The sequence below is a fragment of the Mobula birostris genome, chromosome 2, assembly GCF_030028105.1.
Source record: "Mobula birostris isolate sMobBir1 chromosome 2, sMobBir1.hap1, whole genome shotgun sequence".
NCBI lineage: Eukaryota > Metazoa > Chordata > Chondrichthyes > Myliobatiformes > Myliobatidae > Mobula > Mobula birostris.
Window position 1 is genome coordinate 9615806 of NC_092371.1, and position 62202 is coordinate 9678007.

General features: G+C 46.7%; 1 protein-coding gene across 1 annotated transcript; it reads left to right on the forward strand.

The window, feature by feature from the left end:
* Window positions 1-25943: 25943 nt before the first annotated feature.
* Window positions 25944-54850, forward strand: clk2a (CDC-like kinase 2a). Its single transcript, XM_072282470.1, has 13 exons — window positions 25944-26060; window positions 29746-29903; window positions 36323-36563; window positions 38437-38530; window positions 38913-38979; window positions 48148-48264; window positions 49843-50009; window positions 50513-50607; window positions 50733-50862; window positions 51910-51992; window positions 52085-52164; window positions 53109-53199; window positions 53962-54850. Exons 2-13 carry the CDS (start codon window positions 29746-29748, stop codon window positions 54145-54147), a joined length of 1509 nt encoding a protein of 502 aa, XP_072138571.1. The 5' UTR covers window positions 25944-26060; the 3' UTR covers window positions 54148-54850.
* The last annotated feature ends 7352 nt before the right edge of the window (window positions 54851-62202 follow it).

A 62202-nucleotide genomic window follows, 5' to 3' on the forward strand; every position in this document is an offset into this window, starting at 1 on the left:
CAGAATATTGTTAAACAAGAGCTTAAAAAGCAACAGGAGGTGAAAGGTAACTTGGGGTTGGTGGGAATGAACAATTGATATCACAATCAGATCAGTCATGATCTTATTAAGTACCATGTACAGTTCTAATTGCTCAGCTATAGGAAGGATGGCATTAAGCTGGAGAGGATGCAGGAAAGATATACAGGGATGTTACCAGCAGTGGAGGGTTTGAGTTGTGAGGAGAGAGTGGATAGGCTGGGTCTTTTTTTTTCCCTGGAGTGACCCTGGAGGCTAAGAAGTGACCTTACAGAGATTTATAAGACGGTGAGGAGAAGAGGAACAGGACCTTCAGCCAATTGTTGTCCCAAACCAATTAAATTAGGAATCACGAGGAAATCTGCAGATGCTGGAACTTCCAGCAACACACATAAAAATTGCTGGTGAATGCAGCAGGCCAGGCAGCATCTCTCGGAAGAGGTACAGTCGACGTTTCGGGCCGAGACCCTTCGTCAGGACTAACTGAAGGAAGAGCTAGTAAGAGATTTGAAAGTGGGAGGGGGAGGGGGAGATCCGAAATGATAGAAGAAGACAGGAGGGGGAGGGATGGAGCCAAGAACTGGACAGGTGATTGGCAAAAGGGATATGAGAGGATCATGGGACAGGAGGCCCAGGGAGAAAGAAAGGGGGGAGGGGGGGAAAACCCAGAGGATGGGCAAGGGATATAGTCAGAGGGACAGAGGGAGAAAAAGGAGAGAGAGAGAAAAAAAATTAATAATAATAATAAATGAATCAATAACAGATGGGTACGAAGGGAAGGTACGGCTTCCCCTATCATCTCAGACCTCCCCCTCCCACTTTCAAGTCTCTTACTATCTCTTCTTTCAGTTAGTCCTGATGAAGGGTCTCGGCCCGAAACGTTGACTGTACCTCTTCCTAGAGATGCTGCCTGGCCTGCTGCGTTCACCAGCAATTTTTAAATTAGTATCCAAGTGGCTAACTAAACGAATCTCTCTGCCTACACAATGTCCATATCCTTCCACTTTTCTCACATTCATGTGTCCGTATAAACATCTCTTAAAAGTCTCTAACGTTTCTGCCTCTACCACCAGCCGAGGCAGCATATTGCAGTCGCCCACGGCTCTCTGTGTGAAAAACTTGCCCCTCACCTCTCCTTTAAAATTACCCTCTCTCTCCTTGAATGCATGCCCTCTAGTATTAGATATTTCAACCCTTGGAGAAAGATGCTGACTGTCTAGTCTATCTATGCCTCTCATGATCTATCTGATCTCCTTCAGCTTCCAGTGCTCCAGCAAAAACAACCCAAGTTTGTCCAACCTCTTGTTATAGCACACGCCCTCTAGTCCAGGCAATGCCCTGATAAACCTTTTCTGCACCCTCTCCAAAGCCTCGACATCCTTCCTATACTGGGGCGATCAGAACTGTAGACAATACTCCAGATGCAGCCTAACGAGTTTCAAAAAGCTGCAACATAACTTCCCGACTTTGGAACTCAGTACCTCGACTGATATAGGCAAGCATGTTATTGCCTTTCAGCCTAACCGCCCTATCATCTTGTGCAGCTACTTCCAGGAAGCTGTGAACTTGAACCTCAAGATCCCTCCGTACATCAAGGCTCTCGGCCTGAACAGTTTACTGTCTCTTTGCATTTGACCTGCCAAGGTGCAACACTTCACATTTGGCCAGGTTAAACTCCATCTGTCATTTCTCTGCTCATACCTGCAACTGATCAATATCCTGTTGTACTTCTTGTCAGTTTCCAACACTATCCACAACATCGCTAAACTTAATGTTATTTGCAAACTTATGAACCCACCCATCTACATTTTCATCCAGATCATTTATGTACTGTATACGTCAAATAGCAGAGGTCCCAGTACAGATCCCTGTGGAACACCATTAATCACAGATTTCCGGATAGAATAAGTCTTTTTGTCCACTACCCTCTGTCTGCCAAGTCTGAATCCGAACGGCCAATTCACCATGGACCCCATGCATCTTAATCTTCTGGATGAGCCCCCCATGAGGGACCTTGTCAAACACCTTACTAAAAAAAAAATCCATGTACACACCCTCCACAGATCTACCTTCATCAATCACCCTCGTCACCTCATCAAAAAACTCATTCAAGTTGGTAATACATGACTTGCCCCACACAAGGCCATGCTAGCTCTCCCTAATTAGGCCATGTTTTTCCAAAAACTCAAGATCCTATCCCCAAGAATTCTCTCCAGTGTACAGACTGAACTGCCAGAGAGTGCAGTAGATGGGGTATAAAGATGGTTTTAAAGACATGTTATAGGGATCTAAACCAAGTGCCAGTGCTAATGTCGTTGAAATTGGTGTCATGGTGGGCCAATCAGCCTGTACTGGGTTCTATGACATTCACCTCCTCTTTGTCTTCCTTCCAAACATATCCCCTCCCTCCTACTCCTGCACAGTGGTGTGGGTCATCTAGTGTCCTTCCTCACGCTCCCTCACTCATCCTACACCATCTCCTTCCTCACCCACTCTCCCTCCATCACAATGCCTCCATCGCTTTTACCTGTGGTAGCCATTGCTCTCCCCTTCTCTGCCACCTAGCTGTGAGGGTAGTCATACCCTCCCGTCTTCCATTCCGCTCTCACACACAGTTTATCTGGGGTCACTGCAGAGATGATCAGCTCTCTCTCTCTCTCCCCTTACCCATCGACCCACCCCATCTTCCAACCCTTTCCTGTCACCTACGCCCTCCCCACTACCTATGGACATTAAGGGATCCCACCCTGTACCTGGGGGTCATTTCCTCCTCCCTTTCTCTCCATCCCCTTTAACCAGGTGTCCATCCATTTCTCCCCCTTCGACCTCCTTCCTTTACTTGGGACCATGGCATAGTCCACTCCTCTCCCTCCCTCTTTCTGTCCCTCTCTCCCCCCTCTCCATCCTTTAGCAGAGGTTACAATGGGATCTAACTCCTTCCAACCCACCCCTCAGGGTCTAGCTCTCTTTCTACTCCCCCATCTAGCCCCTCTTTACTTGGATTACTGTCTCTCTCAGCCCCTCTCTATGGGGTCTAACTTTTCCCTCCCTGCCTTTACTGAGCAATACAATGGCTTCGCCTTCACTCTGTCCCCACCTCCTTATACCCAAGGTCATTACGGAATGCACCCAGGCACCCTGTAGGTCCCATCCCTCTCCCATTCGCCCTCACCCCAGGGTCTGCCCGGCTCGGAGTCTGCCCGGGTCGCTGAGGGTCCACCTCCCCAACATGCCTCGGAGAGCCCCCAGCCCGGCTGACGGCTGTGGACAGGAAAGGTTCACGGGCCAAATGCAGGCAAGTTGGATTAACTCAGGTAGACATGGATAAGTTGGGCTGAACACCCTGTTTTGATTCCAGGGGGTAGAACACGTTTGTATGAGAGAAGAACAACCAACGGAGGAAAAGAGTCAGAAGGGGATGGGGAGAGGGGAGCTGGAGGGATGAGGGCAAGGTGGTAGGAAGCAAGGAATGGGGAGAGACTCAATAGGTTGGAGGTAGAGAAGCAGGTAAATGGGAGTGCATGGGAGAAGAGGGAGGGGAGAGAGGGGCAGCGGAGAGGGGGAGGGGAAGGAATAGGAGAGACTTTGGAGGGAGAGTGAGGGAGTTGAGTGAGGAAAAAAGAGGAGAGTGAATTGGAGAGGAAAGAGAAAGAGGAGGGATCAAAAGAAATGGAGATGAGGAGCTTATTGGGCAGAGAGGGTTCAGGAGAGAGCTGGTGGGGGAGAGAAATAGGGTGGGAGGGGAGAGAATGAGAGAGATGGAAGTATGAGAGAGGGGGATATGAAGGAGAAAGAGGGAGGGAAAGAGAGTATACACAGTACATTGCAGAAGATGCAGAAGGGAGAGGAGAGAGAGAATATGAAAGAGGGAAATAAAAAGAAAATGTCAGAAAGCTCTCCCTGTCATTGGGGATGATGGACCGGAGGTGGTTTTCACTCACTGACCCTCACAGGGTTTCTGGGTGGGGGACGGATCCCCCACCTTCCACACACATACATACACACACACCCCCTCTCTCTGGCAGAAGGGTCAGACACTCTGATACTCACAGGGAATCAGGTCCCACACACAGAGTGACCCTCACTGGGTGGGGGGGGGTGAGATTCCAGTCCCATTCACACACTGTCCCTCATCGGTGGACAAAGCCCCCCTACACAGTCGTTACTGAAGGTAGACTAACTTTACTGACCCTCAGACAGAGTGATGCTCCTCCAGCACAGCCAGAGCTGCAATTCCTAGCACAGGAAATCTCCAATCATCCACTCTCCATCCATTGGGAAATCACAATCGTTCAGCATCTTACTCATCGGGTGATAAATCTGGTGTTCTAGAAAGCATTCTTCTAGGGTGCATCACAACCTGTTATGGAAGTTGTCCTGTCCAAGACCGATAGAAGCTGCAGAAGATCGTGAACACGGCGCAGCACATCACACAAACCAATCTTCTGTCCGTGGACTCACTTTACACTGCACGCTGTCGGAGCAGTGCTGCCAGGATAATCAAGGACACGACCCACCCAGCCATCTTCCTTCCCTCGGGGAGAAGGCTCAGGAGCTTGAAGACTCGTACGGCCAGATTTGGGAACAGCTTCTTTCCAACTGTGATAAGACTGCTGAACGGATCCTGACCCGGATCTGGGCCGTACCCTCCAAATATCCAGACCTGCCTCTCAGTTTTTTTGCACTACCTTACTTCCCATTTTTCTATTTCCTATTTATGATTTATAATTTAAATGTTTAATATTTACTAATTATAACAATTTTTAATACTTTTAATATTTAATATTTGTAATGCAGGGAGTGTGAAGCGCAAAGTCAAATATCGCTGTGATGATTGTATGTCCTAGTACCAATTGTTTGGCGACAATAAAGTATAAAGTTCCCCAGCCACACACGGGGGGCACAGTTCACCCTCTCCCCTCACTCGCCCCGTCACTCAACTGTGCCCACAGCTTAGGGACTCACTTTCAACGATTCTTCATCTCAAGTTGTCAATATTTATCTCTTATTTATTTACTTATTATTTTAATTTCCCTTTTTCTCTTTGCATGCTTTGTTGCCTCTTACACGTTGATTGTTTGTCCGTCCTGTTGGGGGTGTCTTCCATTGATTCTATTGTGTTTCTTGTGTTTATGGTGAATGCCCAGGAAGAAGATAACTCTCAGGGTGGCACAGGGTGATAACAAAGTTACTTTGAGCTTTGAACACTCATCCAGACCATGGGTCCTGCACTCCCTTTCAACTGACTGGGCCCTGATTTCTTTGCTGCCTGCCACCCGCCATGTCTCAGTTATCATTTGACCAGGACCCCATTTCCCATGCTCCCTTTAAAATCACTTGGTTAACTAGAGGACAAGAGCAAGAGCTTCGGCCTACTCTGTCTGTGGCAACCAGGATGGCAAAGGAAGCCAAATACCTCTGCTCGTCCATGATCCACGTCCCTCCATAGTCTTCACGTTCATGTCTCTGTCTAAATGTGATGAGATATGACGGACCAGCCTCCGAACGGAAGGAAGTCCCTTTAGCACAGGGATGAGGAGCAATTTCTTTAGTCTGAGGATGGTGACAGCTGAGGAGGAGAAGTGATTGGGTGTAGTTAAAGCAGAGGTTGATAGGTTCTTGATTAGTAAGGGTGTCAGAAGGCAGGAGAATGGGGTTAAGCGGGATAGTAATTCAGCCATGACGGAATGGCGGAGCAGACTCCATGGGCCAAATGGCCTAATTCTGCTCCCACGTCTATGGTCTAAATGTCTCTTAAATACTGTCATCATATCTGCTTCCACCACCGCCCCTGGCAGCCTGTTCTAGACTCTCCCTGTGTCAGAAAACATACCCCACACATCCCCTTTCAGTTTTAAAGTTTAGCTTTATTTGTCAAGTGTGACATCATAACGTACAGTGAAATGCCTCATTTTGCGCTAACGTCCAAGTTTGTGCTGGGGGCAGCCCGCAAGCAGCAGGCCCACGACTTACTGATCTTTACATTTCGTACGTCTTTGGAAAGTAGGAGGAAACCAGAGCACCCAGAGGAAACCCACATGGTCACAGGGTGATTGTACAGATTCCTTGGAGGCGGTGACAGGAATTGAACCCCAGTCGCTGGCGCAGTACGCTGACCACTGTGCAGCCTCCTTAAACCTGTGGCTTCTTGTTTATGTATTCAGACATGCAGTGCAGAACAGGCCTTCCCAGTCCGACGAGCCTCACCACCCAGCAACCCATCGACTTGACCCGAGCCTCACCACAGGACAATTTACAAAGACAGGTTAACCAAAAAACTGTTACATCTTAGGACTGTGGAAACCCTCATGGTCATGGGGCGAACATACGTCGTGGTCACAGGGCAAACATACAAACCCCCTATGGATGGCACCGGAATTGAATTCCGAACTCTGATGGCCCGAGCTGTAATGGAATCGCACAAACTCCGACGCCATCGCCATTGACATTTCTCTGTTGGGAGGAAAATCCGGACTGTTTACCGTATCCACACTTCTCATAACTTTATAAAGTTCGATCAGGTTGTCCCTCAGCCCCCGTCCAGTGCCCCAGAGACAATAATCCATCCGTCCAAATTCAGACAACATTCTTAGTGAATGAACTCTGCACTCTCTCTTTGACCCCCCCCCCCCACCGCCATCATCAGGCAGGAAGTACAGTAGTAATAGGACACGGGACTGTTAGGATGGGGAACAACTTCCCCCAGGCTGTGGGACAACTGAACTCCCCGACACCACCCAGGTTACCATCGAGAATGAGTGTGGCTGTGCGCCGTGTTGTATGATGTGGGTGATCAAGACCTTTCCATCACCATGACTGTTCTTGGCAAATTTTTCTACAGAAGTCATTTGCCATTGCTGCCTTCTGGGCAGTGTCTTTACAAGATGGATGCCCCCAGCCATTATCAATACCCTTCAGAGATTGTCTGCCTGACGTCAGTGGTCACATAACCAGGACTTGTGATCTGCACCGGCTGCTCGTATGACCATCCACCGCCTGCTCCCATGGCTTCACGTGACCCTGTTTGTTGGGGGGGGGGTTACCCCTTTCCCACCGTGCAGGCTAGCGAAGGGAAGAAGCACCTCGCACCTCCTTTGGTAGGGATGCATTTCTGCCCCGCCACCCACAGTAGCATTATAATGTTTACTTTTTAACCTGTGTTGTAAATTCGCCTTAACTTTACTCATGGTGATATCACTTGCTGTGTGTCAGTTTTCTGCACTGTCATCTGGAGGAACGTTGCCTCCTTTGGCGAGGGTTATGCATGCGTATGGCTAAATGATAGTGAACTTCAGCTAAACCTGATTCATCTCCTCACTTCCCTCCTACATTCCCCTCCCACAGAGTGACAATCCCTCACTTCCCTCCCACGGAGTAAAAATCCCTCACTTCCCTTCCTCAGAGTAACGAACCCTCCTCACTTCCCTCCCACAGTGTGACAATCCCACCACCCCATGTCCTTCCCACAAAACAGTGCTCTCTCACCATCCCTCCCCAGGGAGGCTGTCTGTCAGCACGGACTTTGTCTGCTGCCTTGGTTTTGGCTGTGAACTCTGCACTCTCTGTTGCAGACAAGTGGCAATTTGCCTTATCTGTGACCAGCACAGAGACTGAGGGACAGGATCACACCTGAACACAGAGACTGGGGGACAGGATCATACCTGAACACAGAGACTGGGGGACAGGATCACACCTGAACACAGAGTCTGAGGGACAGGATCACACCTGAACACAGAGACTGAGGGACAGGATCACACCTGAACACACAGTCTGGGGGACAGGATCACACCTGAACACAGAGACTGGGGGACAGGATCACACCTGAACACACAGTCTGGGGGACAGGATCATACCTGAACACAGAGTCTGGGGGACAGGATCACACCTGAACACAGAGACTGGGGAACAGGATCACACCTGAACACAGAGTCTGGGGGACAGGATCACACCTGAACACAGAGTCTGGGGGACAGGATCACACCTGAACACAGAGACTGGGGAACAGGATCACACCTGAACACAGAGTCTGGGGGACAGGATCACACCTGAACACAGAGACTGGGGGACAGGATCACACCTGAACACAGAGACTGAGGGACAGGATCACACCTGAACACAGAGACTGGGGGACAGGATCACACCTGAACACAGAGTCTGGGGGAAAGGATCACACCTGAACACAGAGTCTGAGGGACAGGATCACACCTGAACACAGAGACTGGGGGACAGGATCACACCTGAACACAGAGACTGAGGGACAGGATCACACCTGAACACAGAGTCTGAGGGACAGGATCACACCTGAACACAGAGACTGGGGGACAGGATCACACCTGAACACAGAGTCTGAGGGACAGGATCACACCTGAACACAGAGACTGAGGGACAGGATCACACCTGAACACAGAGTCTGAGGGACAGGATCACACCTGAACACAGAGTCTGGGGGACAGGATCACACCTGAACACAGAGACTGGGGGACAGGATCACACCTGAACACAGAGTCTGAGGGACAGGATCACACCTGAACACAGAGTCTGAGGTACAGGATCACACCTGAACACAGAGACTGGGGGACAGGATCACACCTGAACACAGAGTCTGAGGGACAGGATCACACCTGAACACAGAGGCTGGGGGACAGGATCACACCTGAACACAGAGACTGAGGGACAGGATCACACCTGAACACAGAGTCTGAGGGACAGGATCACACCTGAACACAGAGACTGGGGGACAGGATCACACCTGAACACAGAGTCTGAGGGACAGGATCACACCTAAACACAGAGACTGAGGGACAGGATCACACCTGAACACAGAGTCTGAGGGACCTGATCGTACCTGAACACAGAGACTGAGGGACAGGATCATAACTGAACACAGAGACTTGGGGACAGGATCGTACCTGAACACAGAGTCTAGGGGAAAGGATCGTACCTGAACACAGATATTGAGGGACAGGATCACACCCGAACACAGAGACTGGGGGATAGGACTGTACCTGAACACAGAGACTGGGGGTCAGGACCACACCTGAACACGGATATTGAGGGACAGGACCGTACCTGTGGCCTTGTTGAAACCCTGGCTGCTATGTAACAGTCTGCTTCTTGCGGGGGAAAGCTGGGTGGAGTTGTTGCACTGTACAGGGAAAGTTCTGTTTTGAGAGGTAAGACGAGTCCTGATAACAGAAAGGAGCAAAGGAAAGGGCGCAAAGTATTGTTAAGGATCCCTACCACCCACTCCACAATCCCATTGACCCACCACCATCAGGAAGGAGGTTCAGGAGCATCAGGACTGGAACTGTCAGACTGGGTAACAGCTTCTCATGTCAGGCTGTGAGACTAATGAATACACTGCCACCACCGGGATCTCGTCACAAGAACAGTGAGTTGTTTACTGTTTACTTGTACTGTTCACTACATTCACTTTGAATTATATTTTATTAACTTATTTCTGGAAATATTTTATTTATTGTGCTGCGTATGAGAAATATATTGTGGGTACACTGTGTTCTTTTGTTTGGTTGTATGTGTGTACAGTCAGATGGCAATAAACTTGAACTCGATGGGGGCAGGGGGAAGGATGATCTTGTATTTCGTTATACTGGAGGACGTACATTGTGTGTGTGTGAAGTTTAAAGGGGATGTGCAGGGCAAGTTACTTCAGTGCCTGGGATAGTAGTAGAAACAGTTTCAGTACTTTATACTTTACTGTCACCAAACAATTGGTACCAGAACGTACAATCATCACAGCGATATTTGATTCTGCACTTCCTGCTCCTTGGATTACAAATCAATGGTAAATATTAAAAATTTAAGTTATAAATCATAAATAGAAAATAGAAAAATGGAAAGTAAGGTAGTGCAAAAAAACTGAGAGGCAGGTCCGGATATTTGGAGGGTACGGCCCAGATCCGGTACTGTGTGAAAATCTCAGGCACCTTGTTTTAAAATCTGGTTTCAGATGGGAGGACTCCTGAGAGCCATGATCTCAACATCATCAAGGCTTTCTGGGACTACCCTGGGAGACTGAAGCAGGCAGGACAGCAAGATCTGCAAAAGGGCTGTGACAAGTTCTCCAAGATGCTTGCAACAACCTACCAGCCAATTATTTTAAAATAAAACTTGCACAACAGCGTAGCTAAGAAAATTGATGTACTTTTTAAATGTTTTTGTGGTCACACCGAATATTGATCTGATTTATTTTTTTTTTTACCGTTTACTGCTCTTTATGGTAATTTTTGATATTTAGAAACTTTTTATTTAATTCTTTTTGAAAGCACTTTTGCTTTATAGAATGTTTTTACATGTTAAGATTGTTGCACAGGACTGTATGACAGTGGCACTTTAGAGGATTTTACACAGACGCGTGATATAGGGGACAGAAGGATAAGGATCATAGAGTCAGAACCAGGTTTAATATCACAGACATATGTCGTGAAATTTGTTGTTTTGCGGCAGCAATACAGTACAATACGTGGTAAAAACTGTAAATTACTGTATATAAAATATTTTAAATATTCATATAGCTAATAAATTGTGGGAAAAGAGATGGCTTGTTGAGGCATTGCCTTTTGAAAATGTCCTGGGTACTGGGGAGGTTAGAAGTGCCCATGATGGAGCTCGCTGAGTTTACAATTTTTTGCAGCTTTTTCCGATCCTGTGCAGTCGGAAGCAGCTTAGTTTAATTTGGCATTGTGTTTGCTACAAACATCTTAGGCTGACGGGTCTGTTCCTGTGCTGTACTATACATAAACAGTGTTACACTGTATATCCTCGGGTCCAAAGTGATGAACTGGCTGCACCGGCGTTGAGCAACTCCGCAATTGCTCCCACTCACCGATGGGCGCTGGTCGGCCACCTTCCGCCGGACTGACGGCGGAATTGGCGGCTGTGGCTGGTCGGCCACCAGCTGTCATGTCGGAGGCGAGAGGTGCGGGAAGAGCGGGGCTCGATCTAAACTCCCACCCCCACCTTCCCGGGACCGGGTCCCCACCCCTCAACCTTCTCCGGGTCCCGACACCCAGCACCTTCCCTCCCGCCGACCCACCACATATTTACCCTCTCCCCCTTCCACTTCCCTCCCCGCCCCTCCCACCCCCTCCCCTCCCACCTCCTCCCCTCCACTCCCCTTCCACCCCCTCCCCTTCCACCCCTCTCCCCCTCCCCCTCCCCTCCCCCTCCCCTCCCCTCCCCCTCCCCTCCCCCTCCCCTCCCCTCCCCCTCCCCTCCCCTCCCACTCCCCCCTCTCCCTCCCCTCCCCCTCCTCCCTCCCCTCCCCCCTCCCCCCTCCCCCCTCCCCCCTCCTCCCTCCCTCCCCCTCCCCCTCCCTCCTCCCTCCCCTCCCCCTCCCCCCTCCCCCCTCCCCCCTCCCCCCTCCCCCCTCCCCCTCCTCCCTCCTCCCCTCCCCCCCTCCCCCCTCCCCCCTCCCCCCTCTCCCCCTCCCCCCTCCCCCCTCCCCCCTCTCCCCTCTCCCCTCTCCCCTCCCCCCTCTCCCCCTCTCCCCTCTCCCCCCCCTCCCCTCCCCCCTCCTCCCTCTCCCCTCCTCCCTCCTCCCCCTCCCCCTCCCCCCTTCTCCCCCTCCCCCTCCCCCCTTCTCCCTCCCCCTCCCCCCTTCTCCCTCCCCCTCCTCCCTCCTCCCCCCTCCCCCCTCCTCCCCCTCCCCCCTCCCCCCCTCCCCCCTCCCTCCCCCCCTCCCCCCCTCCCCCCCTCCCTTCCCCCCTCTCTCCCTCCCCCCTCCCCTCTCCCTCCCCCCTCCCCCCCTCCCCTCTCCCTCCTCCCCCCCTCCCCTCTCCCTCCTCCCCCCTCCCCCCTCCCCCCTCCCCCCTCCCCCCTCCCCTCTCCCCCCTCCCCTCTCCCTCCTCCCCCTCCTCTCTCCCTCCTCCCCCCTACCCCCTACCCCCTCCCCCCTACCCCCTACCCCCTCCCCCCCTCTCCTCTCCCCTCTCCCCCTCTCCTCTCCCCTCTCCCCCTCCCCTCTCCCCTCCCCCCTCTCCCCTCCCCCCTCTCCCCTCTCCTCCCCCCTCTCTCCCTCCTCCCCCCTCTCTCCCTCCTCCCCCCTCTCTCCTTCCTCCCCTCCCTCCCTTCTCCCCTCCCTCCTCCCCTCCCCTCCCTCCTCCCCTCCCCTGTTCTCACCTTCTCTCTTTCCAAGTTCCCCTGTCCTCACCCTCCTGCCTCTAGCATTCCCACTTGCTCCCTCCAGACCTGCCTTTCCTGCGCCCTAGCTCCTCACTTACCTTGGCCCTGTGTGACACCATCCACCCCTATCTCCCCGTCCCCCCCCCCAAGTCTCTTCTAACTGCCTCCTGTGTTTTTGCAGAGCTGGCTGAGGCTGTCGAGGAGCTCAACGCCCAGCTGGTGAGGTTCCAAGACAATCTGCAGAAGGTCACTGAGTTCCAGGTCTCTCTCCTCCGTGTCAACAAACTGATGGTAAGTGGCGGTATGCAGGGAAAGTAGGCACAGGGAAGATTCAGCCAGTGAAATCCAACAGGGCTGAATACTATAGTCAGAGTCAGTGGCATTGCTGTTTCCTCAATGTTTATTGTGTCTCTGCGTCTCTGTATGTCTCCCTGTCTGTCTCTCAAACCTCCCAGTGGTCCTTGGAGACATTTACCAGACCAGGCCTCATTAGGGATTGAAGTGAAGGTAATTAAAGAGCATTGTGAAGGAATAGTGAGGCTGTGTCTCTCGGTCCAGCATGCCGTAAATGGTCTGAGGAACATTGGTTTGGACACTGACTTCGGTTTGGGGTGCAGTGAGGGTGTGAGGGTCTCTGTTGGTCAGAGTTGACCATGGATATTGCACCCTAACTGTCTAGATACACAAGCCTGGACTGTATGATATGGAGGTCAAGCTGTTGCCCATGTAGCAGGCTCCCCCTCTCCTCGCATCTGATGAACCCAAAGGAACGGCAGAGACTGATACAGCTTGGCACCAGAAGCATCACAGGAGTTGCCAGTCAGCGTTGAATTCAATGTAGGACTGCCTTAGGGACTCCAGCTGCGGATTTTTCCCTCCGGGTTTACTGCCTTCCCTGTGAATGGGTATACCTGTAGTCGTAAGGCAGCAGAGATTTGAGATCAGAGTTTTCCTTCTAGATGAGCTACCAGCCACAGCTGGTGAGCCCCATCTGCCTGAAGCAACTGGTTTTAAGGAGCCAGTAACCCACCTTTGCTCCTTCAGTCAGTAGAAGCTGCTTCACTGGGCTTAGTAGCTAAACTACACGTAAAGACCAGGAACTGGACTTGGTTGTCAGAGGCCATTTGAGGCACACGCCATTGGGAGTATTTAATATATTTATTATTTCCCCACCTCCACACCTGCAACAAAATCCTTAAGGAACCTTAAGCTACCAGATGTACATCTACAGATATTGATCTCGTTCAAATCCAATAGTAGCTGTGAAATTTAATTTTATTGCAGTAAATAGATCCCAAATAAAATGCTGGTATTAATGACTGTGAAACCGTGACCCAGGGACCTCCGGTTCCTTCGTGGTTTCCAGGGATAGGAAGTCTGCTGTGCTTTGACCTGTGGGACATCTCTAACCCCCACAAACCACAGGGATAGGGCAGGAGATGCTGACCTTCCTGCGTCATCATCCTCAGAATCGGGTTTATTCTCACTGACGTGTCGCAAAATTTGTAGATTAACGGTAGCTGTGGAGTGTCGCACATTTTTAAAAAATCGCTCTGTTACCATAAGAAATATTTAGAAAGTAAATGAGTGCAGAAAGCACAATAGTGACACACAAAATGCTGGAAGAACTCAGCAGGTCAGGCAGAGTGGGAATAAAGAGTCGACATTTCAGGCCGAGACCCTTCATTAGATGTTGACTGGTTATTCCTCTCTGTGGATGCTGCCTGACTTGCTGGGTTCCTCCGGAGTGTTTGTATTACTCTGGGTCTCGAAATGGTTGTCGGGGTGTGTCCAGTGTGGTAGCGTAGTGGGTAGTGCTTGTCGCTGTCATTTTCAGCTTCCACCGCTGGCTACCGGTCTCACGAAAAGGAGAGCTGAATGTGTAAGTCTCTCTCTGCCAGTACACTGCCTCTCCAACTGCAAGCCTCACGTAGTGCCTCCTTGTTGGCGACACACAGAAACTCAACTCCTTTCGGACTCGGGCTGTACTACAGAGGACGGGGAGGAGGTCTGGCCCCTGCACACGTAGCATGCAAGCCCACCGGTGTGTGGACACACCCTGGTGCTCGTGAACCAGATCCCCAGCTGTGGGTAAATAGCCCCACTGCCTCGTGGGCAGCCTCAGGAGAGACGAGGGCTACAGGAGTAAACCCAGACAGCAAGTCCGGAGAGGGGCCACAGGCTGGATGTCATTGAATGTCCTTCCGGCAGCTCCTGCAGCCAAGCTGGTGCCAAGCGTATTGCTTCATAAACTTTCTTTTGGACTGCACTGGTGAGGCCGAGAGGGAGATCTTGATGTCTGGGCATCTCAAGATCTCCATACCTTCCCCCCCCAAGCGTGTAATAATGAGCATCATCACCAATTGTCCTTCGGGACAGACGGATGTCCAGCATCTGCAGAATCTCTTGTGATTAGCAAAATAATGAGTAGCTCATGTGTTCTTGGACCATTCGGAAATCTGACGGTGGAGGGGAAGAAACTGTTTCTAGAACATTGAGTGTGTGCCTTCAGGCTCCTGTACTTCCTCCCTGATGGTAGCAATGAGAAGAGGGCATGTCCTGGGTGATGGGGGTCCTGAATAATGGATGCTGCCTTCTTAAGCTATCACTTTTTGAAGGTGTCCTCGATGCTGGGGAGGCTAGTGCCCATGCTGGAGCTGGCTGAGTTTACAGCCCTCTGCAGCTTTTTTCCGATCCTATCCAGTGGTGTCTCGATACCCAATGGTAATTTTTCCAGTCAGAATACTCAGTATGGGGGGGTGGGGGGCACGAGATCTCAACGAAAGCAAGAACCCAACTCTTCTGTTTGGCTTGGCTGACTGCAGACCTCCTTGGAATTTCTCAGACGTGGTATTAAATACCAGGCATGTTATAGTCGTCGTTACGATAGCATTGTGGTTAGCGCGAGCGGCACTGTTACTCCTCGGGGCGTCGCAGTTCAGAGGTCAATTCCTGTGTTCTCTAAGAGAATTTGTACGTTCCTTCCCGTGTGTGCACGCGTGGGTTTCCTCCGGGTGCTCCGGTTTCCTCCCACAGTCCAAAGACGTACCGGTTAGTAGGTTAATTGGTCATTGTAAGTAGTCCTGTGATTAGGCTGGGGTTAAATCGGTGGGTTGCTGGAGGACCAGAAGGGCCTGTTCCATGCTGTATCTCTAAAATAAATATGCTGGAATGGAAAGGGCCTAGGTATTATCAACACGAGAAATTCTGCCGTACCTGCTGTACCTCCTCCCTGATGGTAGCAATGAGAAGAGGGCATGTCCTTGGTAATGGGAGTCCATTATAATGGATGCTGCCTTCTTAAGCTATCGCCTTTTGAAGGTGTCCTTGATGCTGGAGAGGCTGGAAATCCAAAGCAATGCGCGCAAAATGCTGGAGGAACTCAGCAGGTTAGGCAGCATTTATGGAAATGAATATGCATTCGATGTTTCAGGCTGAGACGTGTACACCAGTTACTGAAGGCGCAGCAAGCAATTAACATGGCAAGTGGTACGTTAATCTTCATTACAAGACGCTTTGAGTACAGGAACAAAGATGTCTAACTATCAGTATAGCTGGCAGCACGGTAGCGTAGCATGGTAACGGTTTACAGTGCCGGCCGTAAGACCAGGGTTCAGCTCCCACTGCCATCCTGTGGGGGAGCTTGTGCCTACTCCCCCTGACCACGCAAAGTCCGAAGGCACGTGGGTTGGGGTTAGAAAGTTGTGAGCGTGCTGTGTTTATGCTGGAGGTGTGGCCACGCCTGCGGGCCTCCCTTAGCACATCCTCGGACTGTGTTGATTGTTGGCGCAAATGACGCATTTGGCTGTTTGTGCTTGGATGTTCATGTGGCAAGTAAGGCTAACCCCTTTAAATACTACACCCTTGGTGAGACCACTCCTGGAGCTATAAGGGGCTGCTGATGCTGGAATCTAGAGCAACAATCAAGTGCTGAAGCAGGATTTTGTCCTGAAACTTTGGCAACTTCAGTCAGATGCAGTGGTTCAATGCAGAGAGTTCCTCTCCCACCCCCACATCAACTGCTTGACCCACTGACATCCTCCAGCAGATTAATACTCCTGACTACTGTATGCCAGTGGTCCTCAGCCTCCGGGCCACGAAGCATGCAGTGGTGCAGGGGCAGCTGGGACGCACCCAGCACATCTTTAAGAAAAAAGCCGAAATAAACAAGCTAATTAATTAGATGCCGCCCAGTACGTAAATGTCGGCCCAGATCAGAGGCGTTTTCTCGCCTCTGATCTGGGCCGACATTTCAAGATTGTTTAATGTCATTTCCTGTACACAAGTGTAAAGGAAAACAAGATAATTGTTACTCCGCATCTGACACAGCACAGAAAAGATAAAGAGCACAAAAATAATTTAAAAAGCAAGATAAATATAAAAACATAAAATAGCTTATATACATTGATTGTTTGTCCATAAAGTGACGCTGGGCACAGGAGTGTCTGTATGTAAGGTGACTGACAAGAAATGATATAAGTAGTGGTGGTGGGGGGTGTGCATGGGTGGTTAAGGCTGGTCTGCGTCAAATTGATGCCGTAGGTATGGCGTCGCCACGAACCCTACGCAGAGCCTACACATATCCCTACCCCGTAGCCTGACGTGTACCTCTCCCAAAATGTAACTACGCGTCGCGGCAACGCAGACCGCAACAAACTGTGATTGGTCCACTTGGTAGCATCGCATTTCCTCCTACGCTGCAATAGCTTCCCATTGGGCGACTGAAGGGCAGGGAAGGAACTCTGGCTGCAGTGCTTTCCATAAAGCTTTACAGACCTCCGAAATTATGGAGGACACATTTTGCTTTCATGATAAAAGATGCTCACTTTAAACTTGTTTACCCCAAGAAAGACTACCATGACCATGAAGCCTTGCGCGGGCAGGTGTGTGCACATGTGCGATGTGCCCGAATTGCAAAGCGACGCAGACACACCAACGCACAACTATAAATGCTCACAACGTGCGTAGGTTACGACGTCCATTTGACACAGAAGTATAAATCAGCCTTTAGTGGGTGGAGGTGTTGGTCAGCCTTACTGCTTCGGGAAATCAGCTGTTTTTGAGTCTGTTGTTCCTGGCATGGGTGCTGTGTAGCCTCCTCCTTGATGGGAGTGTGAGAAACAGTCCATGAGCAGGGTGGGCGGGATCCTTCATGATGTTACTGGCCCATTTCTGGCACCTTTCTGTATATATGCTCCCTGATAAAGGGTAGACTGCTGCCAGTGATGTGTTGGGCAGTTTTGACTACCCGTTTGCAACAAAGGCTCACCAGACTGGATCCTGGGAGAGTGAGACTGTTGTCGGAGGAGAGATTAGAGGAAGTATTCCGTTTAGTTAAGGACTGGGTGAATGAGAGGGATTCCTATCCACACTGGGCCCAACTGGTTACAGGGCCAGCAATTCAAAACGGAGCTGAGAAGTTGCTTCAAGAGGGTGGTGAACGTGTGGAATACCAACTGTGGAAGGCCAAGAGGATGAAGAGCTAGACAGATTTCTGTACACAAGGAGTATGAGAGAAAATTGGTAATGTTGCTTTCAGGTAGAGCATCAGCTGTAATATTGAATGATGGAGCAGGCTTGCAGGGCCAAGAAGGCTGCTAGTACTTCTGTTTCCGTTCACAGGATGACTATTTTATTTTTGTTTTCACAGTGTTTCTGGATGGAAAATACACACAGGTTAATAAAACACCGCACAGTGATGAGGCAACCGCCGCCTACCCTGAATCAGCCCAGGAAATGATTCCCCGATGTATTCTGGGGCTCTCTCCCATCCAGACCTTCTGGCTGGTCCCGTCTGAGGACTGTAACTCTTTTTATTCTCTCGACGCTGTTTTCCCAAGCATTGGATTCTCCACTGGGAGGGGTACACCAGCCGGTCCCTCCTAAGCCGTGACAGGTGGGAGACACACTGCTTCCCCTGTGCACTCTGCCAGAGCGCTGGCAAACATGGAGAAACATCACCGGACTTGTGAAGCTGTGGACAAAACCAGCTGAAACTGAACCCCCCCAGACAGCTCATCGTACTTGCAGGCTTCCTTTTGACCTGATGTTGAGTGTCTATTTGTCAGTTCTCTCTTACTACTTAAATAAACGGAGTGATATCCCTTTCTGTCTGCCGCAGCCCTGTTGACTGAATGTAGGTGTTGCCAGCATTTAATGCACATCCCTAATTACCCCTGAACTATATGGCTTGCTGTGGCTCCAGTCAGGTCTGGGCCAGACCAGGCACCTCCTCCTGTGAAGGAGTCAGTGAAGCTGGTGGGTTCTGTGACTGGCTTGTGTGGGGCTTTTGCCACATTAAGATCATAAAACATAGGAGTAGAATTAGGCCATTCGGCCCATTGAGTCTGCTCCGCCATTCCATCATGTCTGTTTTATTCTAGCACTCACCCCCGTTCTCCTGCCCTCTCCCCATAACCTTTGACACCCTGGCTAACCCAAACCTAACAACCTCCCTCTTAGGCAACACACATAAAAATTGCTGGTGAACGCAGCAGGCCAGGCAGCATCTATAGGAAGAGATACAGTTGACATTTCGGGCCGAGACCCTTCGTCAGGACTAACTGAAAGAAGAGATAGTTCTTACTATAGATGATGCCTGGCCTGCTGTGTTCACCAGCAATTTTTATGTGTGTTGCTTGAAATTCCAGCATCTGCCGATCTCCTTGTGTTAACCTCCCTCTTAAATACACCCAATCACTCGGCCTCCACAGACATCTGTAGCAAAAAGTTCCACAGATTCATCGACTTCTGGCTAAAGAAATTCCCTCTCATTTCTGTTCTAAAGGGATGTCCTTGTATTCTGAAGCTGTGGCCTCTGGTCCTAGACTCTCCCACTATTGGAAACATCCATTGTGTCCACGGGTATCAATGTTGATCACTGTAAGACCAATGTGTCCGTATTCATGGAGATTTTTTTTTACCCTACTATGACCAACATATCCCTATCATTAGAATCAGTGTGGGACACCATGTTCCACTCTGCCACTCCCATCTTCTGCAGGGCGAGGCTGTCCACTGTATATTGACTACTGTTGTAGAGATTAGAGAAATTAGCTTCATTTGTCACAAGAGTACATCAAAAACATACAGTGAATGCTTCGTTTTACATCAGTGACCAACACGGTCTGAGGATGTGTTGGGGCCAACGTAGCATGTCCAGAACACACTAACCCTAACCCTGCGAATGCAGGGGAAACCCAAGGTGCCCAGAGGAAACCCACGTGGTCTCGGGGAGAACGTACAAAACCCTTGCATGTAGTGGTGGGAATCGCTACCGTGCATTCCCTCTGGAACCTCATCCTCGTCGACAGTCCTGGCAATCAGTCCCAACAGACCTGTGCACAGGGATTCCTCACCTATTCAATGGGGACTTGGTGTCATCGCCATTTCCCTGACTAAGAGAGGCCTGCATCCAGGCCCTGAGAGATCGGGAGGGACTTACCTCAGTCTCACGATCCATGGCAATCTGGTGAGCCATGTGAAAGACCATACGGTAAATCCCTGGATTAGCCAAAGGAAGGGATGGAGGTGAGATGCAGCAGTGGTGAGCTGCTGGGAACTTGATGGCTGAAGATCGTGGAGGCAGAAGCCCACGTGCTCTTGAAGTACCTGAAAAATCACTTGAAGACCTTTGACCTGTGCGGACTCTAGACCAAGTCAGGAGTGGGATAGGTCCAGAATGAGAGAAATGTCCAATGACCCGAGATGGATGGCAAGGATTCTATAGCTGCTTTCAATAGGACATCCTCAACTGGCTTTAAAATCTAACCTTAAATCAACATTTCTAAAGTACTGATGATGACTGTTTTGGGGAGCTAATTGTGCATCTATTATCTAGTTGTCTTCTGAGAGTACAATCAGATTCAGATTTATTATCACTGATGTTGAGGAATCTAGTTTTGTGACAGCAGTACGGTGCAATTCATTAAAAAAAACTATAAGTTACAAAAAGAAACTAAAAAATAAACAAGTAGTGTAAAAAGTGAGGTATTTAAATGGGTTCATTGTCCATTCAGAAATCTGATGGAAGAAGCTGTTCGTTAAACGTTGAGTGTGGATCTTCAGGTTCGTGTACTTCCTCCTTGATGGTAGTAATAAGAAGAGGTGATGCTGGGTGATGAAGGTCCTTAATGAGGGATGCTGCCTTCTTGAGGCCTCACCCATTGAAGATGTCCTTGGTGGGCAGGTTAGTGCCCATGATGGAGCTGGCTGAGACAATGAGGGCTGTTGTGTGTTCTCCCAACTTCCCCCTCCTGAAGTCTACAATCATTTCCGTCGTCGTACTGATGTTGAGTGCAAGGTTGTTGCGACGCCGTTCGGCCTGCTGATAAATCTCGCGTCTGGCTTTCTTGTGCTGTGAGCTTCAGTCCTGGGGAGGTTGGCAGATCTGTAGGACACCATCCTTTGGGGCTGCTTCTGGGCCTGGCCAAGATGGACAACTCTCAGGTGGTGTTCTACCTCAAACCCCCATCATCCTGTGTCACACACTATTGGTATTGGTGAGAAACCCTGGCATCTAATGGGCACCCACAGGCCATATTGGCACCCATGGATGAAAATGACATTGGAGCACACGATGGAAGGCAAAGGAAACATTGGAATTCATGGCACAAGACACACTGATGCTCATGGTGAAGGACGTTGGTATCCGTAATGAGGGGGCTTATTGAAATAGTGAAGGAAACACGGAAGCCCAGGGTGAAGGGCACACTGGTGAGGAGCACATCAGTAAGATGGTAAAGGACCTTGATAGCCATGGTGATGGGCGTTGAAGGTGTGGGTTGTAACTGAGAATGAGACAAGAATAGGTGGGTTGTAAGTGATGAAAAAGACACGAGGAGACTACACAGTGAATGGGCACATAGAATCTAACAGGTTAAATCAATAATAATGAAACATGTTACCTAAAATTCTAAATAATGAGAAAATAGTACTCTGAGATGTACGGAGACCCAGATGTCTTGGTTAGCATGTAGGCATAGGAAGTAATTAAGAAAGCCCAGACAATGTTGCCATGTTAGGAGAATTGACTACAAACGAGTGAGAATGTGCATTAGTTATATATAGAATTGCAGAAACCATGTAGTCATTGAGTTATAGGCACATAATCTGGCTCTTTGGCTCAAATCGTCAATGCCTACATAAATTGCCTGTGTTTGGCCTGTATCACTCTAAACCTTTCCAATCTGTGTACCCGTCCAAAAGTCTGAAATGTAATTTACCATCTCCTCCACTTCCCCTGGCAGCTTGTTCCTGTGTATGTTAAAACTTACCCCCTCAGTCTCCTTTATATCTTTCACATCTTGCCTTAAACCTATGCCCTCTATTTTTAGAGTCCCTTCTCTGGGAAAAAGACTGTGACCTTAATCATGTTTCCCATGATTTTATAAGTGTAAGATTACTCCTCAGCCACCTGGGAACAGATCCATGAAAAGTTGGTTGTATGGATTTGGAATTGGTTTGCCCGCAGAAGGCAAAGGATGGTAATAGATGGAGTGTATTCATCTTGCAGGTCGGTGACTAGTGGTCACTGACTATGAAGTGGGTCTGTCCTGGGACCCCTGATCTTTGTAAATCTTTTATAAATGACGTGAATGAGAAAGTAGAGGCTTGGGTTGATTACTTTGCAGATGATACAGAGGCTGCAGGTGTTGTGGATGGTGTATAAGTTTGTCGTGGGTTGCAAAGGGATATAGACAGGATGCAGAGCTGGGCAGAGAAGTGGCAGATGGAGTTCAATCAAGAAAAAGTGTGAAGTGAAGCACTTTGAAAGATTGAAATTGAATCCTTCAATGTTGCCATGCAGGTTGATAGGGTGGTTAAGAATGTGTGTAGTGTGCTGGCCTTCCTTAGTTGGGAGATTGATTTCAAGAGCCTTGAGATACAGTTGAGCTCTACAAAACTCTGGTTAGGCCACACTTATTGTGTTCAATTCTGGTTGTCTCATTGTAAGAAGGATGTGGAAGTTTTAGAGAGGGTGCAGAGGAGAATTACCAGAATGCTGCCTGGATTAGAGTATGGACATTAAGAGGAAAGGGTGAATGAGCTAGGGCTTTTCTCTTTGTAACATTGGACGATGACAGGTAACTTGATGGAAGTGTATGAGATCATGAGAGGCATAGATAGAGTGGACAACCAGCACCTTTTTCTCGGGGTGGCAACGGCAAATACCAGGGGACATACACTTGAGGTGAGTGGAGGAAAGTTTTGGGGAGATGTCAGAGGTAGGTTATTAACGCAGAGATACCTGGAATGGAAAGCAGGGAGTGGAGGTGGAGGCGGGTACAACAGGCACAAGGCTGTAAAAAGAATGTAAGGTAATGGGCTGTATAGGAAGGAAGGGTTAGATTGATCATAGGGTATGTTAATGTAAGGTGGCAGAACAGCATGGGTTGAAGGGCTGTAATGTGCAGTGCTGTTCCATGTTCTGATTAGTTTCTCCTTGTAGCTCAAGCCCTTCAGTCCTGGCAACATCCTTGTGAAAGCTTTCTGCACCCTGTCTAGCTTAATCACATCAGTCCTGTAGGTCACCTTTTCATAAAACTTAATTAGATTCAAGAGACACGATTTCCCAGGCACAAAAACACTCTGACAATCCCTAATCAGTCCTTGCCTTTCACAGTACAGAGAGATCCTGTGTCTCAGAATTCACTCCAGTAACTATCCCACCACTGACGATAGGCTCAGCAGCCTGTAGATAACTGCGCAGTCGCCATAGTCTTCCAGTACCTCACCCAAAAATCTGCCAGGGTCTCAGTAATGTCTTCCCTTTTCTCCCACATCTTCCTAGGATACACTTCGGCCTCTGGAATTTCTCCACCTTTATGGAACTCAAAATGATCAACACAGAGAGAGAGGTAGATGCATGGTATGTGCTGCCAGGCATGGTGGTAGAGGCAGATACATTAGGGACAATTAAGAGACTCTTAGATAGGCACATGGATGAAAGAAAAATGGAGGGCTACGTGGGAGGGAAGGGTTGGACTGAGCTTGGAGTAGGTTAAAGAGTCGGTGCAACATCACAGGCCAAAGGCCTGTACTGTGCTTTAATATTCTGTGTTCTAACACCTAGTCTAGTAATATCAATATGTTTCAGGACGTCATTGTTCCCTTCACTGAACTTACTAAATTCTATAACCTTCTTCATGGTAAATACAAATAAGAAATACTTCCACACCTAGACAACCATACTGATCCCTAATGGGGCCGACTCTCTCCCTAATTACCTTCTGTTGCTCTAAATTTAGTTTCTTTTAGAATTCTCCTTTGCCTTTTCTGCCAAGGTAACTTGTTTCTCCCTTTTCAAACTCAAAACAGTCAAGTCAAAGTAAAATCTAAGAACCTATACACAGTATGTTACATACTGAATATAGCCTTGAGATTCATTTTCTTTCAGACATTTTCAGGAAAATAAAGAAATACAATTTATGAAAATTGACTGACAAGCAGCTAATGTGCAAACAAAGACAAAGGGTGCAAAAATAAACTACTGAGAACATGATTTGTAAAAAGTCCTTGAAAGGTTGAGTTGTTGGGTGCGATGTTGTCCACGCCAGTTCAGGAACCTGATGGTTGTGGGATAATATCTGTTCCTAAACCTGGTGGTGTGGGACCTAAGATTTCTGTACCTTCTGCTCGTGGCCTGAATGGTGGGGGTGGGGTCCTTGATGAAGGATGCTGCTTTCTTGTGGTAATAATCCATGTAAATATACTGAATGGTGGGGAGGGCTTTGCCTGAGATGGACTGGGTTGTATCCACCACTCTGCAGATATTTCCATTCCTGGGCATTAGTGTTTTCAACCAGACCATAATGCAATTGATGAAGTTTTAAGGATATTGGGGACGTAAGAAATGATTCTTGGACTCATGTAAATAACGGGTTAAAATTAAGTACCAATTTATGTGTGCTCTGTTCAGGATAGTGTGCAAATTTATGTGTGTCCTTCACTGAGGAATCTGCCTGCAGCTTGTTTAGATTAACGACTCACAGATGTCTCTTGAAGACTGTTGTGGGGGTTGGGTTCTCATGGATCACACACCTGCTGACTTGTGGTTTTGCACAAATTGAACTAAGTTCCCTCTTTGTTCAGGGAAGGGGAGGACTCACTGATAAGGACAGGAATTAACATCTGTCTGTAATTAAGCCAGGGCCTAGCAAAGAGAATAACTGATAAGGGCTGGCCAATACATCCATCTGTAATTAAACCCTTGATTTAGTGGACTCTCTTATCTAAGTAATTAAGTTTTGCTCCAACAGACTTGGTGGGAATACCAGTTTAACTAAGTGCTCTTTGTCTGGCTAGTTCTTTAAATTGTAACATTTCTGCAGGCTCCCCCTCTTCAAAGGTACAGCAGAGGCTGCTACTGTTTGGTGTTGAATTTAATATTGTACTGCCCGAGGGACTCCAGCTCTGGATTTTTCCCTCGGGGTTTGCTCCCAAAGCTTTCCCCACGGGTGGGTATAGCCGCAAGGCAGTGGATGTTTGAGATTAGAGTTGTCCTGCTTGATGAACTGCCAACCATGGCTGATATGCTGCAACTGTGTGTAACTATACACTGTGTTTTGCACCTCAGCCCTACATGAATGTTGTTTTGTTTAGCTGTTTGCATGTGTAATGTTGATGACAATTAAACTTAAAACTTGAACTACTATGAGGTCACTGACCCTCATTGTGAGGGATATTGGCACCCATGTGGCATAATGATGATGTAAAGAACATTGACACTCAAAGGTCAGCATCCATGATGAAAGGATACTGGCACCCACTGTGAGGAGTGTTGTGGTGAACTACATTGCCATGTACTACAATGAGGAAACATTGTCACTTGTGAATAAGGGCCACATGATGGGGCACTGTGAGGGACATTTGCACCCATGAATGAGGGGTCATAATCCAGGTCATGCTCTCTTCTTGCTGCCGTCGTCGGGAAGAAGGCACAGAAGCCCCAGGACCCACAACACTAAGTTTAGGATGAGTTATTACCCACATCCACAGGCTCTTGAACCAGAGGACATAACATCACTCACCCCATCACTGAACTGTTCCCACAACCTCTGGACTCACTTTCAAGAACTCTACAGCTCATTTTCTCAATATTTATTGCTTAATTATTATTATTTTCTCATTTTATATTTGCAGTTAGTTGCACATTGATTGTTGTCTGTCCTATTAGGGTGCAGTCTTTAATTAATTCTATTGTATTTATTGTGAATGCCCGGAAGAAAATGATTCTTTGATTGTCAAATTACTTTGAATACTGACCCCCAGCAGCATGTGAGACTGACACATGTGAAGGAGAACGGACAGATTTTTTGAGGGGCACTACACTGATAGTGATGTTCAACTTTGGCACCTATGCCGAGGGACCATTGATACTCGCAAATGAGGGACACGATGGGACATTAACAAGAGAAAATAATTCTGCAGATGCTGGAAATCCAAGCAACACACACACACAAAATGCCGGAGGAGCTCAGCAGGCCGGGCAGCATTTATGGAAAGGAGTAAACAGTCGACGTTTCGGGCCGAGACCCTTCGGCAGGGTCTTTTCCATTGACGCTGTCTGACCTTCCGAACTCCTCCGGCATTTTGTGCGGGAAAAACGAAGGGCGAAGCCTGTCGACGGAAAGCAGTGGGCGTGTCTTTAATTCACCTGAAGGGCGGGGTAAGTGGCCACTCAGGCCCGGCAGAGTGGGCGGGACCGGCGGAGGCGTCAACAAATGGGCGGGAGCTGCGTGAGTGCGTCACAGAGGGGCGCATGGGCGTGGCTAGGCTGCCGTTGCGGAGAGTTTTTTTTCAATTTGAGCGGCGGGGGAGAGAAGTTTGCGATCCGGAGGAATTCCGCCATCACGGATTTCTTGTGGGACAAGCACACTGGGCTGGCTGCGAAGACGGTGAGGGGGAGGGTGGGAAGGCGGCGTGCGAGTAGATGGGTAGGGGCGGGTGGCGGAGCAGCGAGCCGAGGGCCCGCTCCGGGGCTCGGCGAAGAGACAAGATGGCGGAGGCGCTACCAAATGGCGGCCACGGCAGATTTGGCTCGGCTGGACCGAGACCCTTACCCTTGCCCCCACGGTTTGTGGCTGAGCCGCGCTCGCTGCACTTAGAGAGAGAAATTATCGCTTGAAAGTGGCTGTGAGGCGATTCGAAGTCTTTTTTTTTGGCCGGGGGGGGAGGGGTGCTAGTGGGGGAGGTGGAGGTGGTCTTGCGCGTGCGTAGAGCGTTGTGTCTGCTGGGAGTTGTAGTTCCTTTGGAGGCGTTGCCCGGATGGTGGGGAAAGCAAAGGAGTCCTAGGGAACCTTCACGACCCCCGGAACTCGCCGTGGAGCGTGGGTGGTGCTAGTGTGGGAGAGTAGGCCCAGCTCAATTTCAGAAGGAGACGCGTGGAGGTACTGCGAATCTCAGAATTGTCTCCAACACGACGGGCAGCAGCAATGGGGAGAAGACAATGTTAGGAGGCAGTGCATCACCTAGATGATAATGACTTTTATTAACTGAAGGCAAATATTGCGGTAAAGAGAATACCCCATATCCTTTAAAATTGGCTTTGTCTGCAGACAGGTCTACATTGTCATACATCCCTTCCTTGGCACGTCCTATGCCTATAGTTCGCAGCGGCCGTCTGTTAGCAGTGCAGAATTCGTCCTATGCTGTCTTCGTTGACCTAAATCTAGGATCTTTCGCCATCTCTCACAGCAACATCGTTTTAAGTTTTTGAGCTCTTGATTGCGTTGGGACTTGTGTCTGATTTGGAAAAATGTTTAACTAAACCTCATAGTCTATTCTGGCATTGAGTCTGCTGGAAGGTAGTGGAACTCAGAATGCCGGAGGAACTCAGCATCTGTGGAGGAGAATTAGCAGACAGCGTTTTGGGCAGAAACCTTTCAGTACTCCAAAACGTCAACTGTTTATTCATTTCCATAGATGCTTCCTGACCTGCTGAGTTCCTCCAGCACTTTGTGTTGCTTTGAATTTCCAGCATCTATGAAATCTCTTGTGTTTCGGTGATAGTGATTACTGTTGGGGCAGTAACCTACATTGTAACCAGCCTGCCCCACTACAGTGTATTATTGGTAATCAAACTGAGATGTGTTTTTCAGTTCCTTCCCAAACCCATTGCCTTGTGTGTGTTAACCACAAATAGCTTTAGATCTGTTGCACTGTTCTGAGCAAGCTGGTAACTTGTGCGACACCAGTCCCAAAAATACATGGTTATTCTGAAGCCATTGAGTCAATTGTTAAATCATATTATAAAATAAATTCTAACCATTCCTAACAATCATCTAAAAATGGAACCCACTATATCATTCAGCCCTTTAAATCTATTCCACCATTCAATGCGATCCTAAGATGGCACAAACACAAATTTCGTTGCAAGCAGCTTGCAGTGCTGCCTTTCGATTCTTTAAGCTACAAATTTCAGGGATCTGGCAAAACACGTGATATTATTTTTGATAATATAAAAGCCTTTGAAATCAAGTTAGAAGTATTTAAACGTGTTGCTGAAAACGGCACCTTTAAGTATTTCCAAACCTAAAAAAACTCATTGAAGTTCCTGAAAAGGCAAACATTCCTGAGCCTTCCATTCAATTACTGAACAAATTTCTTTTAAGACTAGCCATGTTCAGGTCATTTGAAACAACCTGCAAAGTTTATAAAGTATGCATGCAGTGTAAAGTTAGATGCACCGAATCTGGAAATGTGACAGCGCATTGATTTGGATCATTTTTAAATGCAGTTGAGTAATTTACAAAGCAGTTCAGTTTAGAGGCAAAAATTTGTTGTCTTAAGAGCTGAGCTAGAAAATATTGGGAGGTCAGCTAGTGACAAAAATCCAGGTAATGAGATTCTGAAACTGGAATTCCATTCCTAAAACTTAACTGTCTGAAGAATCTAGCAATGGCAATGTTAACAGTATTATCATATTTGTGTCATTATTTTCACTGATGAACTTGGTCAAGTCTAATTGCAGGAGTAGACTTAATTATGAAATTAATGATATGTGCATAGCTCTCAAATCAACCTATAGGAGGCAGATAAAAATATTTAACATAGTGCAGCAACAAAAGTCTCACTGAGAGTAAAGTTTATTTTTGTGAATATTTACTGAAACTTATATCGCATTTACATTTCTTCTATAGATGTACATTATTTAGAAATAATATTTTTCAATTGTCTTTAAATTATTTTAACAGGTTTTCAAAAATCTTCATTTATTTGGATCTGTTAGTAAAATAATGAATATGCATAAGTTAGCAACAGGGTTTATCCTTTTTCCTTAAGGTCCATAATTATTGTTACTAATCCATTAATCAGTGATCTCTGCTCAAAATTACCATGGTGCGTGACAGCATTTTTTTTAGAAGATTGTTGCCATTTTGGTTTCAAAAATATTTGCTACCCCTGCTGTATAAGAGTCAAGAGAGACATTCAGCATGGAAATGACCTTGAGTTTACTGAGCCCATATTGACCATTAAATGCCCATTTTATGCTAATTCTGCATTAATCCATTTTCTTTCTTTTCCCTGTGTTGCCTGTGCCCCTCACACTTTAGGGACAATTCATAGCAGCCAACTAACCCCAATGACATGCATGTCTTTGGGATATGAGAGTAACCGCTCGCAGTCACAGGAGAATGTGCAAATTCCATGCAGACAGCACTCGGGGTCGGAATTGATACATAGCTCTGGTGCTGTGAGGCACCCCAGCTGTTCCCTGTGCTACTCCTGCGATTTGCCACCTTTACTGCTTGCTGCACCAGTGACTGGTGTACAGGGGCACGACAGGGTCCTGTGTACATCAGCATTCCCAGTGAGCCATTTTTTAAGTAATCCTCATTACGATTGACCGACTCAAGTGGATATCTTCTCATTTTTCCACATTAGTCTTGCACCTGTCTTGATGCATCACACTTGATCAACTTGGCTCAGTTACCTGAAGTTTCTGCATTGCCCTTGACCCAAACCATGTGTCCTTTTCTCGCACAAATACTGCTTGACCCATTGAGTTCTTCCAGTAGACTTTGTTTAATGTATTCTGTTCCCTATCTAGCCACTGATTACCAATTCTTACCACCATATTACACCAAGTATTAACAACTTCCACAACAGACCGGATATTCATGTCATTTCTGTCGATCTGGAAACTGACTCTTGCTTTCCCATTGTGTACTGAGTGTTTTATTTATTTGGAGATTTGGGCTCATTGAGCTCATGCCATCCAATTACTCGCATGTGACTAGTTAACCTACCCCTCACCTGTACGTTTTTGGAATGTGGGAGGTAACCAGAGAACTTGTAGTCAGCAGCAGAACTGAACCCAGATTGCTGGTGCTGTTATAATGTTATGCTGACTGCTGTGCTACTCTGCCACCCTGGTGCGGTGACCTTGGTGTTTTTTTAAAATTTCTCTTAAGAACAGTTAAGAACAGAAAAATTAATGTTTTCTGTAGAAGCTGGATACTCAAAAGTTCAATATTCCAGGTTGCACATCAGCAGTGAAGATAGGAATAGGAGGAGGCCATAGCAGCTTGGCTCCTCTCGGCCACCTGGTAACAGAACACCCTCCTTTCTCTCTTGCAGATGCCTCGTTTGAGGCGATACCGCTCGTCAGACCGAGAGAGCCGGGAGAGTTACCATGATCGTTACCGGCGAAGTAGGCGAGGAAGGCGGAGATCGCGGTCAAGGAGCAGTGATAGAGACAGGCGACACAGGAATGAGAGTTACATCAGGTCCAGAAGGTATTTATTTAGAGATACAGTGCAGAACAGGCCCTTCTGGCTTAACAAGCCTCATCATAGTATGTGCTGTTTCCTGCCTGTTCAGACCTTTAGCTTGGAACTTTACCCCTTCTCTCCATCCTAAGTGTAGCTATGGAGAGATGGGCATGTCAATTTATTGATCTATAGGAGCAATTCAGTTGGATTTAACAGATATGGAGTGATCCAGCAAGGAAACCATTACTTGACCATCTCCATCCTGTCCTCACTGACTATCAAATATCTACTTTTACACTTGTCCTGCTTTAACCCATTTTATTCTCCCCAAATTGCCATCAGCTAACCCCAGAATCTGCCTCTTATCTGCACACGACAGTAGCTCATTGATCCACCATCCTGTGCAAAACAAGCAGGAGCACCCAGGGGACTGTCATTCACAACGTTGAAGAGAAAGGTTGTGTGCTTGGTAATCCATATTGCAAATGTAGTCAGCAGGCATTAAAGTAAATAACAATTGGGTAAATCCTTAAAAGATGAGGTGTTTAAACTGGAATGAACCGTGTAACTGTTTATTGATAGTTCAAAATTACACTTTGTTTTCTCAATAATGATGTGGATGATGGATAATTCCTTTTTATAATCCTGATGTACAGAACATTAACATTGTGTATACTGAAAAGGCCTAGATAGAATGGATGTGAAGAGAGTGTTTCCAATAATGGTGGTGTCTAGGACCAGAGGGCACAGTGTCAGAAGGATGTTCCTTTGGAACAGAGATGAGGAATTTCTTTATTTGTTTTTATTTTGTTTAGAAACACAATGCGGAATAGGCCCTTCAAGCTGCTCAGCCCAGCAAACCCAACAGCCCCAGATTTAACTTCAACCTAATTATAGGACAATTTACAAACACCTAATAACCTACTAACTGGTACGTCTTTGGAATGTGAGAGAAAACCTGAGCACCTGGAGAAGGCCAACACACTTCACAAGGAGGATGTACATCCTTATAGAGGATGCTGAGATTGAACTCCCAACACCCTGAGTTGTAATATTGCACTAACTACTGTGGTGCCTCTTTAGCCAGAGGGCGGTGAATCTGTGGAATTTGTTGCCACAGGCGGCTGTGGAGACCAATTACTTAGGTATATTAAAAGTGGAGGTTGATAGGTTTTTGATTAGTAAGGCCATCAAAGGTTATGGGGGAATAATAAATCAGCCATAATGGAATGATGGAGCAGATTCGATGGTCATATTGCCTAATGCTGCTCCTACAGTACATCTTGTGGTCTTGTGCTGACTCCATACATAACAGTGCTGGAGGTCAGGATTGAAATTTCTGTTTGGTGCTTGTTTTGGGGTTTGAGGAAGTGAAAGGGTCATGATCTCCTGTGAAATAGTCTCGTGTTAGGATTGGTGACCTCTCCTCTTGCGGCCTCTTGATTGGAGGGTAGTTTCTAGATTTGTTGCAGTGGTACCCTACCCAACTGCGCGTCATTTGGCTTTGAAGCTCTCAGATGCTGGTCAGGAAGGGTCACTACTTGGAAGCTGTTCTGGCTCTCCAACAGACAGGAAATTTGGACTCATGAGCGTCTGCATGGAGCTGCTCAGTGAGCGAGCCACTGTGCTGTCCTGTACAGCACACATCCACTGTCTATGGTGTGAAACAGATGGGCAGAAGTCAATGAATTATCACTGGCTGTGCAAGTTGACTGCCTTCAGGCGAGTAGCTAACCAGTTACACCTGCGTGTTGCTTTTCTTCCCCTCCACATTTGCAGTGTTACTGTTTGAAAATTTTATTTGGAGGTAGAGCATGGTAACAGGCCCTTCTGGCCCAACATGCCCATGCTGTCCAGTTACACCCACGTGACCAATTAATCTGCTAACCTGTGTCTTTGGAAACCAGTGCTCCCAGAAGAATCCCACACGGTCGCGGGGAGAACATACAGACGGCCTACAGTCAGTGCTAGCAATTGAACCCGGGTCACTGGCACTGTAATAGCATAATGCTAACGTAAATGAGTGCAACCTTCAAAGCAGAATTATCAAAGTACCTTGAGGATCCGTTTATTTCAGGCATCTACAATAAAATAAAGAAATGCAACAGAATTCTCAAAAAAATCTAAATGTAAATAGATAAATAATCAGTGTGCAAAACAAGATAAATTTTGCATATACATTTAAAAAAAACACTAAGAACATGGGTTGTAAAGAGTGCTTAAATCTGAATCTGTAGGTTGAAATGAGTGTCGTTATCCTCGCCGGTTCAGGAGCCTGATGGTTGTAGGGTAATAACTTTTCCTGAACCTGGTGCTGAAGGCTTCTATTCCTCTTACCTGATGGAAGTAGTGAGAAGAGACCATGGCCTGGGTCATGGGGGTCCTTGATGCTGCTCTCTTGTGACAACTTTCCTTGTAGATGTGCTCAGTGGTGTTGGTGGTGAGGGAGGGTGTGCAGGAGTGCTTTGCCTGTTGTGGTCTGGGCTATATCCACCACTTTCGGTAGGCTAAGCTACAGAAAGAATCAGATGTCTGTAGGCAACTTGTACTCAAAGCCCCAACTCCAACACTCAATGTTGTGTTGAGTCCAAATAGGTTACTTCTGTGAGTCAGTATATTTACTTGCTGTCTCTGCTTTTTGGTTTAGGACAGTGAGAAGGGGCAGCTCTTCACTCTATAAGGCTAGTGTTACAACGGTGAGACCTGCCTTCTGGTGGTGCTGTCAGTAATATGCAAAGCGCACCTCTGTGCTAGATCCCTCATTCCCTCAACTCCCAAAGCCATCCAAGGCGATGATGTGTGGTTAACTCATGAATGCCAACTGACCTTCATCCTCTGGATGACACACCAGTAGACTTATAAATGTAACACACATCAAAGTTGCTGGTGAACGCAGCAGGGCAGGCAGCATCTCTAGGAAGAGATATAGTCGATGTTTCGGGCCGAGACCCTTCGTCAGGACTTGTAAGTGTAGACTACTTCCAACAGTTAGAAGGATTCTTGATACTTTAGTGATTTAAAATTTCAAATAATATTTTAACTATTGTTCTATTGAGGATCATGAGTAAGAATGTTTTCACCCAGTGTGGTTGGATCTTAAAATACACGGCCTTAGTGGGTAACGGAGGCAAATACTCACAATATGTAAGTGTGTAGGCAAGCATGTCAATAGTCAACTATGCAGAAAACAGGATGTGTTTATAGCTACTTGATGGTTGGTGTGGTGGTTCTGCGTGCTGTCCAATTCTGACTATAGCATGTAGTGATCTCTAACGGAGAAACTGCAAATGCTGGAAATCTGAAATTAAAATAGAAGCTGCTGGAAACTTCGACAGGTCACACAGCATTTGTCGAATGAGAAACATCTGAAAGGAAAACAGATTCTCTGTCCTCTGATGATGCCATGATCTCCAGAGGATTTCCAGCATTTTCTGTTTTGATCTCTATCAGAGCCCTCAGTGAGAACTGGTTGTTATTTTGTTGAACACACTGTGCCTGTGCGTTAGCTGATGATTGTACTTTTTATTATGTGCCCTAATGCTCATAATTTTATGATTTGTTTTCAGTGCACATGATGTGATAATCTTGTTTGCCAATTTTTAAAAAACTGTTTGTCCCTGGAGCCTTGAGCACACTACAGCTTATGTTGATTCGTCCTTGCGTGTTGGAATCCAGGGGATTGGGGTAAGGAAAGCAAGTAACTGCAGTAGTTTCTTGACACCCTAAACCAGCAATCCAGCTAAATGCTGCAGTGTGAAGGCGCTGCTTTGTACTTCAAAACATCCCACAATGCAAGTGGGTCTAAGGACGAGCTTAGCGAATCTCAAAAGCCATCTCTGACCTTGGCTTACAGATGGTATGTTGATGTGCTGAAGAAGCCTGGCTGCAAGGTCAGAGAACAACTGACAGCCACCTGTGTGGTTGTTGGAAAGAGAGAGAGGGTGGAGGGTGGGACAAGATGTACTTCAGCCACCTGCTTTACAATGCTTGGAATGTAAACCAAGTTGGGAGGAGGGAGTCTGCAATGATTAAAGGTGATAGATACTCAATACACTGAAGAGCGTCGAACAAGTGGATAGCAGAGCACCATTCCTCATTGCAAAAGTGCTCAGTTTGTGCTGGATTAGGTTTGTGCTCCAGTTTCCTCCCATGTTCAGGCTATGCTCTCTTCTCACAAATACCACTGGGCAGAAGGTACAGGAGCCTTGGGTCCCACACCATCAGGTTCAGGCACAGTTTGATAATCTTCTATAAATGCACAATGAAGAGTATCCTGACTGGTTGCATCACAGCCTGATAGGAACCATCAGTGCCGGAAAATGAAAAAGCCTGCAAAAAGTGGAGAATATAGCTGGGTTCATCACGGGGTGGGGTGGGGGGGGGGACTTGCTCACCATGAGCATATCTATCCAAAGAGTGCTGCTACAAGAAGATCACATCCATCAGCAAGGACCCACACCATCCAGGCCATGCTGTCTTCTCGCTGCTACCATCAGGTAGTATGTACAGGAGTAACCAGGGTCCCACACCACCAGGTTCACAAACGGTTATTACCCTTCAACCATCAGGATGCTGAACCAGTGTGAACAACGTCACTCACCACAACATTGAACCTATCACTGAAGGTAACATGTGGACTCACTTTCAAGGACTTTATAACTTGTGTTTTCATTTTTTTTAATTTTATGTTCGCACAGTTTCTCTTTTGGACATTGGTTGTCAGTGTGTGTGTATTTTTTCATTGATTCTTTTGTATTTCTTTGTTCCTCTGTGAATGTCCACCGGAAAATGATTCTCAGGTTAGTAATTGGAGGCATATACTGTACGTACTTTCTTAATAAATTTACTTTGAACATTGAAGTTAGTACCTTAAAGCCATCAGGATCGTGAACTGGTGTAGATATCTTAATTCGCATCTGAACTGGCGTAGATAACTCACGTCTGAGCTAATTCCACAATCTACAGATTTCCTTTCAAGGACTGTACAACACTGAACTACAGACTCGCTTCAAGGACCCCACAGCTCATGTTCTTAGTATTTCTTCTGATTTGCACAATCTATCTCTTGCTCATTGGTTCTTTGTCAGTCTTTGTTTATGTATATCTATTGAATTTCCTGTAAACGCCCACAAGAAAATAAATCTCAAGGTAGTATAGGATAACATGTGCATACTTAGAGGACATATTGAGTTTGACTTTAACATTCTAAAAGATGTACAGCTTAGTGTTGGTAAGTTGTGGGCATGTTATGTTGTGACAACTCTTAGGGGGCTTCCCCAGCACATACTTGCACTGTTAGTTGTTGACGCAAATGATGCATTACACTGTACATTTTGATGTACGTGTGACAAATAAAGCTTTTTTTTAGAGGGGATCTGAGAGAATTTATTTCAGCTAGGAGATAGATTGAGTCTGGATTGCTCTGTTAATGGGGTGGTGGTGGCAGAAGCTTCAGCAATGTTTAAGTACAACAGTTACGAGAGAGAGGTATTGGTGGAGTAGAAGGCAATAAACATTTTCTTCGTAGCAGAGGTGTCTAAGACTATGGTATATGTCAGAGGTTTAGAGCGCATCAGAAGTAATTAATATCTACAGCATATTGCCAGAGGTAGGTGTTCACACCTATTTAGTTGTACGCACTTGAGTCGCTCCACCCCAGGGTGTTGAATTTTTTTTTTTGAGACCATGTGCCCAAATTGGTGATAATCTTCTAAAAGATTTCCTCATGTGCCATGGTAATTTTGAGCAAAGATCATCAATAATGAATAACAACAATTATGCACTTTTTTAAAGGCTGAAGATTGTGTGTAAATAAACAGCAGGACTCATTCATTGTTTACCATAACCAAAGCATATCAGAGACTGTTTGAAATGGGTGGTGGTATGTATGCACGGAGCAAGAATGACAACAGAGCAGTCAGGTTTTATTGAGTCATGTTAGCCACATACATGCAGTGCAGCTTATAGTGTGGGAGCTCTGAACTGGACCCTCAGAGCACTTGAAACCACATAAAAAGCGAGTACCTCCCGCATTAGGAGGCCCAGTCGATCCCCTGAGTGATCAGTTTGCCACATGCACTTGCCGCATTCTCACAATCGATCCGATATGGTTCAGGCGTTGTTTAGAGAATTGAGGTGCAGCACTGCATTCTGCGTGCCAGCAAAATTTTTGTGCATACCATAGTGCGTCCACTGCACTGGACTAAATGTCGGACTATTACAAATTTTTCATGGGTGCGATGAGCCAAAGAGCCTGTGTTTGTGCTGTATAATTGAAATGGCAATCCTTCTCCACCCCCACATCACCAGTTACTCCACTGCCAGCCAGTTACTTTAATCCTGTCTACTGCTGTCTCGTGCTGGGTCAGCCTCATCGTTCAGCGCCTGCACCGACGCCACTTAATCCATGTTTCTTCCCTCCCCTCGCCATGGCTGCCCTGCAGCATCGAGAACTGTTCGTGCGACAGGCGACTGTACAATGAGAGGAGGTACTGCGATGCCTACCGAGGCAACTACAGCCGGGACCAAGGGGACAGCTATCATGAACCAGACTACTGCTCGCGCAACTCGTACGACTACCGGCGCTCGCAGGACCGCGGCAGGAGCTACAGGAGTCGGAAGAGCAGCAGACGTAAGCACAAACGGCGGCGCCATCGAAGCAGGTCATATAGCCGCTCTTCCTCGGTGAGTACTTCCTCCTCTCTACTTAGTATATCAGTGTCTTTTTGTTCCTACAGCCGACAAGATTGGGTAAGTAGAGCCATTTTTTTTTCTTTTTCTTCTCATCCTTTATGGTTGTGTGGGGAGTTTTTAAGATGGAATCTTTACATGTGTCCCACGGGTTCAGGGGAACCCCTTCTGGGTGCCGTGCAATCTCCAGGCCAGTGCGATCTGACATTTTCTTCTGTTAGATTGGTCATGAACCAGGAGTATCTGTTGATGTTGGACGTAGGGACTGAGTTGGTTTGTTTCAATAAGCCATCTCCCCTTTCTGATCCCCCCCAACCTCAAAATGGCTCTGAGTAGGAGGGTTTGCTTTGGCCTGGGTTGGAAGTTGGTAATTATCTTTCCCTCCAAGCCCCTTGAACAGAAACATACAAACAGCTGCCCACTTGTTCACTTTGCGTGTTGTCGCCATGGGGAAGGGAGCTGAGATTACCATGAAAGTACGGTGTCTCAATGGGTGCTTTTCTCCACCCATTCCTGATGCCGTTTCAGGGTGTGTTTTGTTTGTGCATGTGAGCATGTGTGCGACCTTGCAGTGAAGTGAACAATCTTGGTGTGAGCTGAGCTTGAAGCAGAGTAACTGAAGCCAAAGCTTTCTGTGCGCTCATCTGCTTTTTACTTTTTCTTTGTTCCTTTCTTTCCTCCCTACTCATCTTTTCTCCTCCCCTCTCTACTCTCCATTTCTCCCTTCACCCTCTGTATTCTGTTCGCTGCTCTCTCCTTTCTCGCCTTCTTTCCTGCTCTCTGCCCTTGAAATCAGGTCTTCATTTTCTCCTGTTTTGTAACAGAATGAGGGGATGTTTGGATTAGTTTGTAACCCTCCCTGCCCACACAACCCTACATTAATATTGTCCTCCCTGTTTGAATGGGACAGTCTTTAAGATGAGCCACTTTGCTTTGCAAAGCTGAGGGTGTTCTTTAATGTGCAGAACTGTCTTGTAAAGAAGACAGATGAGGATATATGTCTTTGCGGCTGTTGTATTTGCTGTGATGAAGTAGGATCTCAGCTATATTAGAAGTGGGGGGCCTGTTTAACATTGGCAGTTAATGCACTGTGCAGTACTGCTGACTGTAATGCAGAGTTGGGAGCATTTAATGAGGAGTGGTTGCAGCGATATTACATTTTATTTTCCCATCCAGGTTAACTTAAGCAGCCTGTTACGCAGACTGTGAGCTAGAGCAGTGCAGGGATTGAGTCTTTCGCATGCTTCAACTGTAACTGATGCTCAGGGACCTGAACTCCAGCATGCACTACGCACTATGGCTGCGACTCCTTGACATGTGCTGCATTGTTGCTGGGCTGCTAGAAGAGCCAACAGCAGTGTCTGCTCTTGGAGAGGCAGCAACGGGGCAGGGGCCTATTGCTGAATGCTTACATTTAAAGGAAATAATATCTCTGCAACTCTCCTGGGACATGAACCATTATGTGACATTATTAAATTAACTACATTAGAAATGATTTATTGGGACTTTATAAATTAAAATTTGCTTAACTGTATGGAGTGGGGTGGGAAGATTTTAGGTGGGGATATTTGAAATGTTCGTTACTTTTTTTATTTTCTGAGTTAGTACTGTGTATCTTGACATGTTCCCTTGCAATATCCCTATCGTTATATATCCTGTGTGGGCGTATGAATTGCCTGGAATCTTGACAATCTGGCAATCGACCACTCCGTCGCTGCCCCCCTTCTCTGCAATGCGAAAACCCCAAACCATCCAATGTGGCTGCTGGTTTGAAAATGTCTCTCTCCAATTGGCTTGGATGGTGGTTTGATGGGCGCCTCTGTGTCTTGGTGTCACCGCCCGGTCATCGGGGATTCTGCGTACACAGCGGAGCCATCAGAGCAGCAGGAGGGCCAAGAGTGTGGAAGATGACAGCGAGGGCCACCTGATCTATCGCACCGGCGACTGGCTACAAGAACGATGTACAAGCTTAAATCGTAACTTCATTTAGCTCTAATAGTTAAGATCCCGAAAAAAAGTTGCAGAACTCTCATTGCTGTTTTTATTTTCTAATCCCCTTCCTCCTCCTCCTGCTTTTTTTTATGTTTATACTTGTTATAATTTATCCTAAATGCAGGAAAATAATATTGTACAGAGATCTTTTTTTTCTCAGCAGATGGTGTTATATGCTTTCTGCTTCAGACATGTGGCTTACTTGTACTCAAAAGTGCAAAAAAAATAACTGTGTAATGAGAAGAGCCTTTGTAATTTACCTTCAGTCTGACTGTTGTTTTTAAATGTTGCTGTCCCTCAGTCCCATTCAAGAGGTTCATTTTGTGTTTTTCTCTCTCTTTCCTTTATCAGATGAAATTATTAGCACTTTAGGTGAAGGAACCTTTGGCAAAGTGATACAGTGCATTGACCATCGGAGGTAGGTGCCAGCTGCTTCCTTCATTTTCTGAAACAAACCATGGTAGTTATGTTTTAGAGTAAAACAGTATGGAACTGGGTTCTTTGACCCAACAAGGCCAGGGCAGCCAAGATGTTTATCCAAGATTGCCTTTGCCTATGTTTAGCCCACATCCCTCTCAAACCCTTCCTATCCTTGAATCAATCAGTCTGTGTCTTTTTAAACATAATTCTGTCATTTTTAAATATCAGTATCACCTCTTCTCACAACATATCAGTCACCCAATGTTTCCCTTTAAATCTTGCCCCTCTCACTTATACCATGCCCTCTAGTTTTGGACTCCCCTATCCTAGGGAAAAGGGTGTGGCCATCCACCTCATTTCTGCCCTCGTGATTTCATATCAGGGTTCTCCATCCTCAGTTTGTGTGTGAATGTGAGATTAACAGCGCCAACTCCAGTGACCTAGGATCATTTCTGATCTCCTTTGCTATCTGTGTGGAATTTGCACCTTGTGGCTGTGTGAGCTTCCGCTGGGTTGCTCCAGTCTCCTCCCACATCCTAAAAGCCTCCAGGGTAGTTAGTTGCTGTAAATGCTCCTTAAAGTGTGGGTGAATGATAGATTCTGGGGGCCTTCGTTTCTCTGGTAGTCTAAATTACCGGTACAGAGCAGTTGACATTTTGCATGCTACAGTTCCCAAGGAGATACTGGATTGTGCGTGGTGAGCCACTTGGCAAGATCCAATAAAGAGAAGTTAGGTTTAGGCGGAGTTGGCTGGTGTTAGTGGGGAGTTGAGGCTTCCGTGAAGAGAAGCATGGGCCATAGGTAGATTTTTTTTTGTTCTTGTGGATTTAGAACAGCGGGAATGCCAGGCAGAATAGTAGAATGCTGCTCTTGCACGATGTGGTAAGAAAGGGAGGCCTCCTGTGTCCTCGATCACTACAACTGGAAGAGTGCGTCCAGCTGCATTTTCTAAAGGACTGTGTTAAGGAGTTGGAGGTGGAGCTGAATGAACTCTGGCTCATTCAGGAGACTGAGGATTGAAAGACAGGACATGGAGGGAGGTAGTTGCATGAGAAGTGCAGGGTACAGGTAACTGGATGACCGTCAGGAGAGGGAAAGGCGATAGGCAGCCTGTGCAGTATATCTCTATAGCCGTTCCCTTCAACAAAAAGTATACTGCTTTAGATACTGTTGAGGGGATGACCTAGCAGGAGAAAGCCAAAGTGATCAAGTCTCTACCCCTGTGGCTTCAAAGAGAGGGATGGGCAGAGAAGAGGTGAGCTGGAGTGATGTGGATTCTTTGGTTAGAGGAACAGAAAGGAGGTTCCATTGCTGGAGGATGCGAGGAGAATGGACATCTTGGATTGAGTCTATAGCATTCTTAATGGGTGGGTGAGCAGCCAGAGGTCGGGGCCCATGTCAGTATCAATAACATGGGTAGGAGGAGTGATGAGGTCCTGCAAAGTGAGGTCAGGGAGTTAGGTGCTAAATTAAAGGATAGGACCTCCACGGTTGTGATCTCAAGATTGCTACCTCTGCCAAGTGTTAGTGAAGCCAGAAATAAGATGATCATACAGTTTAACACATGTCTAAGAGAATGGTGCAGGAGGGAGGGCTTCAGATTTTTGGATTACAGGGCTCTCTTCCAGGGAAGGTTTGCTAGTGATGGTCTAGAGTTGCAGAGGATGGGAACCAGAGGGCCAGACAGTGGAGTAGTTGTGGAGAAAGATGTTGTTAAGCCCACATACAAAGTCACAGATCAAAGGGCTGAGTGTGGTGGGTTGCAAGGAGTATTGTAGGAACAGTGGTTAAGCTTAGGGCACAGAGCAGCATGTGCAACTTATACATTGTAGCCCTTATTGAGACTTGGTTGCAGGAGGGACAGAACTGGCATCTCAATGTTCCTGGGTTGGGTTCCGTTGTTTAAGACGTGATGGAGTGGGAGGGGTGGTATTACTAGTCAGGGAAAATGTCATGGCATTGCTTAGACATGACAGACTTGAGAGCTCATCTAGTGAGGCTTTATGGGTAGAACTGAGGAATAAGAAAGGTATGACCATGTTATTGGGATTAAACTATGGGCCACCCAATTGTGTGCAGAATTTAGAGGAACAAATTTGTAGAAAGACTGCAGACTTTTGCAAGAAACTTTTGTGATAGGTGATGTTAAGTTACCACATATTGATTCCCATGCTGTAAAAGGGCTGGATGAGAAACAGTTTGTCAGATGTGTTCAAGAAAGTTTCCTTAATTAGTACATAGAAGTCCAGCTAGAGAGTGTGGTACTAGATCTCCTATTAGGAAATGAGACCAGAAGGTAGCACTTTGTGTAAGGGAACACTTTGCATCTTGTGATCATAATACAGTTAGTTGCAAGGTAATTATGGAAAAGGATAGGCATGGTCCTCGAGTTGAGATTCTGAATTTGAGAAGGGCCAATTTTGATGGTACCAGAAAAGATCTGGCAAGAGTGGATTGGGACAGGCTGTCTTTAAAGGTCCCCACATGGGAAGCCTTCAAAAGTGAAATTTTGAGAGTGCAGAGTTTGTATTTCCCTGTCAGAATAAAAGACGAGGATAAAGGATTTAGGGGACCTTGGATTTCAAGAAATACTGAGATCCTGGTTAAGAAATAGAAGGAGGTGCATAGCAGGTATAGGCAGGTAGGAACAAGTTAGGTGTTTAAGGAGTAAGAAATGCAAGAGAACACTCTAGAAAATCAGGTGGGCTAAAAGAACACAAAGTTGCTCTAGCAAACAAGGTTAAGGAGAATCCTAAGGGTTTTGACAGATATATTAAGAACAAAATGATAGCAAGGGACAAAGTTGGTCCTCTGGAAGATTAGAGTGGCATTCTATGCGTGGAGCCAAAAGATGGGGGAGATCTTAAGTGGATTTTTTGCAGATGTATTTTCTCGACAGTCTTTCGAAGTGAGGCAAAGCAACAGCGAGGTCATGGTGCTATACACATTTCAGAGGAAGCAAGTGTTTTGTGTCTTGAGGCAAACTAGTGGGGGCTAGCAGAGAGATATTTAAAACATCATTAGCCACTGCTGAGGTGCTGGAGGGTTGTTGCAGAATAAGAATATGCTGGGAAATTCTAGGCTAGTGAGCCTGACACTGTTATTGGGAAGTATTCTAAAATACTGGATATATAAGTATTTGGAAGTACAGTGACAGATTAGGGATAGTCAACATGGCTTTGTGTGTGGTAGGTTGCATCTAACCAATCTTATTAGAATTTGTTTATTTTTGAGGAAGGTACCAGGAAAGTTGATGAAGGCAAGGGATGTCTACGTGGACTTTAGCAAGGCTTTGTGGAAGTGGTGGTACATAGTTGCCTTTCTGACTGCTGGCCTATGACCAGTAGTGTGCTGCAGGTATCAGTGCTGCATCTGTTGTTGTCTGTCATCTATCTCTATCAACAATTTGGATGATAATATAAACTGGATCAGCAAATTGGCAGATGATACCTAGATTTGGGCGGGTATAGTGGACAGTAAGGAAGATTATCAAAGCCTGCAGCAGGATCTGAAGCAGTTGGAAAAATGGCAGATGGGATATAATGCAGACAAGTTTGAGACCAACCAGGTTAGGTCTTACACAGATATAGGGTTGTAAAGATAGCTTTTGGCACATTGATCTTCATAAATAAATGTTAGGATGTTGAAATTGTATGAGATGTTAGGCCTGTTTGGAGTATTGTGTCCAGTTTTGGTCATCTGTTTACAGGAAATGTGTAAACAAGTTTGAAACAGTGCAGAGAAACTTTGCATGGATGTTGCCAGGACTTGAGTTATAGGGAAAGGTTGAGTAGATCTGCACTTTATTTTCTAGAACATCGAAGGTTAAGGGGAGATTTGAAAGTGGTATACAAAATTATGAGGGGTATTTGTAGGGTAAATGCAAGCAGGTTTTTTCCTGAGGTTGGGTGAGACTAGAATTAGAGGCCATATATTAAGGGTGAAAGGTGAAATGTTTAAGAGGAAGATTAGGGAAAACTTCTTCACTCAGTGGTGAGAGTGTAGAACGAGCTGCCAGTGCAAGTGGTGAGTGCGGATTTAATTTAATCATTTAAGAGAAGCTTGGATACTACATTGAGGTACTTGAATAGGAGAGGTATGGAAGGCTATGGTCTGAGTACAACTCAGTGAGATTAAGAAGATTAATAATTTGGCACAGACTAGATGGCGGAAGGGCCTGTTTCTGTGCAGTAGTGTTCTATGGCTAATCTGACTGGGCAGCATTTTGTCATACTTGCCCCTTGTTCTGATTTTTCCTGGTGCAGAATTCATTGGTGATCATTGTTGCTATTTGGAATCTCAAATGAGGTCATTCAGGGAAAGAATTTCTCTGGCTGGGCATGTATTTCTTTGTATTGGGGCAGCATGGTAATGCAGCAGTTAGCATTAAGCTATTACAGCGCTGGTGATCTGATTTCATTTCCCACTATTTTTGTAAGGAGTTTGTACATTCTCCTCCTGTCCATGTGGGTTTTCTGCCACATTCCAAAGAAATGTTAGTAGGCTAATTGGTCAGTACGGGCTTATTGGGCCAGGGGGCCCTTTATTGTGCTGTATCTCTGGATAAAATAAATTATATGCATGTCTGTGTGTGAAAGAGGCAAATAGTATGTTGTACTAACTAATGTGAATATATGTGAAAGAGATGGCTGTAGGGAGGGAGATGGATTCCACATTTGCAAAAGGGTATATCTACATGTACATGAGCTGCTGGGAATGTGGGGAAGTAAATCCGGTTTAGTATAAACAGGTGAAACTTGTCACTATAGACCTGGTGCTGCTGATAGAATCCAACTTGGTAGTGACATTCCTCTGGAGCTATGAACTTCCACTGATCTACCTCTGCCTATTCCCAGCAGAGATGTAGCCTGTTTTATCGAGAGGTACAGCACGATAAAGGGCCATTCTGGCCCAGTAAGCCCGTGTTGCCCAATTATGCCCATGACGAATTAGCCTACTAATATGTATTTGAAAGTTATTGAACAGTGCAGCCCAGTACAGGCCCTTCAGCCCACAGTGTTATGATGTTGACACTTTAACCTACTCTCTGTCAAGAGAGGGAAGGGAAATGCCCGGATAGTGGAGAGCACCCCTGTGGCTGTCCCCCTCAGCAACAAATATCTTGTTCTGGATGCTGTTGAGGGGGATGACCTGACGGGGGACGCCCACGGTGAACGGGTCTCTGGCACTGAGCCTGGCGCTGTTGTGCAGGAAGGAAGGAGGGAGAAGAGAAATGCGGTAGTCGTAGGGGATTCCATAGTCAGGGGAACAGACAGGAGATTCTGTGAGCCTGACAGAGATACCCGCATGGTGTGTTGCCTCCCAGGTGCCAGGGTACGGGATGTCTCGGATCGAGTCCTGAATATTCTAAAGGGGGAGGGTGAGCAGCCAGTTGTCTTGGTACATGTTGGTACCAATGACATAGATAGGACAAAGGAGGAGGTCCTGAAGAGAGATTTCCAGGAGTTAGGAAGGAAGCTGAGAAGCAGGACCTCCAGGGTAGTAATCTCGGGATTGCTACCTGTGCCACGTGCTAGCGAGGGCAAGAGTAGTAGGATCAGGCAGATGAATGCGTGGCTGAGAGACTGGTGTAGGGGGCAGGGCTTCAGATTCTTGGATAATTGGGATCTCTTCTGGGGAAAGTATGACCTGTTCAAAAAGGACAGGTTACACCTGAACCTGAAGGGGACCAATATCCTGGCGGGAAAGTTTAATAGAGCTGTTAGGGAGGGTTTAAACTAATTTGGCAGGGGGATGGGAACCGGAATGATAGAGCAGAGGAAGGGGATAACAGAAATATATCTAAGATAGTGAGCAGTAAAGATGTCAGGAAAGACAGGCAGGTGATGGGGCAAATGTGTAGCCTTTGGGATGAGTTGAAGTGCAATAAAGTTGCAGTGAAATCAAAGCAAAAAGTATCAAATACTGGCCTTCAGGTGTTGTACTTAAATGCACGCAGCATAAGGAATAAGGTGGATGATCTTGTTGTACAGCTACAGATTAGCAGGTATGATACTGTGGCCATCACTGAGACCTGGCTAAAGGATGCATGTCTCAGGGAGCTGAACTTCCAAGGATACACGGTGTACCGGAAGGATAGGAAGGTAGGCAGAGGGGGAGGCGTGGCTTTATTGGTAAGAAATGATATTAAATCGTTAGAAAGAGGTGATATAGGATCGGAAGGTGCAGAATCTTTATGGGTTGAGCTAAGGAATAGCAGGGGTAAAAAGACCCTGATGGCAGTTATTTATAGGCCTCCAAACAGCTGCAGGGATGTGGACTACAAATTACAACTGGAAATAGAAAAGGCTTGTCAGAAGGGCAGTGTTATGATAATTGTGGGGGATTTTAACATGCAAGTAGATTGGAAAAATCAGGTCGGCACTGGATCTCAAGAGAGAGAATTTGTAGAATGTCTGTGAGATGGCTTTTTAGAACAGCTTGTTGTTGAGCCCACTAGGGGATCGGCTGTACTGGATTGGGTATTGTGTAATGAACCGGAGGTGATTGGAGAGATTGAGGTGAAGGAACCCTTAGGAGGCAGTGATCATAACATGATTGAGTTCACTGTGAAATTAGAAAAAGAGAAGCCGAAATCTGATGTGTCGGTGTTTCAGTGGAGTAAAGGAAATTACAGTGGCATGAGAGAGGAACTGGCCAAAGTCGACTGGAAAGAGACACTGGTGGGAAAGACGGCAGAGCAGCAGTGGCTGGAGTTTATGCGAGAAATGAGGAATATGCAAGACAGGTATATTCCAAAAAAGAAGAAATTTTCGAGTGGAAAAAGGATGCAACCATGGTTGACAAGAGAAGTCAAAGCCAAAGTTAAAGCAAAGGAGAGGGCATACAAGGAAGCAACAATTAGTGGGAAGACAGAGGATTGGGAAGTTTTTAAAACCTTACAAAAGGAAACCAAGAAGGTCATTAAGAGAGAAAAGATTAACTATGAAAGGAAACTAGCAAATAATATCAAAGAGGATACTAAAAGCTTTTTCAAGTATATAAAGAGTAGAAGACAGGTGAGAGTAGATATAGGACGGATAGAAAATCATACTGGAGAAATTGTAATGGGAGATGAGGAGATGGCAGAGGAACTGAACAAGTATTTTGCATCAGTCTTCACTGAGGAAGACAGCGGGATACCGGACACTCAAGGTGGCAGGGAAGAGAAGTGTGCGCAGTCACAATTACGACAGAGAAAGTACTCAGGAAGCTGAATAGGCTAAAGGTCGATAAATCTCCTGGACCAGATGGAATGCACCCTCGTGTTCTGAAGGAAGTAGCTGTAGAGATTGCGGAGGCATTAGCGATGATCTTTCAAAAGTCGATAGATTCTGGCATGGTTCCAGAAGACTGGAAGATTGCAAATGTCACTCCGCTATTTAAGAAGGGGGCAAGGAAGCAAAAAGGAAATTATAGACCCGTTAGCTTGACGTCGGTGGTTGGGAAGTTGTTGGAGTCGATTGTCAAGGATGAGGTTACAGAGTACCTGGAGGCATATGACAAGGTAGGCAGAACTCAGCATGGATTCCTTAAAGGAAAATCCTGCCTGACGAACCTATTACAATTTTTTGAGGAAATTACCAGTAGGCTAGACAAGGGAGATGCAGTGGATGTTGTATATTTGGATTTTCAGAAGGCATTTGACAAGGTGCCACACATGAGGCTATTTAACAAGATAAGAGCCCATGGAATTACGGGAAAGTTACATACGTGGATAGAGCGTTGGCTGATTGGCAGGAAAGAGAGAGTGGGAATAAAGGGATCCTATTCTGGTTGGCTGCCGGTTACCAGTGGTGTTCCACAGGGATCAGTGTTGGGGCCGCTTTTTACATTGTACATCAACGATCTGGATTATGGAATAGATGGCTTTGTGGCTAAGTTTGCTGACGATACGAAGATAGGTGGAGGGGCCAGTAGTGCTGAAGAAACGGAGAGTCTGCAGAGAGACTTGGATAGATTGGAAGAATGGGCAGAGAAGTGGCAAATGAAGTACAATGTTGGAAAGTGTTTGGTTATGCACTTTGGCAGAAAAAATAAACAGGCAGACTATTATTTAAATGGGGAAAGAATTCAAGGTTCTGAGATGCAACGGGACTTGGGAGCCCTCGTACAGGATTCCCTTAAAGTTAACCTCCAGGTTGAGTCAGTAGTGAAGAAGACGAATGCAATGTTGGCATTCATTTCTAGAGGAATAGAGTATAGGAGCAGGGATGTGATGCTGAGGCTCTATAAGGCGCTGGTGAGACCTCACTTGGAGTACTGTGGGCAGTTTTGGTCTCCTTATTTAAGAAAGGATGTGCTGACATTGGAGAGGGTACAGAGAAGATTCACGAGAATGATTCCGGGAATGAGAGGGTTAACATATGAAGAACGTTTGTCCGCTCTTGGACTGTATTCCTTGGAGTTTAGAAGAATGAGGGGAGACCTCAGAAACATATCGAATGTTAAAAGGCATGGACAGAGTGGATGTGGCAAAGTTGTTTCCCATGATGGGGGAACCTAGTACTAGAGGGCATGACTTCAGGATTGAAGGGTGCCCTTTCAGAACAGAAATGCGAAGAAATTTTTTTTAGTCGGAGGGTGGTGAATCTATGGAATTTGTTGCCACGGGCGGCAGTGGAGGCCAAGTCATTGGGCGTATTTAAGGCAGAGATTGATAGGTATCTGAGTAGCCAGGGCATCAAAGGTTATGGGGAGAAGGCGGGACAGTGGGACTAAATAGGATAAAATGGATCAGCTCATGATAAAGTGGCGGAGCAGACTCGATGGGCCGATGGCCTATTTCTGCTCCTTTGTCTTATGGTCTTATGGTCTTAAGATCAACCTAACCCTTCCCTCCCCCATAGCCCTCCATTTTTCTTTCATCTATGTGGCTATCTAAAAGTCTCTTCTATGTCCCCTCATTGTATCTGCCCCTGTTCCATCTGTATTTATATATAAAAAAACACTACTGCCATAATTCCCCTCCCCCCGCCCACTTCTTTCCTCCCAGTGTTTTAAAGTATTAATGGTTCAGTAAGTCAGTGCAATTGTTAATGTACAATAAAGACTTGGGTGTTTCGGTTCCACTTCGCTCGAGTAACATCCTGCCCATTTTATTTAGAAATGCCTACCTAAGCTCTTTTTGGTAGTGTTTACTAATGGTTACATTCTCCCTTTTCAGGGGTAGCTCTCGGGTGGCTCTTAAAATAATTAAGAATGTGGAGAAATACAGGGAGGCTGCCCGTCTAGAAATCAACGTGCTGGAGAAAATTAATGAGAAGGATCCTGAAAACAAATTGTAAGTATTGTCACAGAACTTGGTTTGTGAGAGTGTCTCATTTCTGCAGTTAATTGTTGCCTGGTGGATGGGAGGGGGGAACTTGTCATTTGCTGATGTATTTCTTGGTGCAGAAGGCACAGGGGTGAATGTTTAATGGGGATGGGGAATCTTTGCTTCCATTTCAAGGGGTTGGGTCAGTTCACAGAGCCGTGCAGCAGTTGAAGGTGAATACTGAGTCGAGACCAGTGCAAAGTGTTGGTCTAAAACAGAATGACAGAAGCACAACAGACCCATAGTCAGGCGTAGATAATAGGTCTTGCACCTGAAACACTAACCCATTCCTGCAGATTTCCAGCATCTCGGTTTTCTGATTTTCACAGTGGCCACTTCTGAGAACTGTTGCCTTAAAATTTAATTTAAACCTGACCTCCAGCTATCTGTGTGCAGTTTGCAGATTCTCTGTGTGACCCCATTACTTTCCCCATTCATGCTCCTGTTTCTTCTCACGTCCCAAGGAGATGTGCTCGGAAAGATTAATGTGCCACAGTAAATTGCCCATGGTGTGTGAGTAAGGGGTACAGTCTGGAGGAAGTTGTACACCTTGGACAGGTGCTTTATTTCAAGGGACTAGAATATAAAAGCAAGGATGTAATGCTGAGCATCCAAAGATAGGTGGAAGCACAGTGAATGTTGAGGAGGCAGAGAATCTGCTGAAGGACTTGGACAGATCAGAGGAAAGGGCAAAGAAGTGGCAGATAGAAGACAGTGCAGGGAAGTGTATGGTCATGCGTTTTGGTAGAAGGAAAGGCATAATCTATTTACTCAGTGGAGAAAATTTTAAAAATCAGAGATGCAAAGGGACTTGGTCCTAGTGCAAGATTTCCTAAAGGTTTACTTGCTGTTCAGTCATTTGTAAGGGTGGGAAATGCAGTGTTAGCTTTCATTTTGAGGGAAGTAGAATATAAAAGCAAGGATGTAATGCCGAGGCTCCATAAGGCATTGATCAGGCTACATTTGTAATATTGTACACAGCTTTGGGCCTCGTAATAACGTGCTAGCATTGGAGAGAGTCTAGAGGAGGTTCATGAGAATGACCTAGGAATGGAAGGAAACACATGAGCATTTTGAGACTCTGGGTCTGTACTCGGAGTTTAGAAGAATGAGGGAGATCTCATTGAAACCTACTGGATATTGAAAGGTGTAGACAGAGTGGAGGTACAGAGAATGTTTCCAGTTGTCTTGGACCAAAGGACACAGCCTCAGAATGGGAGGATTACCTTTTAGAACAAAGATGAGGAATTTCTTTAGCCAGAGGGTGATGAATCTGGAATTCATTGCTATGGAAAGCTGTGGAGGCCATATCATTGGAGGTTGATAAGTATTAAATTAGTAAGTGTGTCAAAGGTTGTGACGAGAAGGCAGGAGAATGGGGTTGAGAGGGGGAAAAAAAGTCAGCCATGATGAAATGGTAGATTAGACCCTATGGGCTAAATAGCCTAATTATGCTGCCAAGTCTTCTGGTCCATCTGGACAGCGGGCATGGTTTTGCTGTGTTAACTATGTGGCGTCTAAATGCTCTACTTTTTTCCCATTCAGTCAATGCGTGCAGATGTTCGACTGGTTTGATTACCATGGCCACATCTGTATATCGTTTGAATTGCTGGGCCAGAGTACCTTTGACTTCCTGAAGGATAACAACTACTCACCGTACCCCATCCACCAAGTGCGGCACATGGCCTTTCAGACCTGCCATGCAGTTAATTGTGAGTTCTCTGCTGTTTTAACCAGTGCCTTGTCTGGTGGGTACACAGTGACATCATAATACCAGGTTAATGTCGCATAGCAAGGCAAATGCCTTGCTTTAAAAAAATTCTCCCCTGGAAAGTGAAATGCTGTCAGTTCATTGCCTAGTTTTTGTTTATCCATTCATGGGTCATGGACAGTACTGGCGTTATTTATTGCCCTTCCCTTATCTCCCAATAACTAGTCAAGAGCTGACAAATTAGAGGGTCTGGGGTCACTTACAAACAAGGACAAGCATTAATCTGCCATTACATGATCACCATCGCTGATTCTGGCTGTTTGGTCCTGATGTACTTTGATAAGTTGAGTGGGAGTTTCTTATCTAGCATGTTTGTGTTTTCGATTTATGCTGATGAACCAGTGGTCCAGAGCTTGGACTGCTAATCCAAAATGTACTTGTTGCTGAATTCTGGAGCTGCTGACCCGTGTAGTTATCTAATATTTCCTTTTATGTCTTTAATAGTTTTACATGACAACAAGCTCACTCACACTGACCTAAAGCCAGAAAACATTCTCTTTGTAAACTCTGACTACGAGATTGTGGGTAACGCCGAAAAGGTAGGAAGGAGTGTGTGTGTGTGTGTGTGACCTTGTGACTGCTGGGACTTTTGAAGCCTTGTGAATCTTGCAGGTTACCTTGGCATTTGCAGCTAGCTTATACGCCTGACTTTCCCTCCTTGTAGAAGCGTGAAGAGCGAGTGGTAAAAAATACGGCTACCAGGGTGGTGGACTTTGGCAGCGCCACCTTTGACCACGAGCACCACAGCACCATAGTCTCCACAAGGCACTACCGGGCACCAGAAGTCATACTAGGTGAGCAACCTCTGCTGGTTTCCATAACACATGGTTTCTGAGCAGTCCATGAATTCTACATTTTGTTTTACACCATTCATGTATATTTGTGATTTTTTTTATGCCCTTACCCTGTAAAGCAATGAATTTTGATAAATCAGATTCTGAGAATTGGGCCTTTTGGCCCATAGTGTTCTGCCATTCAGTCATAGCTGATATTTTTCAACCTCATTCTCCCACTTTCTCATAACCCTTAGCCCCATACTAATCAAGAACCTATTAATCTCTGTTTTAAATACATCCACTCATTTATGGCAATGAATTCCACAGATTCACCACCCATTTTCTCTTTGCCTCTGTTCTAAAGGGATTCTGAGTCTGTGCCCGCTGGTCTCCCACTGATGGAAGCATCCATTCTACTCAGGCCTTTCAGTTGTAGGTTTCAGTGAGGCCCCTCTGGCAACAAATTCCACAATTTTGCCAGCCTCTGGCTAGAGAAAGTCCCTCTCATCCGAGTTCTGAATGGATGCCCCTTTATCTTGAGGTAGTGATTCCCTAATGAGAACATCCAAGGCTTTCAGTATCAGATAGTTTTCAATAAGATCTCCCTCCATCCATCTGAACACCTTTGAGTAGAAACCCATAGATTAAGCCTTTCATTCCTGGTATCATTTTCCATGAGGCTCCTCTGGACCCCTCCAGGACAATCACATCTTTCCAGTCTGACCATTGCCCTTAAAGCCTCAACAGTAATACATCCTTGCTTTTCTGTCTGAACCTTTTGAAATAAATCTTACTACCATCTTAATCTGTGGGAGTCCTGTATAGGAACAGATTCCTGGATTTTTTTTAAAGCGGTGTGCACCTTTAGTTCCTCCCTCCCTGCACTGTATTCCATCTGCCACTTAGTTAATGATGAACCTGCAGGCTTGTGAGCAGTGGTGACAAGTGGTAGCTTTCACAGTTTATTATTAAGTGACGAGAAACTAAAGTGGATAAAGGAATCAATTTTCGTGAATTGCTTCACTCAGTCTGCTCACCAGTGTGATTACTTTTTCTCCCCTTCAGAGCTTGGTTGGTCCCAGCCATGTGACGTGTGGAGCATAGGCTGCATCGTCTTTGAGTATTACCTCGGCTTTACACTGTTCCAGGTAGGTTTGCTGCTGGCCATAACCCCTGAGGAAATAGAAAACTGGATGCCCACACCTGGTTTTGCCGACATTGTTCCCTTTCTGCCTTTCAGACCCACGACAATCGTGAGCATTTGGCCATGATGGAGAGGATTCTGGGTCCTATCCCTGCCCGGATGATCAGGAAGACCAGGTAAGGCGTGGCTCTCATCTCGAGGGCATCATGAGAGGAGGAGAAGAGATGAGTCCTCCTTTCTGAAGACAGTAAATCTGATATTCTAGTACCCTCGGGACTTTCGTGCTGAGAAAGCACGATTAGGTAACAGAGTTGGAAATTAAGCTCTAGTTGATGAGCAGGGTTCAAGTTGGTGGTCCAAGTTCATTATTCCCAGAAAGTGGCTGCACAGGTTGATAGGGTTGGTAAAGAAGCTGTATGGCAAGCTTGCCTTTATTAGTTGTCAAATTAACGTCAAACATCGGAAAGTTATATTGCAGCTTTATAAAACTAGTTGGGGTGCATCTGGAGTATTGCATCCATTTCTGGTCATCGCATTATATGAAGATGTTGAGGGTTGGGGTTTAGCAGGATGCTGTCTTGATGAGAGGGTGTGCTGTAAGGAGAGGTTGGATAAACTTGGGTGTTTTCTCTGGAGCAGCAGAGGTTGAGGGGAGATCTGGTAGGGATTTATAAGATTGAGAGGAATAAATGGGAGCAGATTCTGGCTGTCCACTCTCTCTAATCCCAAAGCAGGCATTGTGTCACTGCAGCAGGAGGACAAAAGAAGTGGTGTAGCGTACTCCTTGTAGGTAATATTCTCCCCTGAATTTTGGGAATCCCAGTGTCATAGTTCAAAATGGGGATGGAGATGCTGAGACCTCCTCATTCTAAAGAATCCAATCAAGAGCTCCTCCTTTAACTCCTGTCAGCCAGCCATCTCTGAACCAGAGAGGAACCTAGTCACTCCCAGGGACTGTTTGAGATCGAAGGAGGTTGGGGCTGCAGTGCATGTGGGACATTTTGCTTAATGTAATGGAAGGGTGGTTGCAGTATGTGTAGGGGAGGTTTTCTGTTGAAGGAGAGTGGTGGAGTATGGAGAAGTAGTTCAAACATTGTATTGGCAATTTACTGTTAAACAGGAAACAGAAATACTTCTACCATGGCCGCTTGGACTGGGATGACAACAGTTCTGCTGGGAGATACGTAAGGGAGAACTGCAAGCCATTAAAAGTAAGTGCTCTCTGGGCAGTAGTATCTGTTTCAGGGCCCCAAATATGCCATCTCCCCCACCTACTGCTGAAATCTTCCTCTGCTCCTCGAGTCTTCCAGTTCTCCACTACTAATTCCATAAATTCAGCTCCAGTGAGATCACTCCTGTTCCATATTTCCACTGGCCTGTGTTTGTGCGTGAGAGACCGCAGCGGGCTTCCTGATTGAGCTGGCAGAGGCCGCCATCTCTCAAGTAATCAAAACTTGCCGTTTTAAAAGCTGCACTTAATAGAAAGAGATAAATGTGAAATGTCCTGTTCTAAGTTGCCCACACTGATGGAAGTCATTTAGAAAGGAAACATGTTCTTGTTCCCTCTGAGGCTGCACTGCACGTCGAGCAGCCATATATACAAATATGTATATATACAGACCCATTCTCCAGATTCCACCCGTCACCCATGTCTTTGTGCACAAATGCTTGTGTGGTGTTTACACATTCTCCCCTATGACCATATGGATTTCCATTGGTACCCCTGCATCCTCTCACACCTCAAAGATGTGGGAGTCATTGGGTTAATAGGCTGTTGTAACTTACCTCAGGTATGTAGGGGAGGGGAGGTTGATGGAGAGGTGGGGAGAACAAATGACCAGTATGAGTGGTTGATGGTCAGTATGGACCGATTGAGCTGTAAGGTGCTGGGTCAGTACAGGTGGGTAGTGTGCATAGCCTCGGGTGGTTGGGAGCCAATCCGACAGTGTACTGACAGCTGCATCTTTCCACAGCGATACATGATTGCCGACACTGAGGAGCACTGCCAACTATTCAACCTGATTGAGAGGATGCTGGAGTATGAACCTTCAAAACGGATCAACCTCGCTGACGCTCTCCGGCACCCCTTTTTTGATCCACTCAAAACTGAGCCCAAAAGCACAAAGCCGTGGGAATCCAACCGAGATATCAGCAGATGACACGGAGCCCAGCTGGGGACTTTTTGGGCGGGAGGGAGGGGCAGGAGAGAAGAACCTTTATTTTGTTTAGCCTAACTTATTCCTTCTGACTGCTGCCTTGTGGAGCCCCAGGCTGCCCTTCTGAGTTATGGAACCTCACTGCCGACAGTGTTCGGGGCAGGAGGATGGGGAAGTGTCTCTGTGCACAACTCCAGGGGTGGCTGAAATAAACTTATTTCTGGAGAGGTGAAGAACTTCGGATTGTGTCGGCTGCCTCTAAACTGGGAGGGGAAGTCCATGAGTAAGCCAATCAAAGGCATCCAGCAAACCCCTCCCAACCATGTGGGGCAGCCACAGGATGCAACCCCACCTCCCCGTGTGTCTGGGGAGGGGTGGGACTGTTGTCAATATTTCGCTCCTACCTTCAGCAAGCAGTTGCCTCTCCCACTCAGCCATGTACCACACCAATTCATCTGCAAGTAGTGTTAAAAATGGAAGTTCTTAACTGTCCTGTCACGGACTTTATCATGACCACAACCTCTGTATTGCAGTTCTTAATCTCCATCCTTTATGTTTACAGACTGGGCAGGTATGCTCTGTAGATCATCAGACAGGGAGAATATTATACAGGGGAAGGATTAGGCGCTTTTTTTGTGATGGTTTAAAATAGTTTATTGGATATGTGTTTTTTTATATATATATTAAATAAAACCTTTGTATTGTCTTGAGTGGAAATGTACTGCGGCGAGGAGAGAGGAGGTCTCCCCCGCAGCATTACTTAGCACTGCAAAGAAAGGCTGTCATCCCCCTGGGAGAGCCAGACAAGTGCCAGACCGATGGCAGGATCTATCTAAGGTGAGTCCTGGCAGGTTGGTTGAGGGTAGGGACGGTGACAAGGAAATCTATGACTTTTGCTTCTAGCTGTTAGCTTGCTGTACTGTTGACGCTGTACTCAGAAGGGTTTTGCCCCGGTGGTTATACTTTACCATTCCTCTGATTTATTTATTGATACGGGCCCTTGCTGCTCAATGTGCTGCTCTGTCCAGTAGCCGACTACTTTAATCCAATCCTAATCACAAGGCAATTCACAATGACCAAATACCCTACTGACAAGATGTCTTTGACTGTGGGAGGAAACAGGAGTACCTGGAGGAAGCCCATTCAGTCACAGGAAGGAATGTCTTAATGGCTTTGTTACAGTGGCATCCCAGGGTGGGCCCACACATACTGGATGTTCACAGGTTTTATTTCCTCAGAGGCCAGGCCCCTTGTATTTGTGGCCGACTGTTTTGCTGTCTCTCGGCTACTCCCTTCACCCTGCTGAGGAAAGACCAAGGGCAAAAGGGCATCTTCTGCAGCCTTTAAAGGGGTGCAGTAGGAGAGAGGGGCCACATGTTGAGTGTATCTAGCGCCAGCATAAGCCACACGTGTGTAGCAGAGGTAGGAAAAGGATGAGTCCACCATTTGTTGCCCTTCATTGAGCCACTTAAGCTCTGAGTAAGGTTATCCTCAACAGAACCAACTAGGTGTTAACCCTACCTATTCCACAGCCACAATTCATAACACACAGCAGAATTAAGCCAGGTTTTATCATGTCTGATATTCCTCTCAATCTCATTATCCTACCTTCACCCTATTACCTTTGACGACCTGTTTAAGCAAGAGCCTTAAAATATACGCAAAGACTTGGATCTCCACAACTGTCATGGCGGTGAACTCTACTACCCTCAGGCTATAGAAATTATTCATCTTTCTTTGTTCTAACAAGGGACGGCTTTAGACTCTCACTCTCGAAAAATCCTCAATACATCCACCCTATTGCAGCCTAGGAGGAAGCTCTCTCTTCCTCCCTATCCCCTCATTCTTAAAAACTCCAGCGAGTAAGGGTCCAGAGCCATCAAATATTGGGGTTACTCACAGGAGCAGCCCGTGTGGTGTGCCTGCTATTCCAGCCCACTGTGTATTCCATTGCACTGAGGCCCCTTATCTCTGAAAGTTGCAGGTGGTTATTCGCACGCTAGGGCATTGCCTGTAGCGGAGGAAAGGTAAGAGTGGACACCCTTTAGAGGTGAAATGAACTGATGCTGGAAATACTCCACAGGTTGAGAAGCTTTTGAGACAAAAGATAGCGATTCATTGTCCAGCAAAACTGGTAGTGTAATTAAGTGGGTGTAAATTATTCCTCTTCCCACCCTGTCTCTTGCAAAAATGCCACCCCCGCCCCTTGCAATTCCTCCGTCTGCTCTCAGGTAAGGTGAGGTTTTCATTCCAGGACGAAGGGAATGTCTTCCTTTTTTAAAGAAAGGGGCTTCCCTTACCCCACCATCAACTCTGCTCTCAAACGCATTTCTCCCATTTCACGCACATGTGCTGTCCCCACCCCACTAGGAATAGGGTTCACCCTTGTCCTTGCCATCCCGCCAGCCTCCGGGTTCACCATATAATTCTCTGTAACTTCCACCCTTTCCCTCCCTCTCCTCTTTCTGCTTTCCGCAGGGATCGCGCTCTACGCGACTCCTTTGTCCATTCGTCCCCTCCCACCATACCTTCCCGGCATTTATCCATGTAAACGGAACAAGTGCTACACATGCCCTTACACTTCCTCCCTCACCACTGTTCAGGGCCCCAGAAGGTCCTGCCAGGTGAGGCGACACTTCACCTGTGCGGCGTCTGGGGTGATATACTGCGTCCAGTGCTCCCGATGCGGCCTTCTACGTATTGGTGAGAGCAGACGCGGACTGGGAGACCGCTTCACTGGACATCTAAGTGTCCGCGAGAGAAAGCAAGATCTCCCAGTGGCCACGCATTTTAATTCCACATCCCATTCCCATTCTGATATGTCTCCACGGCCTCTACTGTCAAGATGAAGCCATACTCAGGTTGGAGGAACACCACCCTATATTCTGTCTGGGTAGCCTCCAACCTGATGGCATGAACTTTGACTTCTCTAACTTCCGTTAATGCCTCTCACCCTATCCCTTATTTATTTATTCTCCCCCCCCCCCCATTCCCCTCTCTTTTTTCTCTCTGTCCCTCTCACTATAACTCCTTGCCTGCTCGCCATCCTCTGGGCTCCCCTCCCCCTTTCTTTCTCCATAGGCTTCCCGTTCCATGATACTCTCCCTTATCCAGCCTTGTTTCCCTTTTGCCAATCAACTTTCCAGCTCTTAGCTCCATCCTTCACCCTCCTGTCTTCTATCATTTCGGATCTCCCCTCCCCCTCCTACTTGCAAATCTTTTACTATCTCTTCTTCCAGTTGGCCCTGACGAAGGGTCTCGGCCCGAAACGACGACCTCTTCCTATAGATGCTGCCTGGCCTGCTGTGTTTCACCAGCATTTTGTGTGTGTTGGTGTAATTAAGTAGGGCCCTACGTGGTCTTGGCCGATAATCCGGTCCCAGAGAATGCCACTGGGCCAAATTGAGAAGAGAACAACATATTGCAGTGGACCAGACACTGCAACCATTAAGGCAAGGTTGGGGAATGTTTGCAGGGTGGGGGGTGGTGCGGTCTGTTGACAGCCGTGGGAAGCATGACCCCATCACTGGCCTTCACATCCTGTGTAACTGGGACTCTCGCTGCGTTTTGATTGGAAAAGTTTTCCCTCATCGCTTGCTTACTGGCTATTACTCCTCTGGTGTTTAGGGCAGCAAAGGTCTTGCATCTCTGGTGGTGCTCAGGGCTTCCTTCATCATGTCAGTAGCTTCCTCTCGGTTTTCACTACTGTCAGTCACAGTCACAAGTTCCGGGTGGAGACTCAGGAATACCGTCACACTCAGATGTAGAATTCTTCATTGCTGTTTCCACAATAATTTTGTTTTACCAATTAACGTTGTTGTCCCTGAGCTGAACCCCTGAACTTGGAGAACTGGCGTTTCATATTTAATTTGGCCTCTACTGTTTGGCATGGGTGAACCTACTAAGAGCAGAAACATAACGCCCTGACTCCAACCAACATCGCTCTCTGTGTACTGAGGCACACAACAAGTTGTCCTCTTACAAATTTTCCTCAGCGCTTCCCACCACCACCAGTTCCTGGTTTTATGAACCCTATTAGCTTCATTGATGCCCCTGGTAAGTTAAGTCCCCTGTGTCTGCAGCACTTCAGGTCAGTAGGGTGGAGTGTTGGTAAGAGGCAACAACTTTTATTTACCATGCATGAAATTGCTGTGCTTGAGGTAGCACCAAGTCCATGGGCCAAATGGTAGTCTGCAACAACAATGATATAAAATGCCGTGCAGTATCATTAAAGCGCACAAGGACTTGCTCCAGCAAGGTTCCCATAGGGAAATATTGCCCCATTCCCCCTCTCCTCTTGGCCGTCTACAGTGGGTCTCCCATTGGAGGAGTGAGTCCCATTTTGAAAAAGGATTGTATTAAGATGGTGCAGATAAACACTCGGCGAATGTTGCAGCCAAATAGAATAACTGGGTCACTTGTCCCGTACGTAATGCAGAGTGCTGGCTATAATCTGTCCTAAACGGATTGGTATGGATTTGCAAGGAGCCGTCTTTTGATGCTTGGTCCCTAGGGAGGGACCGGCCCTGTCTGTAAGGGAGCTGACAATGGAACGTGAGGGTTACCCACGGGCTCGGTAGATTTGAGGGCCTGGTAGGAGAGGGGAGGGGAGCAGATTGGAGTAGAGACCTGTTAACAGGTGAGTACCTGGATACGTTGAATTGTTTGTAAAAATGCATGAAAGTGTTCTGTGGTCCGGCCACAGCCGGTGTGTAAATCTTCCAAGTAGCAATCGATGTCTGTTGTCCTTTAATATGGCAGAGTAAAGCTCGCTTCACTATCCCATTAGTATAGATATAGAGATCCCTCTCCGTCCCATCACACACACTCGGGATCAGATACAGAGTGAAGCTCCCTCTACACTGTCCCATCACACTCTCGGGGTCAGACACAGAGTGAAGCTCCCTCCACACTGCCCCATCACACACTCCCGGGGTCAGACACAGAGTGAAACTCCCTCTACACTGTCCCATCACACTCTCGGGGTCAGACACAGAGTGAAGCTCCCTCCACACTGCCCCATCACACACTCCCGGGGTCAGACACAGAGTGAAACTCCCTCTACACTGTCCCAGCACACACTCCCAGGGTCAGATACACAGTGAAGCTCCCTCTACACTGTCCCATATTAACAACGGGGTCAGACACAAAGTAAAGCTCCCTCTATACTGTCCCATCACACAGTCTCGGGATCAGGCACAGTGAAGTTCCCTTCACACTGTCCCATTACAAACAATGGAGTCAGACAGAGTGAAGCGCTACGGTTTCTACACACCCAGTGACAGTACTGGGTGAGCTCAGTGTGAAAAAGGATCTGCGGCGTGTTTGGAGAAATTGATTCATTGTCATCACTGTACTGGGATTCAGAAGACCATTTCCATACAGCGGTAAAAGGAAAATCATCACAGAATGTAGTGCTACAGTACAGAGAAAGAGCAATGGTCGACCATGTAGAGAGAGACTGTGAGATCAAATTCATCTTATAGTACAATGGAATTGTTCAATAGAGTTATGACAGCGGGATAGAAGTTGCGGGAAAAAGATTCTTGCTACCCGTCTCCTTTTATATTTTTATAAATTTCTGTATCATCGAACACACAGGAACGTGCCTTTTCGTCTATAATGTGTCAAACTAATGTAATAATTGAATGTTTAACCAAACGAATCCCGTCTGTCCACGCAGATCCCTCCATTTCTTGCACTTTCGCGTGCCTGTCTTATATGCCTCTGTCGTATTTGTCTTCGGTATCAGCCCTGGCATAATGTCAGCCTCCGCGTTCATCCATATCAGTGAATATGAACGCATATCATACTCTCTGTCCTTATAACTACAGCCCTCCGTTCCAGACACCATCCTAGCGAATCTCTCGGTCTAGAGAACAGTACAGCTCAGTACAGGCCCTTCGGCCCACATTGTGGTGACCATCTGTTAGACCTTGTCCATGATCAATCTAACCCTTCACTCCTGTGACGCCACTTTTAGGGAATTTTGTATCTGTATTCCCAGATCTCTCTGTTCCAATGCACTCCTCAGTGCCTTACCATTAACCCTGTATGTTCTACCTTGGTTTGTCCTTCCAACGTGCAATACCTCACACTTGTCTGCATTAAACTCCATCTGCCATTTTTCAGCCCATTTTTCCAGCTGGTCCAAGTCCCTCTGCAGGCTCTGAAAACCTTCCTCGCTGTCTACTACACCTCCAATCTTTGTATCATCAGCAAATTTGCTGATCCAATTTACCACATTTACCACATTATCATCCAGAGATTGTCAAAGGTTATTGGAGTCGCACGCCTTTGGGAGCATTTATCATGGGAGTGGGAGCTTATCGCCATTACCACCCCTGCCTACAACAACCTTAAGGGACCCTTCCCTCCTCCATTGACCTTATATTCATCCGCCTCTACCTGCACCCCCGGCAGCGTCTATAACGCACCCACTACTCACTGTGTAGACAAAACCTACCCCCTGACATCTCCCCTAAACTTTCCTTCAATCACCTTAAGAAGATGTCCTTAAAAGGACCTGGACAATCCGCGTAAGGGATGCGTGAAAGGAGCTACTTTTTAATCAGGGCGGCGATCAAAGATTTCAAAGGCAGCGTTTCACGGCAGTTTTTCTGCTTTGAGGAGCGACCAATCAGCAAGAAGGGTTCATAGAAAGGGCCAATAAGAATAATCCAAGAGCAAGCGGAGCTGCCATTCTTTTAGAAACATAGAAAACCTACAGCACATGACAGGCCCTTCGGCCCACAAAGCTGTGCCGAACATGTCCTTACTTTAGAACTACTTAGGCTTACCCATAACCTCTATTTTTCTAAGCTCCATGTATCCATCCCGGAGTCTCTTAAAAGACCCTATCGTTTCCTCCTCCACCACCACCGCCGGCAGCCCATTCCACACACTCACCACTCTCTGCGTAAAAAGTTTACCCCCGACATCTCCTCTGTACCTACTTCCAAGCACCTTAAAACTTTGCCCTCTCGTGCTAGCCATCTCAGCCCTGGGAAAAAGCCTCTGACTATCCACACAATCAATGCTCTCATTATCGTGCTAGCCATTCCAGCTCTGGGGAAAAGCTTCTGACTTTTGAGTGTGCCGGTCTTTGCAGTGGCTTTGGCTCACCAGGCTTGGGTGAGGTAGATCGTCTTCCAAGTCATAATCTCTCTCTCTCTCTGTTCTTATTTGTTCATTCTTCATCTATTAGTGATAATAGCTCCAGTTGCACGGTTTTGTCCCGCGTGTGGGAGACATCCTCTCTCCCTGATAAGCACATCTGCAGCTCGATGACCTTCAACTCATATGGGAGAATGAGGAGGTGATAGCCAGGAGCTACAGGGAGGTAGTTACCCTTAGCTTGCGGGAGACAGGTCGGGAGAAGGAGGGGAAATGCACAGCCAGTGTGGAGTACACCTGAGGCCGCCCCCCTCAATAAATATATAACCTTAGATACTATTGAGGGGGTCGACTCACCAGTGGGGAGCCACAGTGACCAGGTCTCTGGCACTGAGCCTGTTGCTGTGTCTCAGAAGAGCAGAGAGGTGAAGAGAATTGCAGTGTTGATAGGAGATTCCTTAGCCAGAAGAACAGAGATGCGGTTCTGCGAGTGTGACAGAGTCACCCGGTTAGTATGTTGTTACCTGGTGCCCGGATCAAGGATGCCGTGGATGGTGTCCATGGCATTCTCAAGAGCAAGGACGAGCAGCCATAAGTCTTGGTGCATATTGACACCAGTGACATAGGTAGACAAGGTGAGGAGGTCCTGAAGGGAGATTACGGGGAGCAAGGTAGAATGCTGAGAAACAGAACCTCCAGCATAGTAACAGATTGCTGCCTGTGGAGGTAAGAATAGGATTATTTGGCAGGTGAATGCGTTGCTGAGGAACTGGTGCAGGGGGCAAGGGTTCAGATTTATGCACAATTGTATTGGGATCTCTTCAGGGGAAGGTATGACTTGCGCGAAAGTGACAAGTTACACCTGAACGCAAACACGAGGAAATCTGCAGATGCTGGAAATTCAAGCAACACACACAAAATGCTGGTGGAACGCAGCAGGCC

What these genes read in the sequence shown, in the direction of transcription:
- clk2a (XM_072282470.1), top strand. Translation starts at nt 29,746, where the DNA reads ATGCCTCGTTTGAGGCGATACCGCTCGTCAGACCGAGAGAGCCGGGAG. An exon ending in TTGTGGGTAACGCCGAAAAG is followed by an intron (nt 50,608 to 50,732) that starts GTAGGAAGGAGT and finishes CCCTCCTTGTAG; the next exon opens with AAGCGTGAAGAGCGAGTGGT. An exon ending in GGCACCAGAAGTCATACTAG is followed by an intron (nt 50,863 to 51,909) that starts GTGAGCAACCTC and finishes TCTCCCCTTCAG; the next exon opens with AGCTTGGTTGGTCCCAGCCA.